We start from the raw sequence: 72,089 nt of genomic DNA, 5'->3' as shown, positions 1-72,089 counted from the left end.
TCCGTTTGTTAGAAAGTCAGTCAGAAGTCCGTCAAAAGTCCGTCGAAAGTACGCTGGAAAGTCTGTCGGACCCATCTGGTCGAAAAGTCAGACCGTGTGTACGTGGCATAAGAGTTAATATGGGAAAAAGGTGTCTCCACTGATGCTTTATCACCAATCCTAGTTTCCCTAATAACCCAAAATTTTTCAAAATCCAATTGTCATTGGGACAGAAAGTGAGTTGAAATCTTCTGAACAGGGGCACAGACAGCAAAACAAATGTTACAGGGGTGATATCCCTTCCCTATGTTATTCAAAAAGCTTAAAAATTGATTTTTTTTTGGCTTGAGCTACACTTACAAAATGTATCTGTTCCAAATTAAAAACAGATTCAACTTAAGAACAAACCTACAGTCCCTATCTTGTTTGTAACCCGGGGACCGCCTGTATACTGCTGTTCAGAGTATATAGGGCCTGGGGGCTCCACGCCTTTTTTTTTAAATTTGGGTGTGGGGTTCACCTTAATATCCATACCAAACCCAAAGGGCCTGGGCTGGGGGGGGGGTACCCATGCCAATTTCTCAATGATTTTCATCTATATTGCTAGGACCCGATAATACATTACAGCCACAAGCAGTTTTAGATGACTTTTATTCCTTTAGAATAAAAGGCGCTGGAGGCGGCACTGATAGGCTGAACTGGTGGGCATTAATGAGGGGCACTTATGGGCAGTAATGAGGCAGCACTTATGGGCACTGATGAGGAGGCACTAATATGCCACACTGATGGGCACTGATAGGTGGCACTGATATGTGACACTGATGGGCACTGTTAGGTGGCACTGATGGGCACTAATAGGCGGCACTGGTGGGCACTGATAGGAGGCACTGGTGAGCACTGATAGGGGGTACTGACGGGCACTGATGGGCATTGATCGACAGCAGTAATGGGCATTGATGGGCAGCACTGATAGGCGGGACTGTTAGCCAGCACTGACTGGCATCGCTAATGGGCTGATTGGTGGCACTTGTGGGCACTGATTGTTGCCACTGCTGGGCACTGTTTGCTGGCACTGGTGGGCAATGGAGGGCACTGATTGTTGACACAGTTAACACTATATTGTAATCAGGGCACTGATGATCACTGCCCGGATTACGTGTAGATGTCCTCCTGCGTGGAGATGCCACTGATCGGCTCTCCTCGCAACACACTCTGTCAGTGTGAGGTGAGGAGCGCAGATTGCCGGCATATCCGTGTTTACATGTGATCGTCTGTGATTGGACACAGCCGATTGCATGGTTAAAGAGCCGCGGACGCGACTCTTTACAGAGATCAGGGTCGCGCCGTGTCCTAGCAACACGGGCGCGATCGACGTGCTTCGCGCTCCCACGCGCGTTTGAGAGCGGCCGTTCTGGGGCCATATGACGAAGTTCCAGAACGAGAGCCGCACCGCCCCGACGTCATTTGACAGTGGGCGGGTGGCAACTAGTTAAATAGTTTGCGCAAAAGTGATAGTGTCTACAAATTATGGGATTTTTTGATTTTTTGATTTAAAATGTATTTATTTTTTTACTAGTAATGGCAGCGATCAGCGACTTATAGCGGGGTTGCGAAATTTGCGACGGGCATTCTGACACTAATTGACACTTTTTGGGGACCAGTGACACTAATACAGTGATCAGTGCTAAAAAATATACACTGTCATTGTACAAATGACACTGGCTGGGAAGGGGTTAAACATCAGGGGAAATCAAAGGGTTAACTGTGTGCCTAGCAAGTGTTTTTCTAAACAATGTGAGATGCTTTCACTAGGGGAAGACATGGATCCTTTTCCCTGCTTTGCAGAAACACAGGATCCATGCCTTGCCTCCTGTCAGAAGGGCGATCTGCCTTGTTTACAAACCGGCGTTCTGTCTCTGTGCTGGATGATCGGCGGGTGCTGGCGGACATCAAGTTCACTGTACTCACCTTTGGCAGCGTGCATGTGTGCCCCCTCCCCGGAACAGCCGGATCATGTATGCTATATATACAAGATTCGGCTCAGAGGTGCCACCCTATAGCAGTATAACAGCTATGGGGTGGACCTTAAGTGGGTAACCTCTTGGTGCCAGCACCTCCTGGTCCTTTAAGAGGTTTGGGATGCTGAGAGGTGGCACCAAGACCTCCTAGCATGTGGCCGCCGTGACAGCCGTGATTGGCTGTCACGGTGGTCACATGATCGGAAAGCTCCCGATCACAAGCCGTGATTGTGAGCTTTCCGTTAGCTGCTGGTAACCATGCCGGGAACGCACAGGGAAAGCACTCTCTGCACAGCTGTATCTGCACCAATTCATGCAAATATGCGGCCACTTGGTGCCAAGGGATTACTTACTAAAGGGCTAATAAATTACTCACAAGTATAACTATGGGTATTCTGAATATTAAGCACCCTTTAAACATGTCGGGGGCGTGGCTGTGAGATGTGACGAGCAACGCTGATAGCCGCATCTAAGGAAGGGTGGTTTGATTTCACGGCACACTGTCGAGGAAGGGGAAGAGACTGTGAGTCTAAGCACTAGCACACCTCGGGTCCGCCGTGACCACTGTTGTTTTGAGTTCATCCACTGATTGTTGAAGTTGCTGTGAGCTACACTGCATTTGCTGCTGTTTTAAATCTTTTAAAATGTGAGTGATTTTCTAGAAGATTGTAGTGGTTTTAATAAACTTGCCGTGCTGGTTTACACTATGTGAGCACTTTAATTGTTTTTCATGTGGACCGATTTAATAAACACTGTGGGATGTTCGTATATCTGATTACCCTGGAGTGTGGTAAACAAGCGTTTTTTGCCGTGCATGAGAGTGCTGGCAATAAAAATCGGTGAGTGTGTTTCTTTTGGGAGTGAATTCACGTTTCACGGTGGTGAGGTGAAAGACACGTGGAGTCATACACTTATCAAGATTTCAGCATTCATTGAAGATTTTTTTGTTAAAGATTTTTTGTCACTACTTTATCACGATTTTTTGTCACATGATTTTGGACTGATTTTTATGTTTTTTCTATGTATATTTACAGGCATGGACTTTTTTTATATCACATTATATGGTAGTTTTATACTATATGAATAATATAGTACACTATTGGCACATATTTTTTCCACCTTTTACACATGGTGAATTAATTTATGTATGGTTATAGATTGGGTGTGCAAGCACTGTGTATATGAAAAGGTTCACGTGTTAATGCATATATTAGGTTTCAGTCTGTAATATTTAGTATAGTTGAAGTTCACTTATTTTATATCACTTGGGAGGTGTGAGCGCCTCTTATTTTTTCTTTTATATCTGGAAGAAGGATCGTATGGGTGAACAGATATATGAGATCAAATAATTTTTATTTACTAATTCTTGGTTTACATTGCAGTCCCTCTATGATGATGGATCCTTTATGAAATGGTGACTTGTCTATAATTAGCCCCGCCCCTACTAAAGGTCCTGAGCGCTGTTTAGCTGTAATTTTCTGTTTTACCTCTACTCCATGGTCTTCATCCACAGCAGAAGTCTTTAGTGTTTCTACCTACAGGCCCACATGGTATTATGGACTTAACGCTCGGTATCTAAGTGTTTTTACATCATACGAATGTGCCACTTCACAGGCAGGTTTAAGGCAAGCATATTATTTAAAGTGGTTGTATATATACCATTTTTTTGTATTTTTACCTACAGGAAAGCCTATAATAAGGCTTACCTGTAGGTAAAATTAATATCTCCTAAATGCGCATTGAAGGTCTGGCTGAAGGTCTGGTAGATGTTGCCGGAAAGAAGTCTCCTGCACGCATGCGTGGGAGTGATGATATCGTGGCTTCGGCCACTCACAGCGCTGGAGCCGCCAACCCAGAAGACAGGCCGAGGGGAAATGTAAGCTCTCTCGATGGTGACCGGGAACAGCTGCCGACGCCTTGTTCTCAGGTGAGTATTTCATAATGAGCTAGTAAGTGGTGCATACTAGCTCATTATGCCTTTTGCCTTACAGGTTTCAAAAAAAAAAATAGTGTGAGTATACAACTGCTTTAAAGGCATTGGCCATGTTTAATGTTTCACTTTAAGCATTATTAACATTGCTGCTCCCCGTCCAAATGTTTTTTTTTTTTGTTCCATGTTAGTACATGCCATGCCATTTGTTTGACTATCCCTAGCCTCTATGTCTTGAAAATGGAGAGAACCAATTTTTAAGATTCGGCTTCCATTGACTTCAGTGGGGTTCATATTACATTTTGAACTTCAGCACAGTTGTGAAAAACTCCCACAAACCAAACTCAGATACATTCGGCTCATCTCTAGCTGTAACAGCCTCCACTCTTCTAGGAAGACACAAAATTTTGGAGTGCACCGGTGAGAATTTGTGCCTATTCAGGCAAAAGAGCCTGTGAAGTCAGGTACTGGTGTTGGATGAGAAGATCTGGCTCGCTATCAGTGTTCCAACTAATCCCAAAGCTGTTGAGGTCAGGACTCTGTGCAAGACACATGAGTTCCTCCACACCAAACCCATCAAACCATATCTTTATGGAGCTGGGTGCAGTGGTGTATTTTGGTTTTGTGCTGCCCATTCCAGACCCCCCCCATCTAAATGTGTCCCACCCCAGTTGCAGTATATCGTTCTTGCCTCAGGATCTGATGAGGAAGCTGCAGCCATTCACAGTGAACAGCTAGGCCTTCCTCATCAGACTATGAGAAACTATTTGTCCAAGTGCCACATATGTGGTCAGTGGAGCAGAGGATGGGGTCAGTGGGACAGAGAAAGAGGTGGCACTGGTGGACACTGATAAGGAGGCACTGATGAAGCTGCACTGATATGAGGCACTAATGGGCACTGATAGGCTGCACTGGAGAAAGGAATGCCAATATCCTGTAACTGTGTTTAGATCGTGATCAGCTGTGATTGGACACAACTGATCACCTGGTTAAGAGCCACTGTGATTGGCTCTTTTCCCCCGATCTGTGATCAGTTGTGTCCAAAGCAGCAGGTGGGCAAGGTTCTAAGAGGGCATCAATGGACACTAAGGGTGGCCGCTCATAAGGGGCTTAGGTGCACCGCCCCCCTAATCCTTGCGCCCGGCCCCTAATCTCCATGCAGGGCGCCTGGCACATGGATTTCAATGGGGTTTTTTCTTTTGAAGAACGATTAGAGCCTGAGGCTCTGCTTGGCTTCAAAAAGGGTGGGCTCGGGGCACAGAGCACTGCGCCCCGAGCCCACCCACTTGTGTGACCTTAGCAAATTAATATTCGCTAATGTCTTGCTGCTTCTCCTCCCAGCAAATTTGCTGGGAGTCCTAAGACCCAATTGGTAGGAAGTACTAAGACCAGATTGGCCGGGAGGAGAAGGGACTGCTGGGACTCGGGGGGAGATGCAGGGGGGAAAGTGCCCAAGCCGCAACCTAGATTGGGGTAAGTGCAAGGCTGGTGGGGGTGTTTGTATTGTGTTTTTTTGTTTCTATGTAGAGATCTTTAATGTTGCTACAGGCTCATACCATTCCCTGAGGAAGCCAATGTCTTGGCGAAACATGTAGGAATTGAACACCTGTTTTGAAGGCCTTCTTCACCAGGCCTACCCAATTGTATTTGCTCTGTATCAATTCATTTGTGAACTGCACCCATCATTTTAATGACCTGTTTTTCTACATGTGATAGTATATGTCAATAAAGTATTTTTGTAATTTTATCTGAAACGTATCCCTCCTTTTCTCTGGCACCGTTATAATCCCTCTATACTCCCTCTATTCTTAATTGGTTGGTGAGCAAATCAGCATTAGAGCGGGAGCTTGATCAATCAAGAGATGGGGGAATGGGTGGGGGGAGTGAGGGAGCACAGATTTGTTTGCTGCCCCCCAAAAAATTGAACACCAGCCGCCACTGATGGTCGCCCTCCCAGACTGGACGACTGCGCTGTAGCTGTCATTCAGCTATGGCGTGGTCGCCAAAATAGTAAAAAACATTTTATTTGAATAAAAGTCAATTGTATAGGATACGCTTGAACAAAACTGAGGTCTTTCATCTTAGGGTTACATCTGTTTTAATGAAAACTAGGCATTAAATGTCATTTGTGTTAAAATTCTCTTCCTACAGGAAGCACCTCTTCTACTTCAATGATTCGAGGATGTGGTACTAAATCCCTGTGTGATGCTCAAAACCTTTCCTCTATTATGAATTATATGACTGGTGTAAATAAAGTTACTTGTGAAAGCACCACCATCAATCCCAGCACTACTACTCCAAGCACTACTACTCCGAGCAAGGGGGGAAACAGCATTACAAGCAAGGGGGGAAGTGGCACTAGAAGCAAAGGGGGAAGCGGCACTGCAAGCAATGGGGGAAACAGCACTACAAGAAATGGAGGAAACAGCATTAATACTCCAAGCAATGAGGGATTCGTTTTCCTGCTCTTTTCCACACTCACCGTCATTTTTATCCTCAACCAGTTTAATAAGGATCCCTAAACATCTCAGGACGCTTGCTTGTGAAAACAGGAACGGTCATTGGAGGATGAATTCAGGGAAACAATAAATGTATATTGCTAGGACTGAAAGTCCAAAGTCAAACTGGCATTAAATATCTTCATGTATGACATGTTCTGTATGAGTGTAACACTTCCATGTATCACAGTACTCCCCCCTCCTGACAATGCATTAAATTGTCTTTTCTCTCCAGAAAGATGCGCCATCGTTGTTTAACTTTAAGCAAAAATTTTGACCTTACTTACATATTCACATGCTTGTGCTTTCCTATAGTTGTTATTACAATAAATATTAAAATTTGCAGACTAGTCACTAGAGGGAATTCTGTATTCAATCTAGCCCTAACCACTTGAAGACCGGGCCTTTTCTGGAACTTTTTGTTCACATGTTTAAAATAGTATTTTTTGCTAGAAAACCCCCATACATTATATATATATATATATATATATATATATATATATATATATATATATATATATATCTATCTATATGTATGTATATATATATATATATATATATATATATATATAGATATATATATATATAGATATATATATATATATATATATATATATATATATCTATATGTATATATATATATATATAGATATATCTATATATATATATATATATATATCTATATATATATATATACAGTGGAGAAGGAAAGTATTCAGACCCCCTTAAATTTTTCACTCTTTGTTATATTGCAGCCATTTGCTAAAATCATTTAAGTTCATTTTTTTTCCTCATTAATGTACACACAGCACCCCATATTGACAGAAAAACACAGAATTGTTGACGTTTTTGTAGATTTATTAAAAAAAGAAAAACTGAAATATCACATGGTCCTAAGTATTCAGACCCTTTGCTCAGTATTTAGTAGAAGCCCCCTTTTGATCCCACCTTTTTCACACCTGGATTTGGGGATCCTCTGCCATTCCTCCTTGCAGATCCTCTCCAGTTCTGTCAGGTTGGATAGTAAACATTGGTGGACAGCCATTATTAGGTCTCTCCAGAGATGCTCAATTGGGTTTAAGTCAGGGCTCTGGCTGGGCCATTCAAGAACAGTCACAGAGTTGTTGTGAAGCCACTCCTTCATTATTTTAGCTGTGTGCTTAGGGTCATTGTCTTGTTGGAAGGTAAACCCTCGGCCCAATCTGAGGTCCGGAGCACTCTGGAGAAGGTTTTCGCCCAAGAATATCCCTGCACTTGGCCGCATTCATCTTTCCCTCGATTGCAACCAGTTGACCTGTCCCTGCAGCTGAAAAACACCCCCACAGCATGATGCTGCCACCACCATGCTTCACTGTTGGGACTGTATTGGACAGGTGATGAGCAGTGCCTGGTTTTCTCCACACATACCGCTTAGAATTAAGGCCAAAAAGTTCTATCTTGGTCTCATCAGACCAGAGAATATTATTTCTCACCATCTTGGAGTCCTTCAGGTGTTTTTTAGCAAACTCCATGTGGGCTTTCATGTGTCTTGCACTGAGGAGAGGCTTCCGTTGGGCCACTCTGCCATAAAGCCCCGACTGGTGGAGGGCTGCAGTGATGGTTGACTTTCTACAACTTTCTCCCATCTCCTGACTGCATCTCTGGAGCTCAGCCACAGTGATCTTTGGGTTCTTCTTTACCTCTCTCACCAAGGCTCTTCTCCCCCGATAGCTCAGTTTGGCTGGACAGCCAGCTCTAGGAAGGGTTCTGGTCGCCCCAAACGTCTTCCATTTTTACGGATTATGGAGGCCACTGTGCTCTTAGTAACTTTAAGTGCAGCAGAAATGTTCTTGTAACTTTGGCCAGATCTGTGCCTTGCCACAATTCTGTCTCTGAGCTCTTCAGGCAGTTCCTTTGACCTCATGATTCTCATTTGCTCTGACATGCACTGTGAGCTGTAAGGTCTTATATAGACAGGTGTGTGGCTTTCCTAATCAATTCCAATCAGTATAATCAAACACAGCTGGACTCAAATGAAGGTGTAGAACCATCTCAAGGATGATCAGAAGAAATGGACAGCACCTGAGTTAAATATATGAGTGTCACAGCAAAGGGTCTGAATACTTAGAACCATGTGATATTTCAGTTTCTTTTTTAATGAATCTGCAAAAATGTCAACAATTCTGTGTTTTTCTGTCAATATGGGGTGCTGTGTGTACATTAATGAGGAAAAAAATGAACTTGCATGATTTTAGTAAATGGCTGCAATATAACAAAGAGTGAAAAATGTAAGGGGGTCTGAATACTTACCGTCCCCACTGTATATATATGTATGTATGTATCTATATTTTTAGCAGAGACCCTAGAGAATAAAATGGCGACTGTTGCAATGTTTTATGTCACACCCTATTTGCGTAGCGGTCTTTCAAAAGCAATTTTTTGGGAACAAAAAGACATTAAAAAAAAAAAAACTAATCAGTAAAGTTAGCCTAATTTTTTTTTGAATAATGTGAAAGATGATGTTACGCCGAATAAATAGATTCGTAACATGCCACGCTTTAAAATTGCAAAAGTTCGTAAAATGGCGACAAACTACGGTACTTAAAAATCTTTATAGGAGGCGCTTTTACATTTTTTACAGGTTACTTGTTGTTGAGTTACAGAGGAGGTCTAGTGCTAGAATTATTGCTCTCGCTCCAATCATCATGGCAATGCCTCACATGTGTGGTTTGAACACAGTTTACACATATGGGAGCGACTTACGTATGCATTCGCTTCTGTGAGTGAGCACGGAGGGATGGGGCGCTTGAAATTTTTTTCTTATTTTTTTTTTCTTTTTACACTGTCATTTTACTTTTATTTATTTTTTTTATCACTTTTATTCCTATTACAAGGAAGTGTAAACATCCCTTGTAATAGAAATAAGCATGACAGGACCTCTTTGTTGTGAGATCTGGGGTCCTTTTCTGGAAGGAGCCCAGAAGTTAAAATCAGTATTTTTTGCTAAAAACATTACTTAAAACCCCCAAACATTATAGATTTTTTTTTTAGCAGAAACCCTAGAGAATAAAATGGCTATTGTTGCAATGTTTTTTTTTATGTCACACCCTATTTGCGCAATTTTTGGGGAAAAAAATACACTTTTTTGAGTCTAAAATAAAAAAATCAATGTTAGCCCAATTTTTTCATATAATGTGAAAGATAATGTTACACTGAGTAAATAGATACCTAACATGTCATGCTTCAAAAATTGCGCATGCTCGTGGAATGGCGACAAAGTACGGTACTTAAAAATCTTTACAGGTTACCTGTTTAGAGTAATAGAAGAGGTCTAGTAATAGAAATATTGCTCTCGCTCTAATGATCGCAGCAATACCTCACATGTGTGGTTTGAACACCGTTTACATATGTGGGCGCGACTTAAGTATGCGTTCGCTTCTGCATGCAAACTCGGAGGGACAGGGCGCTTTCAATTTTTTTTTTTTTTTACTTTTTTTATTTATTTTTTTTTTTTACACTATCCATTTAATTTTTTATTGATCACTTTTATTCCTATTACAAGGAATGTATGACAGGTCCTCTTTATTGAGAGATCTGGGGTCAAAGAGACCTTTTTATTTTATAAATACCACAACAATAAAATGTGTCTGTGATTCTGCGCAAAAAACTATCCACTGGTAAAAAGTGAGCAATGAGTAATACCAATACGTGCATCTATAAAAGGTAATGCTCTATAAAAAACAAACATCTAAAGTGACTTCAGTGCTGGTATATACAGTGAAGTGACTACTGCATAAATAAATAGTGACTGAACAAAGTGCACGTGCGTTGATAGGAGATCTGGTGACTTTCGTGGTGTTTGGTCCCTACTCGGGGCTCCCAGAACTCTCACCTTGATGACACAATAAAAGTGCCTGTTAGAATCTCTTGGGTGTAGAACTCCTTCCACTTGAATCAATGCTGGCGTTCTGGAGTGCCTGTGGATAGGCCATCGGCGATGTTCCCTCCAGTAAATGGGTTCCACATGGGGAGTAATTAAAAGAGGGGACTCCAATAGTGTAATAGAGTATGACCAAAGGTTTTATTAAAAACGTAATAACTGCTTACATTAAAAACAGCGCTGGGCAGCAGTGAAAAACAGCGGTTTCGATCCCCGCTACGTCACTTCCGGTCCGCGTGTGTTGTGTTTCCGGTCACGTCCTACGCGTTACGTCATGTCACATGTCACTTCCTCACTTCCTTTGGTCATACTCTATTACACTATTGGAGTCCCCTCTTTTAATTACTCCCCATGTGGAACCCATTTACTGGAGGGAACATCGCCGATGGCCTATCCACAGGCACTCCAGAACGCCAGCATTGATTCAAGTGGAAGGAGTTCTACACCCAAGAGATTCTAACAGGCACTTTTATTGTGTCATCAAGGTGAGAGTTCTGGGAGCCCCGAGTGGGGACCAAACACCACGACAGTCACCAGATCTCCTATCAACGCACGTGCACTTTGTTCAGTCACTATTTATTTATGCAGTAGTCACTTCACTGTATATACCAGCACTGAAGTCACTTTAGATGTTTGTTTTTTATAGAGCATTACCTTTTATAGATGCACGTATTGGTATTACTCATTGCTCACTTTTTACCAGTGGATAGTTTTTTGCGCAGAATCACAGACACATTTTATTGTTGTGGTATTTATAGAATTGTAGGTAGTGGAGCGGTGTTCACTATTTGATTTTGCAGCATTACACAGAGCATTCCTTAATCACTTTAGTAGCGCAGAAGTCCATCGCAAGATAACACACATTCATCAGACCTTTTTATTTACCTTTAAAAGTATAAAAAAAAAAAAAAAAAGTAATTTTGCTTTTAACAGAAAAAAAAAATCAGCCTCCAAGGCCTGTGAGGCTGAAGTGATGTCAGACAACGCTCCGGTCCTCCAAGGGCATAGAGTCCAGTGGGGGCCATCTTGCCCTCACTCGACTTCCTGCCCATCCCTCCAGCAGATCGGATTGTTTCCGCCTTTACCCATTTCTCTGATAAATGGGGAAACAACTGGGAAGCGGGGGGGGGGGACCTCTCCTGCCACTTCTAAAAGTGATTTTGCAGTGAATCCACCACTGAGATCATTTTTATTTTGTAGACAATCGCTCATAGAACAGGAGGATACCGGGGATATAGCAGCTAGCTGCTGCCATGACAATGGCATTTAGCGACAGAGTAATGACGTAAAAGCACTCTGGGTAGTCATGGTTCTAAAGCCTTAAAGTGATTGTAAACGATCCCCTTGTAAAAAAGTTTAAAATAGAAATGAAAAGCAAAACTTTGTATATAGATATTAAAAAAAAAAAAATTTAATTATTTTTTACATAATTGATCGCATTCCCTCCGTTCTTAGCTGCATAAGACCCGGGGGAGGAGATACAGCAGCACAGTGAGCTTCCCAGTGAATGGCTGTGCAGCCAGGGTGTGTCAGGACAAGTCTGATCATTGGAGGAGAGCAGTTCCGAGTTCCCAGCATAGCTAGAGAACTGACCATGCTGTACTCTCCTGCTTAGCATGGTCAGTTTTTACTAGGAAAGCAGAGGGACTGGCAGAAACACCAGAGATTTCACACAAAGGAAGCGAAACAATGAGAACAGGAGACTTTCTCATACAAGTACATGGTAGGTAAGGAAGGCATGGATCCTGTGTTCCTGCAAAGCAGTGCATATTTTTAGCACTAATCACTGTATTAGTGTCACTGGTTCCCAAAAAAGTGTAAAAAAAGTGTCAGATTTGTCCGCCGCAATATCGCAGTCCCACTATAAGTCACTGAGAGCCGCCATTACTAGTAAAAAAATATAAAAATGCAATAAATATATCCCATAGTTTGTAGACACTATGGGGCTGATTTACTAAGAACAGTGCGTTATACCTTAATTGGTGCGCCGGAAAAGTCATTAATCTCACGTGCGAACCAGCGCACTTTGAAGCGCAAAACGATAATAAATATGTCAACGGCAACTGGTGCCAGGGTAGCTGGTTTTCTCATTGATAATAGCGCACGCCCATCTCTTTGGACGTGTCTTGTTAGGCAATTAGTAGTTGTTCTCACTTAATTAACCCTTTTGATGCTAATCTCATTCCAATTACTTCTAATATATCTTTTTTTTTTCTCTATTTTTCCACAAATATTTCAATACATTACAAAGAACAGAAAGGCGTTTCTAAACCCAATAAATTAATATTTTCAGATCTTGATCTTTAAAGGTGACCATCACCTATTTTGCCGAAATATCTAACTGCAATCAGTTAGATCTTAAAAAAAAAAAATAGATTTAGTGCAAGAGCCTGTTTGATTTCCTATAATTTTAATTAATTGTTCAAGCGTGTCTTCCTATCACCTATTTTGCCGAAATATCGAGTTGTACCGAGATTGGATCCAATCAGATTGCATAGTGCATGACCATCTTAAGTGCCAAATTTGGAATGTAGAGACATGACCCCCACTTGTATTTTCACAAGTGGACACAAGAACCTACATCTATAGATACATATTTGTGCAGCACAGTGGTGTAGTGGTTAGCACTTTCACCTGGCAGCAAATGGGTTGCTGGTTCAAGTCCCACCTGTGACACCATCTGCCTGGAGTTTGCATGTTCTCCCTGTGCCTGCGTGGGTTTCCTCCCACCATATAAAAACATGCTGGTAGATAAATTGGATCCTGCCTAAATTGGCCCTCATATGTGTGTTAGGGACCCACACAGACACCACCCCATATAAAAAAAAAAAATTTTCTTAATTTTCGAATAAGGATGATCTCTTCCTCAGAGAACAGTGAGCCGTGCATGGTGGTGGGAAGAAATTAGCAGCAGTACAAGCAACTTCCTGTAGGGGGTGTGATGTCATTCCTGTGTGCTTACCACCGCTTCCAGGAACCAGATATGCGCAACGGGCACATACACAGCGGTTGCGCATCCAGCTGCAGAAACCTAATTTTTTTGGAAATTAATAGTAAAGCAGATGCAGATTTCCAGGACTGGACTAACAAATGTTTCTAGTGAAAGGCAACTGGTGTTTTCTATTAAACAAGGTCTAAATGGGCCATTGACATGTATCACAGTTGAACTTACCCTGTTTCCCTGAAAATAAGACTTAGCGTGATTGTCGGTGATGGCTGCAATATAAGCCCTGCCCCCCAAATAAGCCCTAGTTAAAGTCCTTGTAGGTCTTATTTTCAGGGTAGGGCTTATTTTCGGGGAATCAGGGTAGGGCTTATTTGGGGGTAGGGCTTATATTGCAGCCATCACCGACAATCACGCTAGATCTTATTTTCAGGGAAACAGGGTAGGAACGTGTCTTTGTAAATTTTAACTAAATGAAATCCTTTCTTATTTTTTTTCTTGGGGATAGAGTGCAGAGGTATTAGAAGTCTTGTCAGTTTTTGGGGCTGTCTGCACCCCTGATAGGGTGAAGACACCTCCCAAATTTTGCCACTTTCTCCTTCAAATTTATTCACTTCCTGTCACATAGCCAAACAGGAAGTGAGGGTAAAAACCCTACCAATGTCTTTCCTTGGTATCAAAAATGGGGTAGAGGTTGTATGAATATCTGCTGTGTATGCCAGCCAACATCCCAAGCTTAAATTTTACATACGATTTCCCCTTAAGGGCGGGAATTTAAAGGCATGGACTGAGAGGCACAAAGTGTCATAAAAACTACAATAATTTTATTATATACTTTATCAAAAAAAATACACAAAATATATACAGATATAAATAAAAAGAAATTCTGTACAAAAAAGTTCAAGGGTGCATAAAGTTACAGAAGAATCACGTATAGGTGTACACATAAGGTATGAACATCTGACAATAAAAAATGCATACAGTGTTTTCCTACGCGTTACGGAGAAAAAACTCCTTCCTCAGGGATATGCTGATATGCATTTGTTTCTGAATGTGGCAATCTAGAATATAAAAAGAACATATTTTCAGCAACAAAAAAGCATACTTCAACAGTGTTTCTCCATCCATCCAATGGCAGCAGATGGATCCAGACAAAGATAGAGATAAAAGAATATATATATGTGCATTGCTTAAAGTGGAGTTCCACCCACTTTTACAACTATTCAGCATCCCCCACTAAACTGTGCACTGTAATCGAATTGGATATTTTTAATTTTTTTTCTCAGCACCTACTGTATATCTGCTGTATTCATTTTTCACTTCCTCCTCCCTGGTCGCGGCCCATCACATCATTTCCTGTTTGCAATGCCTCCTGGGAAGGGGAGGCAACTTCCTCTGACACTGCTGTTGCTATGGAAACCTGACCTGAAACCTATTACACTGCTTGTGCTGCACTGAGCATGTGCGAGATCTGCAAGGATGAGATCCAGGAAGAAATACAGTCTGGCTTCAGATGCCCACACTTAAGATGGCCACGGCCTGCTGTAAGTTTATAAAATACAAACTACTGCTATAAACTAACAAAACAGACCTTAGTTTACAGACTAACTTTACTAGAATACATCAAGCTTGTGTATTATAGGGGTATTTTTATTTAAAAAGTATAATTTCGGCCGGAACACCACTTTAATACTTACATGCCAAACAAACAACCGCAGACAGCGGGGCACACAGAGATGGCCAGATGGCCGGAAAGGTGCAAGTAGGTAAAAACAGGAGATAAGGAAAAGGGGCCTCCTGGTTGCTGGGGGGAATATTTGTATGGCGGACACCCAAAATGCAGCCCGGGACCGCAACAGCTGGAGGCTAGGGAATGTGATGAAAAAATTCAAAAAGTAACTACAGTGAACTGCAGATATATTGAAAAAATTATAATGATTCTAGCCATCCCAATAAGGCCAAAAACCTCACATACAGAGGTAGGCCTGGGGGTTAAGCAAAGCGTTCATCCATATTGATACTAGTGGGGATCTTCCCAAATGTATTAGTTTGTTTTGCATGAACACATATCATACTCCAGAAAAAAAAAATAATAAAAATATATACCTTCAAAAAGTGCTGTGCATGTACGGATAAAAACTATAAAAACGATAGTTAGTCATTAGAACCATGTATGGGCAAGATGAATGTACCAAGTTTTTTATTTATTTATTTTTAATTTACTCTTTATTAATTTTTTTTTTCATTACAAAATACCATGACAAGATAATCATTACAATCATCAATAAAGGAAGAAATTTTTACAAATATACAGTATTTTCTTGCTCTGATGTTGCAATATATATCAGTACTCTTTACCCCTTAGCCCCGCATCTTCCCCTACCCCCCCCCCCAAATATACACAAATAAATACAGAGCTTACAATATAATATCTGAACTTGTTAGTTGTTTCACTCTATACTTCATTTCCATACTCCTACCTTCTCTTATCTGGAGTTTAAAAAGGATATATTGAAACATATCTAGACTAAGTTGTCTGCTATAAAAATTCCATGTTTAGCACCTGCCTAAAGTAGTTCTCCAATCTTATTATATCCTCTCCCCTCTAAGGGGGGATCCCATTTTATCCAACCAGGGCCTCCACAACCTCTCAAATTCCCTAAGATTTCCTCTTTTAGTATAAACGACTTTTGGTCTCATTTATAACAATAGTCCAGTCCCTCACTGCCGGGGGTGTCCTCGACTGCCATCTCATCGCAATGATTTTTCTAGCTTGGAATAGACATCTTAGTAATACTACTGTGGTACTCTTCCTTTCCCCCACTTCCTTCCTATATCCCAGTATGCAAAGCCTAGCTTCCTTCCCCAAAGTTATCCCATAGGTCTCATCTATGATGTTAAGAACCCCCTCCCAGTATCGGAATAGCTTTGGGCATCTCCACACCATATGGATGAGATCTCCAGTCTCCTGGCATCTAGGGCATTTTTCATCTGATCTACTACCATACTTGAACAGCCTATTTGGGGTATGATAGGCTCTGCATATCACATCAGATGGGATATTTTCTGGGAAGGCGAGACCGAGATCATCGGTCCCATCTCCAAAATCCTCCTCCACTGCTCCTGTGATATTTCCCCTATATTCTCTTCCCATCTCTCTCTATCCTTACGGAGATCCTGCCCAGTAGTGGCTCCTTTACATATCGGTCCGTATAGCTTAGAAATAAGTTCCTTAGTTGTGCCCATCTGGAGTATGTTTTGGAGAATGTACCAAGTTGATCGATCAATTAACTTGGGTACAACCAGCCTGCCAGATTTACTCACAACTATTACTATCTTCTCCCTGCGGGTAAGGATACCCCCCGCCTCCCCTCCGCTGGGAAAACACAAAAGACCGGCAGGAGGAATTCCCCTGCCAGCACTGTCTGTGTTGATGGGGGTATCGTGCACATTGCTCTCCTGCAACCCATGGTTGCAGGTAAGAAATTTTCACTGTCTATAGACTGCCTAACTAACAACTAACTATATACAATATATACTAAATGGGGAACACAGAAATGCAGGGAGAACTGGAGGTGCAAGGAGCAGATGGGAAGGGGGAACAAAACTGTGATCAGGAACAAAGGAGAGCAGGTACAAGGCAGCAGGATACAGGGCAGGAGCAAGGATCAGGATCAATGGCAAACAGAATCTGGCAGAATCTATAAACACAAAATACCCTCTTAGCAGCAAGCATCCGGTGGTGATTACTGGGATCTGTTGCCTGCTGGGAGACACTCACTGGTGGACGCTGGAACTGGATAATTCAGATGCCACTACTTGCCACTACAGTAGGGTGACCGGATTCCAGGGAAAGTTCCTGTATTGAGCAGACTGTCCCCGGAGGAAATTTGTCCCAGGTTATGTCCCCACTTTGAAGGGGTGGGGACATCTGGTCACCAGGGGCAGACTGGGCTGGGGGGAAAATTGCCTCCTGCGCTGCTCTGAAGCCCTGTAAAACGGCCGTTCCCAGGACCGACACATTATTCAGCCTGTGGTGTGGATCACTGTCTGTGCCTAAGCTGTCCCGCCATGGCCGTGTCCCGTGATCGGGGCCACAGTGACAGCTACAGTGTAACAATGTCTTTGCTCCTGCCTGATAATTAATGCAGCGCTGGTTCAAGGTTCTCCTTTCCCTGTCTCCCCTCAGCACTCTCGGTGTGTTCCGATTAGTGTGCTTCAGGACTGGTTGCAGACAGGACATGGAGGTGGAACTCCATGTTGCCGGAAGCTCTAACTGGCTGCAGAAGGGGCATGGAGGTGGAGCTCCATGTCGCCGACAGCTCTGACTGGCCGCAGAAGGGGCATGGAGGCGGAGCCTCGATCTTGCTATTGCCCTCACTGGCTGCAAGAGGGTCATGGAGGTGAAGATAGAAGCTCCATGTTACCGGCTTCTATGTGGATTACTATGCAAGGAATATGACTGCATGCAGCATAGTTGTTTTTTTTGTGTATGTGCATACCTCCCAACTTTTTGAGAAAGGAATGAGGGACAACAATTAGCAAAGTATGAAGGCATAGGACACACCTTCCTGCCAGGCTCCCCTTAAAGGAGAATTATACAAAAAAAATGATTAGCTAAACCCACAAGTGCTTCGTTTTACCACTACTATTCCTTTATATTGTTTTTGAAATTTACAAAATCAGCGATTTAGAAATTGGATGAAAGGTTTAGCATTGGGAAACACTTTTTGAAAGAAAAAAAGTGCATTTTATATAAAACTATACAGATCAGACCAAAATGAGGGACAAATGAGGTGGAAAGAGGGACAATAGGACTTTGCTCCAAATCCGGGACAGTCCCTCAAAATCAGAGACAGTTCGGAGCTACAGTATGTGTGTGTCAGGGACTCAGCAAAGGGTGGTAAAGAGGAGGCAAACCCTGCTGGGTTTTACGTCCTCTTTATTTCCCTGCAAAGGTAAAGCATAATGGACTACTATAGTAGCCCATTATGTGTCACTTACCTGAAACCGAAGCCTGAAACCGAAGCCTGCGATGTCTCCACTGTCCCCATTAGCAGCGAGCGTCCATTTTCACCCTTTATTCCGGGGCCGCGAACTCCGGCTCTGTGACTGGCCCCAGTCCCATCATACACATCGCCCCCATCATACCCTCCGCACTCCTTTCCTGTACATACTGCCCACTGTCATACCCTCCACACTCCTCTCCTATACATACAGCCCACTGTCATACCCTCCACACTCCTTTCCTATACATACAGCCCACTGTCATACCCTCCACACTCCTCTCCTGTACATACCACCCTCTGTCACACCCTCCACACTCCTCTCCTATACATAGTGCCCACTGTCATACCCTCCAAACTGCTCTCCTGTACATACTGCCCACTTTGATAACCTCCCCACTCCTCTCCTGTACATACTTCAGAGACCAGAGTCTTGGAGGCAGGGCACGCCAGGGAGTTGTGACCCCCCCCACCCAGGAGGCCATGGCGTGCAAGGACCTGCTGAGCTACCATCGCTGAGGTGAGAGACCCTGACACCCTCAGCTGACCCCCACATCCCATCCCCCCCATACATCCCATTTACCATGCCCTAGTGATCAGGCTGCATTGATGGGCACTGGTGAAGCTACACTGTTGGGCACTGGTGAGGCTGCACTGATGGGCACTGGTGAGGCTGGATTGGATGGGCACTGATCAGGTTGCATTGATAGACACTGGTGAGGCTGTATTGATGGGCACTGATTAGGCTGCATTGATGGGCACTAGTGAGACTTCATTGGATGGGCACTGATCTGGCTGCATTGGATGGGCACTGATCAGGCTGCATTGATGGACACTGGGGAGGCTGCATTGATGAGCACTGATCAGGCTTCATTAATGGGCACTGATCAGGCTGCATTGATGGGCACTGGTGAGGCTGCATTGATGGGCACTGATGAGGTTGCACTGATGGGCACTGGTGAGGCTGCATTGATGGGCACTGGTGAGGCTGCATTGATGGGCACTGATGAAGCTACACTGATGGGCACTGGTGACCCCCCACCCAGGAGGCCATGGCGTGCAAGGACCTGCTGAGCTACCATCACTGAGGTGAGAGACCCTGACACCCTCAGCTTACCCCCACATCCCATCCCCCCATAGACCCCATTTACCATGCCCCAGTGATCAAAATGCATTGATAGGCACTGGTGAGGCTACATTGATGGGCACAGATGAAGCTATACTGATGGGCACTGGTGAGGCTGCACTGATGGGCACTGGTGAGGCTGGATTGGATGGGCACTGATCAGGTTGCATTGATGGACACTGGTGAGGCTGCATTGATGGGCACTGATTAGGCTGCAACGATGGGCACTGGTGAGGCTGCATTGATAGGCACTAGTGAGGCTTAATTGGATGGGCACTGATCAGGCTGCATTGATGGACACTGATCAGGCTGCATTGATGGACACTGATCAGGCTGCATTGATGGACATTGATCAGGCTGCATTGATGGACACTGGTGAGGCTGCATTGATGAGGACTGATCAGGCTTCACTGATGGACACTGATCAGGCTGCATTGATGGGCACTGATGAGGTTGCACTGATGGGCACTGATGAGGCTGCATTGATGGGCACTGGTACTATGGAGACTCCCCAAACAAAATGGCAAAGGGGTCGTCATTGGATTAGGGTAAAAGGTTAGCTTCATAGCGGAGGAGAGGAGAGTTGACCCAGAAGGCCATTTTCTTTTTTTGAAGGGGACCCTACAGGGGAAGCAGTATACGTTGGCAAACAAATATTGCCCCAATGTGTATCCAAAAAAATATTTAAAGGGGATCCTAAATGCCTTAACTGAATTTAAATAAGGTTATCTAAATCTGGCTGGGGATTTCAACTTCTCAATGGACCACAATCTGGATACTACATCTGGTGCACTGAGCAGAGAAAATAAACAATTAAAATGGGTCAAGAAAAAAAAATATAATCATCAGTTGGTTGATGTCTGGAGAATACAACACCCAAGTACAAAAGATTATACATACCATTCATTAGTGCACGACACGTACTCCAGGTTGGATTATATTTTGGTGGATCATGGAGTACTGGAGTATGTAGTAGAAACCTCAATTGAAATAACATCGATATCGGACCATGCACTAGTAAGGATGAAGATGAGGTTCAATGAGATAGACCATAAGAAGGGTATATGGAGGTTAAATGAAGATCTCATAGACGGTATAGAGGTCCAAAATATATGTATGAAAATATAAATATGAAAATATTTTACTAACGATGAGATGCCAGAACAAACAAAGACAATAATTTGGGAAGCCCACAAGGTATGCATCAGGGGGAAACTGATTTCCATTGGGGCAGGAAAAAAGAGGGAAAGAGCAATTAAGATGAAAAATACAATAAAAGAACTTTATGAATTAGAACAAGGGCATAAAATGCAACTAGATAAGGAAACCCATAATGCACTAATCATAAAAAAGAGAACAACTAAAGTATTTAATGGAACAGGAAACAAGAAAAGTATTTAATAATGTAACAAAGGAAAGATATAAATGGGGAAATAAGCCTGGAAAATATCTTTCAAAAATCTCCAGAAATAAAAAAACTTTAAATTATATTGAAAAGATAAAGAATGAGAAAGGTGAGATGATATATAAAACATCAGAAATCGCAAAGGCTTTTCAAACTTATTATAGTGCATTATATGCGGTTAGAAATAAAGAGACACAAAAAGAAGAAGAAATTAGAAAGGTAAAAATACAGGAGTATTTGACAGCGGCAAACCTACCAAAGATCACATAAGAAAATGTAGAAGCCCTAGAAGAACCAATCACACAGGAGGAAATCAGGAAAGCCCTAAAGGAAATACCATCTGACAAAAGCCCAGGCCCAGATGGTTTTACGATCAAATATTATAAAAAATTTAAAGAACAATTAGTCAGGGACGATCCTGGACTGGGTGCACGGGGTGCAGTGCACCCAGGCGCCACAGAGGTGGGGGCGCTGAAGCTCCAGAGTGCTCCCCTCACTCCTCCTCCTCCTCTTCCTTGTTCGCTCTCTCTGCTGGTCGCCGCCTCGACCTGCCGAGTGCCGAAGCCCGCCCCCCCTCCCTCCTCCTGTCAGAGGAGGAGAGCAAAATGAGATCGGAGCGGCTGTCTCTGTCGCGCGGTGATGTCACTGGGGGGGGCGGCCTGTGCCCGTGCCGTGCCGAGCCCAAGCCCAACGTGTTCCAGTACTCCTCCTTTGACCTCCTATGTCTCGATCCCGCCTGCTACCCAAGCCTGACATGCTCCACCCGGGCGGCGCGGCTGCACGCTGTTCTCTCCTCTCCAGCTGTCGCCCGGGTGTTTTAAATTAAAGTAATGGGGGGGATGTTTGTCCTGGGGGGCTATATACTAATGTAGGGGGAGGGGTTTCTCCTGGGGGGGTCTACACTAATGTAGGGGGGTGGTTTGTCAAGGGGGGTCTATACTAATGTAGGGGGGGTGGATTGTCCTGGGGGGGTCTAAACTAATGTAGGGGGAGGGGTTTCTCCTGGGGGGTCTATAGTAATGTGGGGGGGTGGTTTGTCCTGGGGGGTCTATACTAATGTAGGGGGAGGGGTTTCTCCTGGGGGGGTCTATAGTAATGTGGGGGGGGTGGTTTGTCCTGGGGGGTCTACACTAATGTAGGGGGGATGGTTTGTCCTGGGGGGTCTATACTAATGTAGGGGGGTGGTTTGTCTTGGGGGGTCTATACTAATGTTGGGGGGGTGGTTTGTTCTGGGGGTCTGTACTAATGTGGGGGGGTGGTTTGGTCCCGGGGGGTCTATACTAATGTACGGGAGTGGTTTCGTCTCGGGGGGGTCTGTACTAATGTGGGGGGGTGGTTTGTCCTGGGGGGTCTGTACTAATGAAGGGGGGGTGGTTTGTCCTGGGGGGTCTGTACTAATGTAGGGGAGGTAGTTTGGCCGGAGGGGTCTGTACTAATGGAGGGGGGTGGTTTGTTCTGGGGGGGTCTGTACTAATAGAGGGGGTGGTTTGTCTAGGGGGTCTGTACTAATGGAGGGGGGTTTGTCCTAGGGGGTCTGTACTAATAGAGGGGGGTGGTTTGTTCTGGGGGGTCTGTATTAATGGAAGGGGGTGGTTTGTTCTGGGGGGGTCTGTACTAATGGAGGAGGGGTGGTTTGTTCTGGGGGGGGTCTGTACTAACGTAGGGGGGGTTGTCCTGGGGGGTCTATACTAATGTAGGGGGGTGGTTTGTCCTAGGGGGTCTGTACTAATGTAGGGGGGTGGGTTGTCCTGGGGGGGTCTGTACTAATGTAGGGGGGTGGTTTGTCCTGGGGGGTCTGTACTGATGGAGGGGGGTGGTTTGTCCTGGGGGAGTCTGTACTAATGTAGGGGAGGTAGTTTGGCCGGGGGGGGGTCTGTACTAATGGAGGGGTGTGATTTGTTGGGGGGTCTGTACTAATAGAGGGGGGTGGTTTGTCCGGGGGGTCTGTACTAATGGAGGGGGGTTTGTCCTAGCCTAGGGGTCTGTACTAATAGAGGAGGGGTGGTTTGTTCTGATGGGTCTGTACTAATTGAGGGGGGTGGCTTGTTCTGGGGGGTCTGTACTAATGGAGGGGGGTGGATTGTCCTGAGGGGGGTCTATACTGATGGGAGGTCTGTACTAGTGAGCGGCGCACTATGTTTCTTCCCCCCCTTCATATTAGCCAGGGAAGAAAAAAAAAGGAGAAAAGAAGAGGATTGTGGGACATGTAGTCCCGAGGACTGGCAGCCCCACTGTAACATGGAAACTGCAGCCCACACAGCATGCTCAGCTGAATGGGAGAGAGAGAGCCAGAAGCCTGGGAAAGCTTTCAGGGAAGTACACCCAGGACTCCAGAGGGAGAGGGCAGTGCTGAGGGAACACCATCAGAGAGAGAGAACCCCGCTGACCTGCACCACATGAGGGAAAGCCACACAGCCTGGTGCCATGCCTGGCAGAGAAAGGAATGGAGTCATTGCCAGAATATAGATCTGGGCTCTACCAAGCGGAGTCACCACGGGAAATTCAGAGTGAGCTGACTCCTGATCAGAGGAACCGTTGCTGTATCGCTGGGTCAGGTGAGAGGACCGATCGGTCATTATCTACTAATGTACATAAGAACTGCAGTCTCTGACCATCTCCTGTACTATGTCTGCAGTCTCTGACCATCTCCTGTACTATGCAGTCTCTGATCATCTCCTGTACTATGTCTGCAGTCTCTGATCATCTCCTGTACTATGTCTGCAGTCTCTGATCATCTTCTGTATTATGTCTGCAGTCTCTGATCATCTCCTGTATTATGTCTGCAGTCTCTGACCATCTCCTGTACTATGTCTGCAGTCTCTGATCATCTCCTGTATTATGTCTGCAGTCTCTGATCATCTCCTGTACTATGTCTGCAGTCTCTGATCATCTCCTGTATCATGTCTGCAGTCTCTGATCATCTCCTGTACTATGTCTGCAGTCTCTGATCATCTCCTGTACTATGTCTGCAGTCTCTGACCGTCTCCTGTACTATGTCTGCAGTCTCTGACCGTCTCCTGTATTATGTCTGCAGTCTCTGATCGTCTCCTGTAATATGTCTGCAGTCTCTGATCATCTCCTGTATTATGTCTGCAGTCTCTGACCATCTCCTGTATTATGTCTGCAGTCTCTGATCGTCTCCTGTATTATGTCTGCAGTCTCTGACCGTCTCCTGTACTATGTCTGCAGTCTCTGATCGTCTCCTGTACTATGTCTGCAGTCTCTAATCATCTCCTGTACTATGTCTGCAGTATCTGACCCTGACCGTCTCCTGTATTATGTCTGCAGTCTCTGATCATCTCCTGTAATATGTCTGCAGTCTCTGACCATCTCCTGTATTATGTCTGCAGTCTCTGATCATCTCCTGTAATATGTCTGCAGTCTCTGATCATCTCCTGTACTATGTCTGCAGTCTCTGACGTCTCCTGTACTATGTCTGCAGTCTCTGACCATCTCCTGTAATATGTCTGCAGTCTCTGACCATCTCCCGTACCATGTCTGCAGTTTCTGACCGTCTCCTGTATTATGTCTGCAGTCTCTGATCATCTCCTGTACTATGTCTGCAGTCTCTGATCATCTCCTGTACTATGCAGTCTCTGATCATCTCCTGTATTATGTCTGCAGTCTCTGATCATCTCCTGTATTATGTCTGCAGTCTCTGATCATCTCCTGTACTATGTCTGCAGTCTCTGATCATCTCCTGTATTATGTCTGCAGTCTCTGATCATCTCCTGTATTATGTCTGCAGTCTCTGATCATTTCCTGTACTATGTCTGCAGTCTCTGATCATCTCCTGTATTATGTCTGCAGTCTCTGACCATCTCCTGTTTTATGTCTGCAGTCTCTGACCATCTCCTGTTTTATGTCTGCAGTCTCTGATCATCTCCTGTATTATGTCTGCAGTCTCTGATCATCTCCTGTATTATGTCTGCAGTCTCTGATCATCTCCTGTATTATGTCTGCAGTCTCTGATCATCTCCTGTATTATGTCTGCAGTCTCTGACCATCTCCTGTATTATGTCTGCAGTCTCTGATCATCTCCTGTATTATGTCTGCAGTCTCTGATCATCTCCTGTACTATGTCTGCAGTCTCTGACCATCTCCTGTACTATGTCTGCAGTCTCTGACCATCTCCTGTACTATGTCTGCAGTCTTTGATCATCTCCTGTATTATGTCTGCAGTCTCTGACCATCTCCTGTATTATGTCTGCAGTCTCTGATCGTCTCCTGTATTATGTCTGCAGTCTCTGACCGTCTCCTGTACTATGTCTGCAGTCTCTGATCGTCTCCTGTACTATGTCTGCAGTCTCTAATCATCTCCTGTACTATGTCTGCAGTATCTGACCCTGACCGTCTCCTGTATTATGCCTGCAGTCTCTGATCGTCTCCTGTAATATGTCTGCAGTCTCTGACCATCTCCTGTATTATGTCTGCAGTCTCTGATCATCTCCTGTAATATGTCTGCAGTCTCTGATCATCTCCTGTACTATGTCTGCAGTCTCTGACGTCTCCTGTACTATGTCTGCAGTCTCTGACCATCTCCTGTAATATGTCTGCAGTCTCTGACCATCTCCCGTACCATGTCTGCAGTTTCTGACCGTCTCCTGTATTATGTCTGCAGTCTCTGATCATCTCCTGTACTATGTCTGCAGTCTCTGATCATCTCCTGTACTATGCAGTCTCTGATCATCTCCTGTATTATGTCTGCAGTCTCTGATCATCTCCTGTATTATGTCTGCAGTCTCTGATCATCTCCTGTACTATGTCTGCAGTCTCTGATCATCTCCTGTATTATGTCTGCAGTCTCTGATCATCTCCTGTATTATGTCTGCAGTCTCTGATCATTTCCTGTACTATGTCTGCAGTCTCTGATCATCTCCTGTATTATGTCTGCAGTCTCTGACCATCTCCTGTTTTATGTCTGCAGTCTCTGACCATCTCCTGTTTTATGTCTGCAGTCTCTGATCATCTCCTGTATTATGTCTGCAGTCTCTGATCATCTCCTGTATTATGTCTGCAGTCTCTGATCATCTCCTGTATTATGTCTGCAGTCTCTGACCATCTCCTGTATTATGTCTGCAGTCTCTGATCATCTCCTGTATTATGTCTGCAGTCTCTGATCATCTCCTGTACTATGTCTGCAGTCTCTGACCATCTCCTGTACTATGTCTGCAGTCTCTGACCATCTCCTGTACTATGTCTGCAGTCTTTGATCATCTCCTGTATTATGTCTGCAGTCTCTGATCATCTCCTGTACTATGTCTGCAGTCTCTGACCATCTCCTGTACTATGTCTGCAGTCTTTGATCATCTCCTGTATTATGTCTGCAGTCTCTGATCATCTCCTGTATTATGTCTGCAGTCTCTGATCATTTCCTGTACTATGTCTGCAGTCTCTGATCATCTCCTGTATTATGTCTGCAGTCTCTGACCATCTCCTGTTTTATGTCTGCAGTCTCTGACCATCTCCTGTTTTATGTCTGCAGTCTCTGATCATCTCCTGTATTATGTCTGCAGTCTCTGATCATCTCCTGTATTATGTCTGCAGTCTCTGATCATCTCCTGAATTATGTCTGCAGTCTCTGATCATCTCCTGTATTATGTCTGCAGTCTCTGACCATCTCCTGTATTATGTCTGCAGTCTCTGATCATCTCCTGTATTATGTCTGCAGTCTCTGATCATCTCCTGTACTATGTCTGCAGTCTCTGACCATCTCCTGTACTATGTCTGCAGTCTCTGACCATCTCCTGTACTATGTCTGCAGTCTTTGATCATCTCCTGTATTATGTCTGCAGTCTCTGATCATCTCCTGTATTATGTCTGCAGTCTCTGATCATTTCCTGTACTATGTCTGCAGTCTCTGATCATCTCCTGTATTATGTCTGCAGTCTCTGACCATCTCCTGTTTTATGTCTGCAGTCTCTGACCATCTCCTGTTTTATGTCTGCAGTCTCTGATCATCTCCTGTATTATGTCTGCAGTCTCTGATCATCTCCTGTATTATGTCTGCAGTCTCTGATCATCTCCTGTATTATGTCTGCAGTCTCTGATCATCTCCTGTATTATGTCTGCAGTCTCTGACCATCTCCTGTATTATGTCTGCAGTCTCTGATCATCTCCTGTATTATGTCTGCAGTCTCTGATCATCTCCTGTACTATGTCTGCAGTCTCTGACCATCTCCTGTACTATGTCTGCAGTCTCTGACCATCTCCTGTACTATGTCTGCAGTCTTTGATCATCTCCTGTATTATGTCTGCAGTCTCTGACCATCTCCTGTATTATGTCTGCAGTCTCTGATCGTCTCCTGTATTATGTCTGCAGTCTCTGACCGTCTCCTGTACTATGTCTGCAGTCTCTGATCGTCTCCTGTACTATGTCTGCAGTCTCTAATCATCTCCTGTACTATGTCTGCAGTATCTGACCCTGACCGTCTCCTGTATTATGTCTGCAGTCTCTGATCGTCTCCTGTAATATGTCTGCAGTCTCTGACCATCTCCTGTATTATGTCTGCAGTCTCTGATCATCTCCTGTAATATGTCTGCAGTCTCTGATCATCTCCTGTACTATGTCTGCAGTCTCTGACGTCTTCTGTACTATGTCTGCAGTCTCTGACCATCTCCTGTAATATGTCTGCAGTCTCTGACCATCTCCCGTACCATGTCTGCAGTTTCTGACCGTCTCCTGTATTATGTCTGCAGTCTCTGATCATCTCCTGTACTATGTCTGCAGTCTCTGATCATCTCCTGTACTATGCAGTCTCTGATCATCTCCTGTATTATGTCTGCAGTCTCTGATCATCTCCTGTATTATGTCTGCAGTCTCTGACCATCTCCTGTACTATGTCTGCAGTCTCTGACCATCTCCTGTACTATGTCTGCAGTCTTTGATCATCTCCTGTATTATGTCTGCAGTCTCTGATCATCTCCTGTACTATGTCTGCAGTCTCTGACCATCTCCTGTACTATGTCTGCAGTCTTTGATCATCTCCTGTATTATGTCTGCAGTCTCTGATCATCTCCTGTATTATGTCTGCAGTCTCTGATCATTTCCTGTACTATGTCTGCAGTCTCTGATCATCTCCTGTATTATGTCTGCAGTCTCTGACCATCTCCTGTTTTATGTCTGCAGTCTCTGACCATCTCCTGTTTTATGTCTGCAGTCTCTGATCATCTCCTGTATTATGTCTGCAGTCTCTGATCATCTCCTGTATTATGTCTGCAGTCTCTGATCATCTCCTGTATTATGTCTGCAGTCTCTGATCATCTCCTGTATTATGTCTGCAGTCTCTGACCATCTCCTGTATTATGTCTGCAGTCTCTGATCATCTCCTGTATTATGTCTGCAGTCTCTGATCATCTCCTGTACTATGTCTGCAGTCTCTGACCATCTCCTGTACTATGTCTGCAGTCTCTGACCATCTCCTGTACTATGTCTGCAGTCTTTGATCATCTCCTGTATTATGTCTGCAGTCTCTGATCATCTCCTGTATTATGTCTGCAGTCTCTGACCATCTCCTGTACCATGTCTGGGGGCTTTTTCTAACAGACTCTCTAACAGAAGCCCTCTGTGTGCATCAGAGAGACTCCCCTCCAGGTCTCATTAGTGTACTCTCTTCCTGTATTTGCTTTATTGTTAAGAGATCATGGGAGGATCCCAGGGTAATGAAAACTTCTTAGGGGAGCATCTCTGTGTTTGAGTCATTGCCATAGAAACATTTGTAAAGGGGAGGAGTTGGTAAGATGACTACGCCCACGTGGGGACGCCAGAAATATTTCTGCACCCAGGCGTCTGTGACCCTAGGATCGGCCCTGCAATTAGTGCCATAAATCTGCCTTTAACTGAACACGTTTGGGGAAAATGAAGGAACTAGAAAGGAATCCCTACTGGATAATATCACTATAATACCAAAAGAAGGTAAGGATAGAACAATCTGCTCCACATATAGACCCATAGCTCTAAAAAATGCAGATATAAAGCTATATGCAAAAATCCTGGCAGCGAGACTAAAAAAACTGATGCCGCAGCTGATATTTATAGATCAAACAAGGTTCATACCGGGAAGGGAAGGCTGAGATAATAGCATAAGAACGATCCTTTTAATGCAAAAGGGAAAAGATATAGAGCCCCCAGCACTACTCTTGTTGATTGACGCGGAGAAAGCTTTTGAAAGGGTAGACTGGGGATTCATGATGGATACACTTCAATTCCTGGGGATGGGCCCAAAATTTATGCGTTGGATTAAAAATTTACATAACCATCCTACGGCTATGGTAAAGGTAAATGGAAGTGTGTCGCCGCCTTTTGATATGTTCAATGGAACAAGACAGGGATGTCTGCTCTCGCCACTCCTGTATGTGATATCATTGGAACCACTATTGGCGACATTACGGAAGGGCGTGGATATAGGAGGTGTGAGAATGGCCGATGAAGAACATAAGGGGGCGGCATACGCAGATATCTTATTATATATAACCAAGACTGACATTACCAAATGTAATTAGAGAATTAAAAAAATATGGGGAACTCTCGAATTTCAAAATTAACCCAATAAAAACAGAAATATTAAATTGAGGAATTCATAAAAAAGAAGAACAAGCTTTACAAAGGGAATTCCCATTTACATGGGCAAAAAAAGAACCAACAAATCTCGGAATTAAATTGACATCTTCCCTAGAGAAGCTATACCAGGCGAATTATATCCAATTACTCAATGAAATTAAAACAGAGAATAAGAACATTTCGATATGACTCTCGTCCTGGATTGGTAGGATAAACATGTTAAAAATGGTGATCCTGCCAAAGATAATATACAAGTTTCAAATGCTGCCGAGGGCCGATAGCAATTCCACAAAGTTTTTTTTTAGAGCAATAAAAACAACGATGTTAAAATATATTTGGTTAAACAAAAAACCTACAGTCAATTTGGCACTACTCAGTAGGAAAAAAAAAAAAAAAACAAGGGGGCTTAGCATCACCAGATGTGAAAAGATATTATAAAGCAGTTATAATAGCACGGTTAGTAGAATGGGCAAATATACACAGTAAAAAGAGATGGGTAAAAGTGAAAGATTTTCTTAGCACGACACTCTTAAAAAAAATATATGGATAGCATGGAAAATTTAGAACATTGAGTATAGGAACACAGGAGTTAACTAAAAATGTATTTAAAACATGGGACGCAATACATAGACAGGGAAATTGGAAGTATAATTCACCTTTAACATCACTTACGGGCACAATTTTTTTTATTCCGGGAAAAGGGACACCTCTAGGAAGTCAAATGGGAAATGCACAATTAAAAGATGTCATAGAGCAGGGCAGGATAAGGACAAGACAGGAACTAATCCGGGTAAATGGGTGGCAGAAGATCAGCGAGTTTGAATACCTACAGTTAAAACATTTAGTAAGTACAATACCCCTCCCAATAAGGGATGGTAAAGAGCTAAATCCTATAGAAAAACTATGCAATATGAATACACCTTTAAAACATGGGCTCTCCAAACTTTACGAGATCCTAACAGAGCTAGAGGGATGTGGGCCATTACCTTGTATAGAGAAATGGGAACCAGATATGGGTACTAAGCTAGAAGAAACACAAATGATTGGTTCAGTGTTTCATTTATGCAACAGACATAAATACTATTGAAGCGAAGTATTTGATACGGGGGCACATGATACCAGAGAAAATGCATAAATTTCACCAAGAGAAATTCCCACAATGCTGGCGGGAGTGCAAGCAATTCGGCACAATGATGCATATCTGGTGGGAGTGCCCAAAAATAAAAGAATATTGGCAGGAAATCTTATGCCGCGTACACACGGTCGGACTTTCCGACGGTAAATGTTCGATGTGAGCTTGTTGTCAGATAGTCCGACCATGTGTATGCTCCATTTGCTGTCGGAATTTCTGGCCACAAATGTTTGAAAGCAGGTTCTCAAATTTTCAGCCAACTTCACTTTGTTGTCGGAAAGTCCGATCGTGTGTACACAAGTCCGTCGCACAAAAGCTCACGCATGCTTGGAATCAAGCAGAAGGAGCCGCACTGGCTATTGAACTTCCTTTTTCTCAGCTCGTCGTACGTCTTGTACGTCACCGCGTTCTCACGTTCGTAATTTTGGGCCAACATTTGTGTGACCGTGTGTATGCAAGACAAGTTTGAGCCAACTTCCTTCGAACAAAAATCCACTGTTTTGTTGGCGGAAAGTCCGATCGTGTGTACGGGGCATTAGAGTATATAGAAAAGATAACAGGGGAGAGAATATTGAAAAATACGTGGACCTGCCTGTTTCATGGTACAAATGATACAAAAAAACAATATAAGAAAACACTAATCCCACCCCTATTTAATGCCGCAAAGGGACTTAAAACCCAAAAAAAAATGGTTAAACAAAGAAAAACCAGGTATAAAATAGTGGTTGGAAAGAGTAGATTTCATCTGTCCGATGGAATATCTTAGTAGTGGAGAGGAGGGACAGTTGGAAAGATACAGGGCGGTATGGGAAAGATGGCTGACGTTTAAACAGTCCGGGAAATTTCCAGAGGGGATGAAGGAGGAGGGCAGCGGAGCTTGAAATAAGCAGGTTTTTAGGAAACAGATCGTGGGGGGGTGAGAAAGGAAAATTTGGTTGCTGGTTATGATTGTAGACTATAATGCCCCGTACACACGGTCGGATTTTCCGACGGAAAATGTTCGATGGGAGCTTGTTTATCGGAAATTCCGACCGTGTGTAGGCTCCATCGGACATTTTCCATCGGAATTTCCGTCACACAAAATTTGAGATCTGGATCTCAAATTTTCCGACAACAAAATCCGTTGTCGTAAATTCCGTCGCACAAAGTTCCACGCATGCTCGGAATCAAGCAGAAGAGCCGCACTGGCTATCGAACTTAATTTTTCTCGGCTCGTCGTACATCTTGTACGTCACCACGTTCTTGATGTTCGGAATTTCCGACAAGATTTGTGTGACCGCGTGTATGCAAGACAAGTTTGAGCCAACATCCGTCGAAAAAAAAACCTGGATTTTGTTGTCGGAAAATCCTAAGGTGTGTACGGGGCATATGTATTTTATGATTGAATAACCTCTGTTTTTGTATAAGGAAAAAAGAAAAAATTCAATAAAGTTAAAATAATAAAAAAAATATATAATTGTAAGTAGTTTTTTGACCTTTAAATAAACAGCTCTTATTGGATTAAACTATTGGAGCCCTTTTTTCTTCACATAACCATCGTATCTGGCTGAGATCCGGAGATCTATATGGGAGTCTGTCACGGCACTCATACATTCCAGGGATACAGGGAGAGTCCCAATGCTTGTTGATGCAAACATCTGGTATATTTTCTCAGTGTTTCAACCACAAACAAACTGTATAACCAAATCTAGCTTGCTGATGAATCTGAGGGACAATGGGACAATGAGGAACAATGCTCCACATTTCCATGATGATGAGGCACTTTTGTGTCTTTCTATTTATTAAACAGGAACATTCTTGTTTCTTTCTGTTTCGTAATGGATGGTGAAGGGAATTCCTTGGGTTTTTTTTTCTTTTTAGTTCCTTATAGATTTATCAACATTTATTCACCTCACTAGGGCCTTATCACCATGATAGGCGGTGAAAAGTCTTATCAGAGATTATCACCATATTTCCACAGTATTTTAAATGTACACCAAACTGTTTGAAACCATAATACTCATTGCTAAGGAAGAAACTATTTGAATAATGATCAGCACAGATCTTGACACCTCCCTCCACTTCTCCCTTGGTGTGGTACATAAAAAGAGGACTTGAGTAATGAGTCTGCACTGGATGAAGTTCTGGAACCTCGCATAATGGCAATGACTTTGGCAGGCCTGCTGGTGCTCTTTGCACTTGTACCTTCAGGTGAGTAGTCCAATGATTGCAAACTTTTAATCATGTAACAATTATTCATTTTGTCCAATGTATACATTTTATCAATCATACTTAAAATGGTGATGTGTGATATAAACTATAATACGCATGGCATCTTTTTTAAATACTGTATATGCATGCTGTAAACATGTATTTACTGTAAATTTGCTCTTTTTAGTTCATTTTATTTAATGTCCTTTTATGCATTTTAAGATCACTTCCATTCGTTCAACATTGATGATAAAGTATGTTTAGATATTATTACTTTATTTCTTCTTTCCTTTTTTTTTAAATGTATTTATTTGTTTAAATAATTTTTAGTATAAAGCCCAATTTACATGAACTGATTTTTATTTATTGGGTAGCTAATGTAAAACAATGACTGGGTATGTGGGGCATGCTATTCAGTCCAGCCACTAAATGTAGTTGTTTCTCAAAAATGTTTTGAATTAAAACTAAGCTTCCTAATTTGAGCAAAAAAAAAAAAAAGAAAAAAAAAAAAGAAAAGAACAATTAAACCCGTTCTTGGTCATCAACTTATTTTAGACACATTAAAGAAAATGAATCCAGAAACTTTGCTTATTGGGTTGGCTGGACGAGGAACTATATACTAGAGCTATTCTTAGAGTCCTACTTATTGCTAGAAAGCTCAAAGCAAGATAATGGCTCTCTACATTACGACCTACAAATGCGGAATGGGTTACTACTATAAATAAGACTCTTAAGGGAGCAACTAGCTTACAAACATAGGGGCGACCCGACAAAATTCGAACATATCTGGGATGCCTGACTAGATGTTCCCGGGTTAGCTCATTTACAATTGGTTCATAATAGAATTCTTGGTGGCATAACATCATCTACTTAACTGAGAAGATACTGATTTGAGTATGAGATATCTGTCGCAAGGGTGGGCGAATATTGGCGTTCTCTCCCCAACCCTGTTTAAGGCAATACATCTGACATGGTAGTACCTTGATTGCACAGGTCAACTGTTTTGTTTTTTGTTCTTATGTTTGTGCTTTTATTTTATTTACCCGTTTGAGTATATGTTTGAATACTGTAAATCACACCACGTTTCTAGGGGTGAGTGGCTCCCTTGCCCTGCTCCTATTGGGGCTCGGGGAGCGGATTTGGGGTACAGGATACGCAGAGGACGCACAACCTAATGTTGTAACACAAGAATAATAAACTCAGGTATCGTTTTATAATATATTCCTTTATTTCACTAGGATTGCTTTGTTATATACAGTGATATAATGTAATTGCTTTAATGCCGGACGGCTACACAAACGAATTTGACTGTGTCTCCTCAACATTGTGTTTTGTATGTTAAAAAATGCTTTCTTCTTTTTCAATAAAAACTATCGTAATCCAAAAAAAAAAAAAAGAAAATGAATAGTGGTTATGTTAATATTTTATTTATTTATATATGACCAAGACTAAGTAATTTCAGTTGATAACATTTTTTTCTTTTTTGTCAGATAAAAATAAAATATTGTATATGATTTTTTATGCAAAAAAATTAACAAAAAAAAATGTTCTATATTTAAGTCATTTTTATTTTTATTCTTTTTTTTTTACTCTTTAGTGCATTTTTTTCTTGTTTAATAATTTTAATTGAGTTTAGGAGAAGTTTTACAAACATACAAAGAGTAAGTGAACTGAAAATTTACATACACGTGCCACATAGCATTGCAAGCAGATAACCATACTTAGCATAGGGTAATAAATCGTATAGACCAGAGTAGAGAGTGGATATTGGAAATTGATCAATAAGCATGGTGAGAATGGTGTATAGTTCATCAGGGATCACATAGACTGCATAGAGGTATGTGTGTTGTAGAGTTTATTGCCATAATTCCGGTCAAAATTATGCAGAAAAAAAAATTTGAGACCCACGGCTCCCAGACTTTACAAAATATGGGCATAATGTCTTGGAGTCTAGCAGTAAGCTTCTCATTGAGGAGGGCCCAGTGTATTTGAGTTGTATCCTGTGGAGAGCCCCGTGTTGGCAATCACCGGCTTCTTGGCTGTAAGGATGTGCGGCATAAGAATGAACTGAGATTTAGTCAGTCCCTCCAGTGCATTATTTTATGCTTAGATATTGTTATCGTTTTTTTGTTTTTGGCAATGTAGAGCAGTGGTTCTCAACCTCAGTCCACAAATACCCCCAACGGGCCATGTTTTGGGAACTTCCCTTAGATAAAATAGCTCTTATCAATACCATGTCATTGATATTGATTTAAAGCAGCTGTGCAAAGTAAAGGAAAACCCTAAAACATGGCCCGTTGGCGGTGCTTGACTGAGGTTGAGAACCACTGATGTAGAATATACCATCTCTTGCACAGGAGTATTCAAGGTGGCCAAAAACTCTTTTGGTAAAGCTACTTACTGCCTGAAAGGGAGAGGGTTTGGGGGATCACAGTACAGATTAAATATTATATTATTACTATACAGGATTTATAAAGTGCCAACAGTTTGCGCAGCACTTTACAACATGGGGGCAGACAGTACAGTTACAATACAATTCAATACAAGAGAAATCAGAGAACCCTGCTTCTTAGAGCTTACAATCTAGAAGGGAGGGTCAAGTGATACAAAAGGTAATAGCTATGGGGGATGAGCTGATGGAGAAAGTAAAAGTACAGTTGTTAGGTGGGGGGCCGGATAGGCTTCTCGGAGGAGGGTTTTCAGGGATCATTTAAAAGAAAGCAGAGGAGGAGATAGTCGGACAAATTGGGGTAGGGAGTTCCATAGGATAGGACAGGCTTGGAAAAAATCGTGAGCATGGGAGGAGGTGACGAGGGAACTAGAGAGCTGGAGGTCTTGAATGAAGGGAATGAGTAGGTTGGTATTTTGAGACTAGGTTAGTGATGTAGCTGGGGGCCTGAGTTGTGGATGGCTTTGTAAGTTGTTGTTAGAATTTTGAATTTAATTAGTTTAGTTGGGTGAGTGAAAGCCAGTGGAGGGATTGACAGAGAGGGGTAGCAGACACCGAGTGGTTGGTAAGGAGGATGAGCCTGGAAGCAGCATTCATGATTAGCAGCAGATTAAATGCATTCGCCAGTTATGGCCTTTGATGGGCAGCCACTTTTGGTAAATAGATGGGCATAGGGGCTGATTTATTAAAACTGGAGAGAGCAAAATCTGGTGCAGCTGTCATAGTAGCCAATCAGTTTCTAACTTCAGCTTGTTCAATAAAGCTTTGACAAAAAAAACTGGAAGCTGATTGGTTTTTATGTAGAGCTGCACCAGATTTCGCATTCTCAAGTGTTAGTAAATCAACGCCATAGCGACAGGATGTGTGACGACACCATCATAATATATGAGTACAAAGGGAGAAAAATTGGCTGCACACTTTTGTCGATCCAACAAATTTTTGAAGAAGCACAATGTCTGTGTGAAATGCATCACCCCTTCGTCCTCTGTGCCGTGGTCCTGGTGACAGTCCTTATTGTACAACACATTTATTGGATCGACGAAGGTGTGGAGCCAAGTTTTCTCCCTTTGTACTCATGCTCATGGATGCGAGCCGGGGCTAGCACCCAGTCCCTCCAGCCTTGTGGATCATTACACTCACCTGGAGCAGCGGTCTGTTTTTTTTTTGTTACCATCATAATATAGGTGAAGCAGATAACCCAGAGGAAGAGAATTGTGCTTCATAGACTAATACTCAGTTTTGTAGATGGAGATCATCCCAAAGTTAGACAAGTGGACATGTCTCGACAGAGTGGATGAGAAAGGTTTTGAAAGAAGGAATGGCCATGGTTCTTGTTCTGTTGAGAGAGTGTTTCCATTTAAGTACATACAGTAGTTACATAGTTACATAGTAGGCGAGGTCGAAAAAAGACACAAGTCCATCATGTCCAACCTATGTGTGTGATTATATGTCAGTATTACATTGTATATCCCTGTATGTTGCGGTCGTTCAGGTGCTTATCTAATAGTTTCTTGAAGCTATTGATGCCCCCCCGCTGAGACCACCGCCTGTGGAAGGGAATTCCACATCCTCGTCGCTCTTACAGTAAAGAACCCTCTACGTAGTTTAAGGTCTCTAACCTCTTTTCTTCTAATTTTAATGAGTGGCCACGTGTCTTGTTAAACTCCCTTCCGCGAAAAAGTTTTCTCCCTATTGTGGGGTCACCAGTACGGTATTTGTATATTGAAATCATATCCCCTCTCAAGCGTCTCTTCTCCAGAGAGAATAAGTTCAGTGCTCACAACCTTTCCTCATAACTAATATCCTCCAGACCCTTTATTAGCTTTGTTGCCCTTCTTTGTTCTTGCTCCATTTCACATCCTTCCTGAGGACTGGTGACCAGAACTGGACAGCATATTCTAGGTGCGGCCGGACCAGAGTCTTGTAGAACAGGAGAATTATCGTTTTATCTCTGGAATTGATCCCCTTTTTAATGCATGCCAATATTCTGAGTGTAGAGTCATACTGAGCTAATGTGGATGTTGTGGGGTTCCTCTAGTACTGATCTGGAATAGTTCACAGAAAATAATGTGGAAAATGTTGGGAATCACTCTGACTGAATGGTTTTACCTGGTTCATTTACAAACTATATTTTGGGGACTTTTTTAAAAAGATACAAACATAGATGTTCAGTTTGGTTAGGCTTCAGCATGCATATCATGTAAGAATAACACCAACTGATATTAGGACAAGGGTTTTACAAGCCCAAATAGTGACAAAGGTAAGTGATTACAAAGATACCAGGAATAATCTTAAAGTACTAACATTGATTTCACAATAAGAAATGAAAAACAGGTCTTTGGCAGCCTTAACCAGGTTAAATGGAATGATACAGTAATGCCCCATACACGCGATCCGAATTTCCGTCGGAAAAACCTTGGATGGTTTTTCCAACGGAATTCCGCTCAAGCTTGTCTTGCATACACACGGTCACACAAAAGTTCTCTGAACTTTCGACCGTCAAGAACGCCGTGACGTACAACACTAAGACGAGCCGAGAAAATTAAGTTCAATGTTTTCGAGCATGCGTCGAATTGTTTCCGAGCATGCGTAGGAATTTTGCACGTCAGAATTGCTACAGACGATCGGAATTTCCAATAGGAACTTCTTCTGTCGGAAAAATAGAGAACCTGCACTCAATCTTTTGCTGGCAGAAATTCCGCCAGCAAAAGTCCGATGGAGCATACACACGGTCGGAATTTCCGACCAAAAGCTCACATCGGACTTTTGCTGGCGGAATTTCGGATTGTGTTTACGGGGCATTAGACTTTAACAACTTACGACCAGTACAAGAAATTCTGCAGGATCGTAGAAAGAAAGCTAAGGGTCCTCACTTGAGATATGGAGTAAATCCTAAACAGCCCCTATCAGTATGAAGACCAGTAAACCCATTTCCGTTAAAAAATGTGCATAGTATTATACATAGTAAGATGAATCCTCTCCATAATCTTGATTATGGAAGGGTGCCTGAGACCAAAAAACAGAAACTCATCTCCAGTTACCCATTGGATTGCACCATACGAGGTTTGCAGAAATCTCTCACAAGGGTGGAGACCTCTGGGACAGGTTCAGGTTTTACCTGGTTTAAATGGCTGCAGCAGTTCAATAATAAACTTACAGTATAATTAATGGCAAAACATTTTTTTTGTTTGTTTTGGATAGAGTGGAGAGGGATTAGAACACCTATCAGTGTTTATTGCTGTCTGTGTCCCCGTTGGGGAGTTTCCACCTCTCTATTTGTCCTGTTTACCATTATCATTGAAAGTAAAAGAAAATCCCAATTTTCTGGCTGTCCCCAGAAAAGCAATAGAGGGCAAATCTTCCAATGGGGACACTAGTTCTGGTGACCTGAGGGAGCCCCAAGGAATTCCTTAATTTGCAGGGATTTCTTCTCATTTCCCATAGCTCCCAACTGCCCCTGATTTTGAGGGACTTTCCTTCTTTCCTCATTTGTCCCTCATTTTGGTCTGATCTATATAGTTGTATAGAAAATGCACTATTTACAGGTATATCTTTGATGTTCACAAATATTACAATCGGGGTTTGCTGTATTATACAATATACTGGACCTAATTTTGTCTACTTTTTGTTTTCTTTTTAAGGGTTTTCAATCTCCTGCTTTAAATGCATCAGTTATAATGGAGCCTTCTGCATAGGAAACCCGGAGACCTGCCCTTCAGGATATAGTTGTATCACAGCAATGACTGTATCAACGCTAAGTATGGGAACTCTACTTATATTAAACCACAGGATTGTTTTACTTTTTCTCATGCCATTCATTTCTTCCTCTTACCTAAAGTTTTTAAAGAGACCCTGTCACCAGACCATTCATTTCAATATTTTTCTATAAGATAATGCTTTATGTGCTGGAATTGCTGTGCTGGTGAAATGCTGGATGATTGGTCAAAACTGTGGAAACTGCAGTTTAACCGCTTCAGCCCCCGGAAGATTTTACCCACTTCCTGACCAGAGCGCTTTTTGCGATTCGGCACTGCGTCGCTTTAACTGACAATTGCGCGGTCGTGTGATGTTGCACCCAAACAAAATTGATGTCCTTTTTTCCCGACAAATAGAGCTTTCTTTTGGTAGTATTTGATCACCTCTGCGGTTTTTATTTTTTGCGCTATAAACAAAAAAAGAGCAACAATTTTTAAAAATATTTTTTTTTTACTTTTTGCTATAATAAATATCCCCCAAAAATATATAAAAAAACAATTTTTTTCCTCAGTTTAGGCCGATACGTATTCTTCTACAAATTTTTGGTAAAAAAAAATCGCAATAAGCGTATATTGATTGGTTTGCGCAAAAGTTATAGCGTCTACAAAATAGGGGATAGATTTATAGCATTTTTAGTATTAATTTTTTTTTTTACTAGTAATGGCGGCGATCTGCAATTTTTATCGTGACTGCGACATTATGGCGGACGCGTCAGACAATTTTGACACACTTTTGAGACCATTGGCATTAATACAGTGATCAGTGCGATTAAAAATGCATTGATTACTGTAAACATGTCACTGGCAGTGAAGGGGTTAACACTAGGGGGCAGTGAAGGGGTTAAGTGTGTCCTAGTGTGTGTTCTAACTGAAGGGGGAGGGGACTGTGCAGGGAAGATAACAGATCGCTGTTCATACTCTGTATGAACAGACAATCTGCCACTTCTCCCCTCAGAGAACCGGAAACTGTGTGTTTACACACACAGTTCCAGGTTCTCCATGTCTCAGCGGCTATTGCGGGAGCCCAGCGGTGATTGAGACTGCCGGGCACTTGCATCGGCTCGGGGGCGAGCCCCCTAGTGGCCACAGGGAGAAGCAATGTTACATAACGTCGTTTCGCCCAGCCGTGCCATTCTGCCAGAGTACAACTGCGGCGGCTGGTCGGCAAGTGGTTAATGTTTCTAAATGTAAAATAGTGCACCTAGGGAAAAACAAATCCCTGGAGTACAACATTGGGGGTACAGTGTTGGCCAGAGCTACAGAGGGGCAAGATTTGGGAGTACTTATTTCAGATGATTGCAAAATTAACAAACAGTGTGACCAGGCAAAGGGAAAAGTGAATAGAATTCTAGAATGCATCACTAGAGGGATCACCTCTAGTGGAGGAAGGAGGTCTTGATCCCTCTATACAGTGGTGTATTTAGGTTTTGTGCTGCCCTAGGCCTGACTAAACTCATGCACCCCCCCTAATTTAAATACGACCCACCCCTTGCTGCCGAGGCCACACCCCTTCCTGTTTAAGACCCACCCTATCATCTGTAAACCACTCCCCTTCCTCTTTAGGCTCATTTGGCACCTTTCAGGGGGGAGGGGGGAACAGGTACTTGTTTTTGACAGGTACCCTTCCCCACTGCCTGGAGACTGCGCTGTCCCCTCTGAAGTTCGGCCCCCCTCCTCCTTCCTCCACTGGGGCATTCAGAAAGTGCAACGCGCTTTGCACACGTGCAGTAGTGAACCGTCTGGTTTCCCTTACCATGAATGATGGTGGCAAAACCCGAGAGCCAATCCGAAAATCGGCTGAGGTGTCGACATCGCGGGATCCCTGGACAGGTAAGTGTCCTAATATTAAAAGCCAGCAGCTACAGTATTTGTAGTTGCCGAGTTTTAATGTTTTCACGGGATGGGAGCGGGACTCCTCTTTAATGAGTTTGCATTGATTTCAGCATTGATGGAGCACTTTATTGCAATATCATGATCTGCATATTAATGCACTTTCACTAAATGTGGACTGTTTAAAGGGTTTGCATTGATTTTAGCATGCATGGACCACTTTACACATGCCAGTGGCGGCTGGTGCTCAAAATTTTGGTGGGGGAGGTGCTAACAAACTAAAATATTCAGAAAAAAAGACATCAATTGCAGCCTCACTGTGGCCCATCAAACACAGCCACTGTTCCATCAAACGCAGCCACTGTGCCCATCAATTGTAGCCACTGGGCAATCAAAGGCAGCCACTGTGCCCATCAAACACAGCCACTGTTCCATCAAATGCAGCCACTGTGCCCATCAAACGCAGCCACTGTTCCATCAGATGCAGCCACTGTTCCATCAAATGCAGCCACTGTGTCCATCAATTGTAGCCACTGGGCCATCAAACGCAGCCACTGTACCCACCAAACGCAGCCACTGTTCAATCAAATGCAGCCACTGTGCCCATCAATTGTAGCCACTGGGTCATCAAACGCAGCCACTGTGCCCACCAAATGCAGCCACTGTGCCATCAAACGCAGCCACTGTGCCCACCAAACGCAGCCACTGTGCCCATCAATTGCAGCCACTGTGCCATCAAACGCAGCCACTGTTCCATCAAATGCAGCCACTGTGTCCATCAATTGTAGCCACTGGGCCATCAAACGCAGCCACTGTACCCACCAAACGCAGCCACTGTACCCACCAAACGCAGCCACTGTTCAATCAAATGCAGCCACTGTGCCCATCAATTGTAGCCACTGGGCCATCAAATGCAGCCACTGTGCCCACCAAATGCAGCCACTGTGCCATCAAACGCAGCCACTGTGCCCACCAAACGCAGCCACTGTGCCCATCAATTGCAGCCACTGTTCCATCAAATGCAGCCACTGTGCCCCATCAAACGCAGCCACTGTGCCCATCAATTGTAGCCACTGTGCCCATCAAACGCAGCCATTGTGCCCATCAAATGCAGCCACTGTTCCATCAAATGCAGCCACTGTGTCCATCAATTGTAGCCACTGGGCCATCAAACGCAGCCACTGTGCCCACCAAACGCAGCCACTGTGCCCATCAAACGCAGCTACTGTGCCCACCAAACGCAGCCACTGTGCCCACCAAACGCAGCCACTGTGCCCACCAAGCAAAGCCACTGTGCCTATCAATTGCAGCCACTGTGCCCACCAAATGCAGCCACTGTGCCCACCAAACGCAGCCACTGTGCCCACCAAACGCAGCCACTGTGCCCATCAATTGCAGCCACTGTGCCCTCAAATCTTTCACTGTGCCCTCAAACGCAGCCACTGTGCCCATCAATTGTAGCCACTGGGCCATCAAACACAGCCACTGTGCCCAACAAATGCAGCCACTGTGCCCATCAAATGCAGCCACTGTGCCCACCAAACGCAGCCACTGTGCCCATCAATTGCAGCCACTGTGCCATCAAACGCAGCCACTGTGCCCCATCAAATGCAGCCACTGTGCCCCATTAAACGCAGCCACTGTGTCCACCAATTGCAGCCACTGTTCCATCAAATGCAGCCACTGTGCCCCATCAAACGCAGCCACTGTGCCCATCAATTGTAGCCACTGTGCCCATCAAACGCAGCCATTGTGCCCATCAAATGCAGCCACTGTTCCATCAAATGCAGCCACTGTGTCCATCAATTGTAGCCACTGGGCCATCAAACGCAGCCACTGTGCCCACCAAACGCAGCCACTGTGCCCATCAAACGCAGCTACTGTGCCCACCAAACGCAGCCACTGTGCCCACCAAACGCAGCCACTGTGCCCACCAAGCAAAGCCACTGTGCCCATCAATTGCAGCCACTGTGCCCATCAAACGCAGCTACTGTGCCCACCAAACGCAGCCACTGTGCCCACCAAACGCAGCCACTGTGCCCACCAAGCAAAGCCACTGTGCCCATCAAATGCAGCCACTGTGCCCACCAAACGCAGCCACTGTGCCCACCAAACGCATCCACTGTGCCCATCAATTGCAGACACTGTGCCCATCAATTGCAGCCACTGTGCCCTCAAATCTGTCACTGTGCCCTCAAACGCAGCCACTGTGCCCATCAATTGTAGCCACTGGTCCATCAAACACAGCCACTGTGCCCACCAAATGCAGCCACTGTGCCCATCAAACGCAGCCACTGTGCCCACCAAACGCAGCCACTGTGCCCATCAATTGCAGCCACTGTGCCCACCAAACACAGCCACTGTGCCCACCAAACGCAGCCACTGTGCCCATCAATTGCAGCCACTGTGCCCATCAATTGCAGCCACTGTGCCCCACAAACGCAGCCACTGTGTCCACCAATTGCAGCCACTGTTCCATCAAATGCAGCCACTGTGCCCCATCAAACGCAGCCACTGTGCCCACCAAACGCAGCCACTGTGCACATCAAATGCAGCCACTGTGCCCACCAAATGTAGCCACTATGCCCACCAAACGCAGCCACTGTGCCCATCAATTGCAGACACTGTGCCCATCAATTGCAGCCATTGTGCCCTCAAAGCTGTCACTGTGCCCTCAAATGCTGTCACTGTGCCCATCAATTGTAGCCACTGTGCCATCAAATGCCAACACTGTTCCCATAACACTGATATAATTTATTAAATGACTTTACCTGCTGTCCTGGGGGGTTCCCTTGTGCTTCTCTCTCCTCCTGACGTCACTGCCAGACCCCGCCCCAGTGCCGAGTAGAAGAGTTAAGGAAAGCAGTGCGGAGGAGGGTAGGCGGAGCATAAGGCTCCACCTCCGCCAGTCACCGGCCGCTTATGGGGGCGTGAGTCACAAGCCGCCCCCCGCATCAGAGAAAGTCCCCCACCCAATTCCTGGCTCCCGCGCCCCCCCCCCACACATGCAGCCCACGGCGGCCGCCTTGCTGTAGCGGGCAGCGCTGCTGTGTATGGGCGTGCTTGGCAGAGGGTGGAGGGGCGTGAGCTCTGCTAAGCATACCCATACACATGCCCCTCCACCCTCTGCCAAGCACGCCCATACACAGCAGCGCCGCTACAGCAAGGCGGCCGCCGTGGGCTGCATGTGTGTGGGGGCGGCCGCGGGAGGCGGGAATCGGGTGGGGGGACTTTCTCTAATGCGGGGGGTGGCTATTTTTTCCGCCCCTGCAAAGTGCCGCCTTAGGCCTAGGCCTTGTCGGCTTAGGCCAAAACACAGCCCTGCCTCTATATAGATCTTTAGATATCACTAGAGGGGTCACTAGCAGGAGGAAGGAGGTCCTGATTCCTCTATATAGGTCTTTATATCACTAGCAGGATCACCAGCAGTAGGAAGGAGCTCATAATTCCACTATATAGATCTTTATAACACTAGAGGGATCACCAGCAGTAGGAAGGAGTTCATGATTCCTCTATATAGATCTTTGGGCAGCAGTAGGAACAAGGTTCTGATTTCTCTATATAGATCATTAGGTATCACTAGAGGGGTCACCAGCAGGAGGAAGGAGGTCCTGATTCCTCTGTATAGATCTTTATATCACTAGAGGGATCACCAGCAGGCGGAAGGAGCTCATGATTCCTCTATATAGATCTTTAGGTAGTAGGAGGAACAAGGTTCTGATTTCTCTATATAGATCTTTAGGTATCACTAGAGCGTTCACCAGCAGGAGGGAGGAGGTCCTGATTCTCCTATAAAGATCTTTAGTTAGACCACATTCAGAATACTGTGTCCAGTTCTGGAGACCTCACTTACAAAAAGATACTCATAAGATAGAATATGTCCAGCGATGGTTAACAGAAATAGTAAAAGGTCTAACATATCAGGAGAGAATACAGGAACACAATATGTACAGTCTGGAGAAAATAATTGAAAGGGGAGACATGGTTGAAACATTTTTAAATACATCAAGGGGGTGAATAAGGTTCAGGAGGGCAGTATTCTGAATATGAAGCCAAAATCGAAAACACAGGGACATGAACTCCAACTTAGGCTCGGTTCACAAATGAGCCGCCTCCGTTGCACAGCAGGGGTCCGGTGCGTGCTGGTTCACAGTTTTAGGTCCGATTGCAGTCCAAATTTTGGGCTGAATTTGGACCTAAAACGGACCAAAAAAAAACACATGTTTTTCCTGCAAGACGCACCGGACCTGCTGCGGAGATAGGTGAACCTGCTCCATAGAGAGCCAGTCTCCTTCTATGCGAATTGGATGCGGGTTTCTATGCGAATTGGATGCGGAGAAACCCGCATCCAATTCGCAATGATGTGAACCCAGCCTAACTGGAGGAAAGTTAAAAACTAATCTTAGAAAGTATTATTTTACTGGAAGAGTTGCTGATGTAGCAGAGGTAGTATTTTAGTCAACAGTAAGTGGATTAAAGCTTGGGACAAACATAGATCTATATCAGTAGACAATGGGAGGTTTTTTGGTGGGATTTTTAAGGTGCCAGGCAAAAAATGACACGTAGATATACAGTGGGTCAAAAAAGTATTTAGTCAGCCACCAACTGTGCAAGTTCTCCCACTTAAAAAGATGAGAGAGACCTGTAATTGTCATCATAAGTATACCTCAACTATGAGAGACAAAATGTGGAAACAAATCCAGACAATCTCATTGATTGTCACACTGATTTGGAAAAAATTTATTTGCAAATTATGGTGGAAAATAAGTATTTGGTCACCTACAAACAAGCAAGATTTCTGGCTCTCACAGACCTGTATCTTCTTCTTTATGAGGCTCCTCTGCCCTCCACTCATTATCTGTATTAATGGCACCTGTTTGAACTTGTTATCAGTATAAAAGACACCTGTCCACAACCTCAAACAGTCACACTCCAAACTCCACTATGGTGAAGACCAAAGAGCTGTCGAAGGACACCAGAAACAAAACTGTAGACCTGCACCAGGCTGGGAAGACTGAATCTGCAATAGGCAAGCAGCTTGGTGTGAAGAAATCAACTGTGGGAGCAATAATTAGAAAAAGGAAGACATACAAGACCACTGATCATCTTCCTTGATCTGGGGCTCCACTCAAGATCTCACCCCGTGGGGTCAAAATGATCACAAGAACGGTGAGCAAAAATCCCAGAACCACACAGGGGGATCTAGTGAATGACCTGCAGAGAGCTGGGACCAACATAACAAAGGCTATCATCAGTAACACATTACGCCGCCAGGGACTCAGATCCTGCAGTGCCAGACGTGTTCCCCTGCTTAAAACAAGTATATGTCCGGGCCCATCTGAGGTTTGCTAGAGAGCATTTGGATGATCCAGAAGAGGGTTGGGAGAATGTCATATGGTCAGATGAAACCAAAGTAGAACTGTTTGGTAGAAATACAACTTGTCGTGTTTGGAGGAGAGAGAATGCTGAGTTGCAACCAAAGAACACCATACCTACTGTGAAGTATGGGGGTGGCAACATCATGCTTGGGGGCTGTTTCTCTGCAAAGGGAACAGGACGACTGATCCATGTACATGAAAGAATGAATGGGGCCATGTATCGTGGGATTTTGAGTGCAAACCTCCTCCCATCAGCAAGGGCATTGAAGATGAAACGTGGCTGGGTCTTTCAGCATGACAATGATCCCAAACACACCGCCCAGGCAATGAAGGAGTGGCTTCGTAAGAAGCATTTCAAGGTCCTGGAGTGGCCTAGCCAGTCTCCAGATCTCAACCCCATAGAAAACCTTTGGAGGGAGTTGAATGTCCGTGTTGCCCAGCGACAGCCCCAAAACATCACTGCTCTAGAGGAGATCTGCATGGAGGAATGGGCCAACATACCAGCAACAGTGTGTGACAACATTGTGAAGACTTACAGAAAATGTTTGACCTCTGTCATTGCCAACAAAGGATATATAACAAAGTATTGAGATGAACTTTTGATATTGACCAAATACTTATTTTTCACCATTTGCAAATAAATTCTTTCAAAAATCAGACAATGTGATTGTCTGGATTTGTTTCCACATTTTGTCTCTCATAGTTGAGGTATACCTATAATGACAATTACAGGCCTCTCTCATCTTTTTAAGTGAGAGAACTTGCACAATTGGTGGCTGACTAAATACTTTTTTGCCCCACTGTAATTACACATCTAAACAGCAGATGGAAAGAGTGGGCACTCAACAGTAACATGGAGTGACTTATCCCAATATGTTTTGCCTTTTACGGCTTCTTCAGGGGAGGTTTTTCACAGTTAGATGTGATACTGCATAAAACAAAGTACAGTTAGAAACAGTACAAACATGATAATACAGAACAATAAAAAATATGCCGTTGAATGCCCCATCCAGTATCCATCGACTGCCCAATGGGGTGTTTTACCTGTGACTTGATGTTAGGCTGGATGGAAGAGCAGGCACTAGGTGACATGCAAGGCAAGCTGACCAAACAAGGCCCAAAGCAGGGTCAAATAAGCCGGTATCTGTTCGGGGAAGTGTTAAAAAGTAAGGAATAACCTACAAAATTGTTATTATATAGTAATGGAATGAGGTCACTAGTAGGTGGAAGGGTAAATAGGAAAGGGAAGGGGAAAAAGGAAAGGAAGGAAAAAGGGGAGGGAGGATAGGAGATGTAAAAATGGAGGTGGAAAGAAAAAGGCAGAGGGACAATAGAAAAAAGAAAAAAGGGCAGAGAGAAGATGAGTTAGGAAAGGGGGAGGAGAAGGAACAGGGAGAAGGAGGAAAGGAGTGAGAGAAAGAAAAAAAAAGAAAGACATGAAAAAGGAAGGGGCAGAAGGTGAGGAATGGGTGGGTGGCAGTGGGGAGGGAAAACGGAAAAAAAGAAAAAAAAAAAGGGGGGGGGGGAATGGGAGAAGGGGGAAGGGGATTGTGTGTTGGGCAAGGGACATGGAGTGGATAAGGTGGGGGGGGGGGCAAAAAAGGGGGGGGGGGTGGAGGGTGGGAAAAAAGGAGGAAAAGAGGTGAAGAAGGTTAGGGGTGAGGAGAAAGGAAAGGAATTATGAATGAGAAGGGATGGAAAAGGAGAGAGAAGTAGGGAGAGACGGCAGGAAAGGGGAGGGAGGGAAAAAGGAATGGAAACGTCTGGTGAGGGGATGAATACACTGGGAATTAGTAGAGGTGCATACAAAGCCAGTGGGGAAAGGAGGTGTATAACAAAAATCTTGGAAGTGTAGGGGATATAGCTTAGCATGTAAAATAAAACCAAAGAATTTCCAAGCTCATCTTACCAACCAGCCTGCGACCAACCGAATTAACCTGCCTAAGAGTATGCGTTAAAAACAGTGGTTTAGTTGCACCCATTTGCAAATACATGCATAAGCTGCAGGCCACAGCAAGGCACCCTGTATCCTGCAGACCCTAACTCTAACTTTGAAGAGTCTCCACAGTGGGAGCACATGTATTCTAATGGATAGATGAAGGGCAGATGACTGGAGGGAGCCCAACCCTCCTTAAAGGCGTTAGGGTCTGCAGGATACAGGGTGCCTTGCCGTGGCCTGCCGCTTATGCATGTATAAATAGACTGCATGAAGAACAAAATTATACAATAGAATTCATAGGTATATAGGATCAATTAATAAATTCAGATATACATAGTGTATAAATAGTACATTAGGGTACGCACCATTGAATAATAACAGATTTGTACACATAAATTAATGAATATACAGTGGGAGTTGGAAAAGAGAAGGAAGGAGGGAAGGGGAAAGGGGAATAAGGGAAAGGTAAGGGGATGGCAGAAAAGGTTGGCGATAAGTACACAGGCTGTTCATGATAGAGTAATATTAAGACAAAAAAAAAGACAAAAAAAAGTTAAAAGTTAAAAAACCCCTGCTAAAAAAACAAAAAAATTTATAAAAAAATGTATAAATTGAATTCAATTAGTAAAAAGGCAGACTTGATAGAACACTTGCTATCTTTTCTGCTGTCACCTTTCCACGCTTATATGTGCGGTAGTAAGCCACCATTTTTTTGTTTTTTTCTAAACCTGCAAGGCAAAGTTATAAAGTGCTATATGACTAGCACATTATGTGAAACTTACCTTTAAATGAAGCCCTCCAGCAGCGCGCTGTCATAGTTGAAAGGGCTTTCATCTTCACAAGGTCTTCCTTCCGGGTTGGCGGGCTCCAGTCCTTTGACTGGACGAGCCGCGATGGCGTCACTCCCGCGCATGCATGCAGGAGCCGCTTTTAATGGCACAGGACTCGGGTATGCCGTTCCTTCAAACTGAATGCGCCGGTGACGTCACCGGCTGCATCTAAAGTAAATATGTCCTAAACGGTGAAGGCTTACCTATAGGTAGAAATCCTACAAGGAAGTGGATGTGCAGAATGTAAAAATTAGTTTAGTTTCAGATAGATTGGTTTATGTTACTAATTTCGTTTTTGTTGATTCATTTCGGAATTCTCGAAAAATTTGCCTTTCGTTTATTTATTTTCTAACAAATTCTTGGAACGATTCATATTCAAATCAGTCGAAAAATGATCAACCAATTTGAATTCTGTGTGAAGAATAGCTGGTTGTTAAGTAGCGGACTGGGAAGCCGGCCGCCGCATGCTTAACCACTTCAGTACCAGGCACCTACACCCCCTTCCTGCCCAGGCCAATTTTCAGCTTTCGGCGCTGTCACACTTTGAATGAGAATTGCGCGGTCATGCTATACTGTACCCAAACACATTTTTTATCATTTTGTTCCCACAAATAGAGCTTTCTTTTGGTGGTATTTGAGCACTGCTGATGTTTTTATTTTTTGTGTTTCTGTTATAAAATTTTGTAAATAAGTACGTTTTCTCCTTCACTGATGGGCACTGATGAGGTTGCACTAACGGGCACTGATAAGGTGGCACTGATGGACACTGATGAGGTGGAACCAATGAAGCGGCACTGATAGGCTGCACTGATGGGCACTGATAGGCTGCACTGAAGGGCACTTATAGGTGGCACTGGTATGCAGCACTGATGGGCATTGATAGGCGGCACTGATAGGCACTTACAGTATAGGTGGCACTGATGGGCACTGATGGGCACTAATAGGCGGCACTGATCGGCAATGAAAAGCTGCACTGATGGGTACTTATGGGTGACACTGATAGGTGGCACGGATGGGCACTGATGGGCTCTGATAGGTGACACTGATGGACACTGATGGGTGGCACTGATGGACACTGATAGATGGCACTGTTGGGCATCACTGATGAGGAGACATCTGGCAGGCATTAGTAGTGGGAACTGACTGGCACCATTTGTGGGCACTGATTGGCATATTTTGGGCACTGTGTGATATCCCTGGTGGCCATGGGGGGGCATACCTGGTCATCCATGTGTGGTGGGCATCCCTGGTGGAATCCCTGATGGTCCAGTGTGGACATCAGCGGGGGGGCTGCACTGATAAATGATCAGCACAGACCCCCCCTTTCAGGAGAGCCACTGATCAGCTCTCCTCTACTCTCCTCTGTCAGACGCGAGTGAGGAAAAGCCGATAAGCGACTCTTCCTGTTTGCACTGTGATCAGCCGTGATTGGACATGGCTGATCATGTGGTAAACAGCCTCTGTCAGAGGCTCTTTACCGAGATCGGTGTAGTGGTGTGTTAGACTGACACGCCGCACCACCGAACGCCACGCTGCATGCATGCAGGCTTTCCCACTGACAGCTGAAATGTAAACAAAACCATGCTGGCAGTAGAAAAAAAAAATAGTGTGGTGTCCCGCCAATCCTTCAGGTCTGGTATGGATTTTAAGGAGAACGATGTGGGGCCCCCCCAAAATCCATACCAGACCCTTATCTGAGCATGCAGTCCGGCAGGCAAGGAAAGGGGGGCGAGGGTCCCCCACCCAAAGCACCTTGTCCCCATGTTGATGGGGACAAGGGCCTCTTCCCCACAACCCTGGGCTATGGATGTGGGGGTCTGTGGGCAGGGCTTATCGGAATCTGGAAGCCCCCTTTAACAAGGGGGCCCCAAGATGCCACCCCCCATGTGAATGAGTATGGGTAACCCTACCCATTCATCAAAAAAGTGTAAAAAGTGAATAAAGGCAGTACACAAGTTTTTGACAATTCCTTTATTAAAAAAAAATAAAAAACAATGTCCCACGATGTAGATCCAGCTCATGCCACCCACCGCACTGCCGAAAAAGAAATAAAATACCCTCTGGCCATGTCCAACACTCCCCACTGAATGCCTGTTCCTCCGTCTGACATTTCTTAATCAGATAAGAGGCGGAGCCACCCGATGACATCAGTGAGTGACCCCATCCCCTTGTGATATCACCGCCTGGGGCATGCTGGGTTGATGATGTCACAAGGGGGCAGAGTCATCCGCTGACGTCATCGGGTGTTTCCGACCCTTAGCTATTTAAGAAATGTCAGATGGAGGAGTAGGCAGTAAGTGGGGAGCATTCGATGAGGCTGGAGGGTTTTTTTTTTCCGGGTCTGACGGTGGGCATAATTGATGATGGATCTGCATCGTGGGACATTGTTTTTTATTTTTTAACAAAGGGATTGTCAAAAACTCGTGTACTGTCTCTTTTCACGTTTTTTGGGTGAATGGGTAGGGGTACTATGTACCCCATACTCATTCTTAAAGGGGGCTTCCAGATTCTAATAAACCCCCCCGCCTGCAGACCTCCCCAACTATAGCCCAGGTTTGTGGGGAAGAGGCCCTTGTCTCCATCAACATGGGTCATGGTGCTTTGGGGTGGGGGGAGCAGCTTGCTCACTTCCCTTTTTCTGGCCTGTCGGGCTGCATGTTTGGATAAGGGTCTAGTATGGATTTTGGGGGGGGGACTCTACGCTGTTTTTTTTTTAATTGTGGTGTGGGGTTCCCCTTAGAATCCACACCGGGACCCAAAGGGCCTGGTATGGATTGAGGGGAGGGGGTCCCATGCTGCTTTTTTAAATTTTCTATTGCTGGCATTGTTTTGTTTACATTTCAGCTGTCAGTGGAAAAGCCTGTTGACAGTTCCTGAGTCTTCAGTTGTTTTGGACCGATCCATATTTGAATCTTTCAAAAATTTTGGAATTTGTTAGAAAAAAGGAATAAACTAAACAAATGTTTAACGAAATTCATTACTATTTCATTTGGATACTTTGGAATTTCAGAATAACCAGAAATTCGTTTGAATTTGTATTCAGACCAAATGGAATAGCACATGTCTACAAGGGAGTTTACTCCCACTTTGACATATTTTGAAGCAGTATTTCTCAATCCTAGACCAGTAATGGCGAACCTTGGTACCCCAGATGTTTTGGAACTACATTTCCCATGATGCTCAACTACACTGTAAAGTGCATGTAGTTCCAAAACATCTGGGGTGCCAGGGTTCGCCATCACTGCGGCCTAGAGGAACCCTTGAAATAATTTCCAGGTTTTGGGAAACCCATTATAAAACCAATTTATCAGGAATCGGCAGGAAAAAGGGCCCTTACATTGGTGGTCAAAGGGAAGAATGCCCCCCTTACAGCTAGCTAAAAATATTGTTTGCATCATGCCACTGACTCGTCAAGTGGCACTGATCACACAACTATTCAGGGACTATCAAATAGGAGGCCATTTAGACCCCTTTCACACTGAGACGGTTTTCAGGCGTTTTAGCGCCAGAAATAGCGCCTATAAAGCACCTGAAAACCGCCTCCCATTCATTTCAGTGTGACTCTGACTCTGACTCTTTCACACTGGGGCGGTGCGCTTGCGGGACATTAGGAAAAGTCCTGCAAGCAGCATCGTTGGGACGGTTTGAAATGAATGGGCCAGCGCTTCCAAAGCGCCTGAAAAGCGCTTTGGAAGCGCCGCAACCATGGCGCTTTTAACTCCACGAGTCATCGCGGCGGCAGCGGCATCCGTTTCCCCCCTCATCCTCGGCGGCCAATCGGGAGTCTTCTCTTTTCGGCCAATCGAAAAACGTGTCTCATACCTGCTTCTGATTGGCCGGATTGAGGATCAGTGTTTCAACAGTGAATCTTGATTCACTGTTGTAACACATCTGGGTGGGATCGGAGTGTATTCTCTGCACCCTATTTTGAAGCCTATTAGAGCCTCTGGCTCTAATAAGGTGCTTTAAAAAAACCCTGGCTGATGTAATTCATGCGCCCAGTGCCCTGAAAGGGGCCGGACGCATGAATAGGGGGCAGCCGCAGCATCCATGGATAGAGTCATACTATGAATTGGATTGCATGCAGGGGGTGGCATGGAGAGAGGGAGGGCAGCACCCGGGCTCCTCTAATGGATGAGCCGCCACTGTATTAGCTATGTGGCTATGGACATTTCTTTCTAAAATGCATACAGTACATGCTGCCTGGCTAACATTTGTAAACTATTTGTATGCAGCTTCACCCGGAGACACTGGGATTTCAGTTTTTGTGCGAGGATGTGTCCCCAGTAACCAATGCGACGTAACTGGAAGCGTAACATTTACAGGCGGCAATGTCAAAACCGCAACTTTGTGCTGTGACACCGACTACTGTACGACTGCCTTACCTACTTGTAAGTACATTTGTAGATGTCCTTTCTCATAGAAGTCAAATTATTCATGTTTGTTAAAGTGGTTGTAAACCCCCACATACTGTATGCCCGGTGAGGTGACTGGCCTCCAACATAACCTGTTTATCTGCAGTCTTCTCTTCCCTACATCAATTCAAAGTGCTGAATTTATAAAGCTTGTCTGAGCTGTTAGAAAAAAAGGTGTCGGAAAGCTGAAATTACACACTGCGGAGCTCAGTGAAAGCTGATTGGAGGGAAAGGGACACACCCCCTTCACACAGCACACAGGAACAGAGATAAAGCTGCCAATCAGCTGGAGGTCCCTCCCCTGTCACCTTTTTTCTCTTATGCTGCGTACACACGAGCGGAATTTCCGACAGAAAGAGTCCGATGGGAGCTTTTCATCGTATATTCCGATCGTGTGTACGCCCCATCGGACTTTTCCCGTCGAAAATTCCGACGGACTTAGATATAGAACTTGTTTAAAATTTTTCCGACGGAACGAATTACTACCGGTAAAACCGCTCGTCTGTATGCTGTTCCGATTGACCAAAAACGACGCATGCTCTGAAGCAAGTATGAGACGGAAGTGCTCGGTCTGGTAAAACAAACAAACTTCTAATAACACGAGATAAACACGAGATTAGCAGAAGGAGCCCAAAGGATGGCACACTGGCTCTTGAACTTCCTTTTTCTAGTCACGTCGTACGTGGTGTGCGTCACATTGTTCTGGATGGTGTGACCGTGTGTATGCAAGACAGCTTGAGCGGAATTCCGTCAGAAACTCTGTCGGAAAAAAAGGTCAGAGTTTATTCTGACGGCAAAACCGGTCGTGTGTACGCGGCATAAGTGTCAGGAAAACTTGTCAGAAGTGACTCATGAAGATAGCAGAGGAATGAGGCAGCAGACAGATGTGACACTTATGCCGCGTACACACGAGCGGAGTTTGACGGACTAGGTCCGGCGGGCCGGACTCCGTGGGACAATTCGACCGTGTGTGGGCTCCAGCTGACTTTTTTCCCCAAAAGTCCGACAGTCCTAGAAATAAAACCTGTTTCAAATCTTTCCGACGGACTCGAGTCCGGTCGAAAAGTCCGCTCGTCTGTATGCTAGTCCGACGGACAAAAACCGACGCTAGGGCAGCTATTGGCTACTGGCTATCAAATTCCTTATTTTAGTCCGGTGTACGTCATCACGTACTAATCCGTCGGACTTTGGTTGATCGTGTGTAGGCAAGTCCGTTCATTCGAAAGTCCCTCAGAAAGTCCGTCAGAAAGTCCGTCAAAAAGTCCGCCCTTGTGTACGCAGCATTAGTGCTCTGGATTGAGACAAGTACACATTATAGAGCAGTGGTTCTCAACTCTTGTCCTCAGGTCCCACTAACAGGTCAGGTTTTATGTATTACCTTGGGGAGATGCAGACTAGAATACTGCAATCACTGAGCAGAAAATGATCTAGCAGGAAATTATCTTGCAAACCTGGCCTGTTAGTGAGTCCTGAGGACAGGAGTTGATGACCACTGCTATAGAGGGATTCATATCTCATGTCTGAGGTTTAAAACCACTTTAATAGGGCGTACACACGGTCGGACTTTGTTCGGAGATTCCGACAACAAAATCCTAGGATTTTTTCCGATGGATGTTGGCTCAAACTTGTCTTGCATACACACGGTCACACAAAGTTGTCGGAAAATCCGATCATTCTGAACGCGGTGACGTAAAACACGTACGTCGGGACTATAAACGGGGAAGTGGCCAATAGCTTTCATCTCTTTATTTATTCTGAGCATGCGTGGCACTTTGTCCGTCGGATTTGTGTACACACGATCGGAATTTCCGACAACGGATTTTGTTGTCGGAAAATTTTATCTCCTGCTCTCCAACTTTGTGTGTCGGAAAATCCGATGGAAAATGTCCGATGGCGCCCACACACACGGTCGGAATTTCCGACAACACGCTCCGATCGGACATTTTCCATCGGAAAATCCGACCGTGTGTACGGGGCATAAGTGTCGGTGTATAACCCTTTCTACGGAATCCTTTTTTCAATTTACATTTCTACAGAATTTTCCAGCAGTATATTTAGAAATATACTCAGGGCTTTTTTTCAGGGGGAACTTGGTGGAACTCAGTTCCACCACCTCTGGCTCAGACCCTTTGGTGCCTGCTCACCACAATCACTTGTAAACACAGAAGTCTGGTTTCTCTGTTTACAAGTGACAGCTCTGCACTCTGTATGTAATGCAATCCTTGTATTTAATGCCCCTTTAAGACCCTCCTACTGTTTTCATGAAATTTGACTGAACACACCCACTATTTGATGTGATTTGGAGGGTGTGTGGGGGGAGGGGTTTTGTGGGGCTGTGGTTAAGTTCCAGCACCTATTGTTTGAGAAAAAAAGCTCTGAATATACTATATATATATATATATATATATATATATATATATATATACTATATTACCAAAAGTATTGGTAAAGTGGAGAGGTACAGAATACAAGTTGCATGAGGTCCAGTGTGAAGTTTCCACAGTCAGTGATGATTTGGGGAGCCGTGTCATCTTGTGTTGGTCCACTGTGTCAGGGTGGCCCTCTACCAGGAAATTCTAGAGCACTTCATGCTTCCCTCTGCTGACCAGCTTTATGGAGATGCTGATTTCATTTTCCAGCAGGACTTGGTACCTGCCCACACTGCCAAAAGTACCAATACCCGGTTTAATGATCATGGGATCACTGTGCTTGATTGGTCAGCAAACTCGCCTGACCTAAACCCCATAGAGAATCTGTGGGGTATTGTCAAGAGGAAGATGAGAGACACCAGACCCAACAATGCAGACAAGCTGAAGGCCACTATCAAAGCAACCTGGGCTTCCATAACACCTCAGCAGTGCCACTGATCGCCTCCATGTCACGCCACATTGGTGCAGTAATCCATGCAAAAGCAGCCCCGACCAAGTATTGAGTGCATACTATACTGTACATGGACAGACTTTTCAATAAGCCAACATTTCTGTATTAAAAATCATTTTTTGTAATATCGTAATATTCTAATCTTTTGAGATACTGAATTTTGGGTTTTCACTAGCTGTAAGCCATAATCATCAAAATTAAAAGAAAAAAAAATATGGCCTGTTTGAAATATATCACTCTGTGTCTAACACATCTACATAAAACATATGAGTTTTACTTTTTTGAATTGAATTACTGAAATAAATAACTTTTTGATGATTTCCTAATTTTATGAGCTGCACCTGTAGGTACACTATATTACCAAAAGTATTGGGACACCTGCCTTTACACACATGAACTTTAATGGCATCCCAGTCTTAATCCGTAGGTTTCAATATTGTATTTAGAAGAGATGTTTGGGACTTTAAATGAGGTATAGGACGTGTAGAGTCAAATGCCTCCATCCCAGGTCGGCGAGAAAAAAAAAGAAAAAGGAGTTGGGACTTTAAATGAAGCATGCAGCAGGAAAGCAAATAAGCACTATATGTCTGTAAAAGTAATTTTTATTTTATATATCAATATAGATAGGGTCAAAACACAATGCAAATACATACACTATATTTCCAAAAGTATTGTTGGGACGCCTGCCTTTACACACACACGAACTTCAGTGGCATCCCAGTCTTAGTCCGTAGGGTTCAATATTGAGTTGGTCCACCCTTTGCAGCTATAACAGCTTCAACTCTTCTGGGAAGGCTGTCCACAAGGTTTAGGAGTGTGTCTATGGGAATGTTTGACCATTCTTCCAGAAGCGCATTTGTGAGGTCAGGCACTGATGTTGGGTGAGAAGGCCTGGATCACAGTCTCCGCTCTATTTCATCCCAAAGGTGTTCTATTGGGTCTTTACATAGACTATCCCCCCTTCAGTCCATAATGAATACCGCTGCAAGACTCATCCACCTTACCAACCATTCAGAGTCCTCCACCCCTCTCTGCCAATCCCTCCACTGGCTTCCACTAACCCAACGAATAAAATTCAAAGTACTAACAATAGTTTACAAAGGCATCCATAACTTTGCCCCCAGCTACGTCACTAACCTATTCCCAAAATACCAACCAAGCCGCTCTCTTCGGTCCTCCCAAGACCTCCTGCTCTCTAGCTCTCTTGTCACCTCCTCTAATGCTCGCCTCCAGGATTTCTCCAGAGCTTCTCCCATCCTTTGGAACTCTCTACCCCAATCTCTCCGACTGTCCCCTAATCTACTCATCTTTAGAAGATCCCTGAAAACCCTTCTCTTTAAAGAAGCCTATACTGCTTCTAATACACTGTTTTACTTTCTCCATTAGCTCATCCTCCACAGCTATTACCTTTTGTATCAATTGACCCTTCCTTCTAGATTGTAAGCTCTAATGAGCAGGGCCCTCTGATTCCTCTTGTACCAAATTGTAATATAACTGTAATGTCTGCCTTCATTTTGTTAAGCGCTGCGCAAACTGTTGGCGTTATAAAAATCCTGTGTAATAATAATGATAATAATAATAGTCAGGGCTCAAGACAAACCTTGGATGGACTCAGAGAAAACAGTAACCGCACAGATGTATATTAGAACTGGTATTAAAGGTTGCTGGTGCTCCACTTTAAATCTATATTTATTTTTTTATATTTTTTTTTTATATTTTTATATTTTTTTTGTCCCAATAGAAAAGACAAATTCGGATCATAGCAAAAAAATATATACTTTTTTATTTCTTCAGTGCCGGCAACGGACACTAAGTCAAACGGCCTGACATGTAGCACCTGTTTCTCGCTTACAAGTGAATCTTGTAGTCCTTCCAACATCCTGAATTGTACCGGCAGCGAGACAAAATGTGGACGTCTGTCTTCATCTATTACAGGTACATTCTCTGTTTTGTGTTGTACAGAAGCATGTCTTGACTCCTAAGTGATCTGTTGTGGTTATTGTATGACGACATAGAAAGGCGTCTGTATGTTACTTCTGGGCACAGGGTTTGCCAAAAGTCCACCAAGAGAAAAGAAGGCTAATCAAGAAATTTGCTAGTAGTGTTAAGCACGGTCACATATGCCTCATGTGGTTCTCCTGATGGGTTCAGGGGGTACATCTGTTTCTTATACTAAGTTGATCTTAGGCATTTATAAGTGTAGCAAATAGTGACCCATTCTATCAATCGGAGGAAGTGGAAGATCTTTCTGGATGTCTGCTCACCTTGGACAACAGAAACTAGTGTGCAGTCCACTAGAAAGCCACTTGTCTAAGCAAGGGGATGCTTATGCCCTCTTTAGGTCAATTTTAGCTCACTGGAAGAAATGTATGTGAGAGAAGGAGGTATTGACTCTATTAGCAAAGTATAATGAACACACCAGTTTGCGCTTAGGTGACCGTCACACTTATATTTTTAGACATCCCCTTTCAAAACCATGGGCATTATTATAAAGTTGATACCCTTTTCCCATCTATAACAGCCTCCACTCTTCTGGGAAGACTGTCCACAAGATTTTGGAGTGTGCCTGTGGGCATCTATGCCTATTCAGCCAAAAGAGCATTTAGTGAGGTTTTATGCAGATGCCTCCTGTGTGGGTGAACACTACCTCATGTTTTATTGAATTGCACTGTGTTGTAATAAAGCCTATGTTTGTGAGTTTTGTGTAATAGGCTGCCCAGGTAGGAAGGGGTTACGTCTGCTCACTCCCAGGTGTCCATAACTCTGCCCCCTTGTGGAGGGCTATAAATACAAGGGGAAGCAGTCTCTTAGGGCTCTCCCCCCTCCACATGGACAATAGTAAGGAAGGAATGCTGTACCATGTGAAGCTAGACTGAGCATGTGGGGGTACCCAGTCGGGGTACCTTTTCGATCAAATACTTTTTATTGAATTTTTTCCATTGTACAACTAGAGTTTTTAAAAACACACAAAACAATTCCCACAAATAACCCCACTCAAATACACCTCCCCACACAAAAAAAACAAACAAAAAAACACCATTCCCATACTTGCACTCACCAGTCTACGCTTCAATCTTTACTCAAGACCCTCCATCACTTCATTACTTCTTAATGGAGCATATATGATTATTCCCCTTCTATATCATTATTGGTTTTCCTCAGTATTGTTAGTTTACTCAACTAATTATTCAAACAAATTGGAAACTAGCCACCAATGCCACACTTTCACAAATTTTTTAGGGCTCCCCCTATGTTTATATGTCAGTTCCTCTCGTCTTAAATTAAGGTTAATCGCTTTAATCCATTGATCTATTGTTGGTGGATATTTTGATATACATTTTTGTAACATAAGTTTTCGAGCCATGTACATAGTTCTCAAACACATCACATGCATTTCAGCTGGGAGGGTATCTTCCGGTATAATCCCTAACAATGCTATTTTTGGGTCAAAATTCACCTGTGTAGAGCTTAAAGTGGAGTTCCACCCCCCCCCCCCCCCAAAAAAAAAAATAAATAAATTTATGTGCTTAAAAAAAAAAAAATTTGGATAAAAATTTTTTTTTTTACTCACCTCTAAATGCCTGTTGCTAGGGGGTCCCTCGTAGTCTGCCTCCTTCAGCGCCTGGGCTCCTGACGTCACTTCCCTCGGCGCAGGAAAGGAGATCACCTCTCCACCCTCCCTCTGTCAATCATCTGGGACACGTGACAGGTCCCAGATGATTGCGCGGCCAGTCATGGTGCACGGCGCGACTCACGCGGCCCACAGTTAAAATGCGCCGCCGAGCGGAGGGGGAGACGAGCGGGGCTTCAATCCCCCGCATCGCTGAACCCTGGGACAGGTGAGTGTCCGATTATTAAAAGTCAGCAGCTGCAGTATTTGAAGCTGTTGACTTTTATTTTTTTCTTTATAATGGGAACTCCTCTTTAAGGAATTTAGAATATCAAATACACCCACCCAGTAGAGATGAAGTTTGGGGCATCGCCACAACATATGTATAAGTATACCTGTATCAGTAGTGCACCTTGGACAATTAGATGTAACTGCTTTACCCCAAGAGTACAGCTTTAAAGGAGTATAATGGGCTGTATGAATAATAAATAGCTGAGTTAGACACTGTGAGGAGGATAAGGATACCTAAAATTCTTCAAAGCTTGTTCCCACACCTTGTCACTGAGAGTCTCTAGATCTCTAAGCCACCGCCCAAAGCTACCCTCTTGTGGATTAGTTCTAGCTGTCGTTTGTAATCAAGAATATATACTCCCTATAAGTCCCCTTTTAGAGCGTTTTACGGTTCCTGCCAAAAGTTGGTAAAGGATTATATTTTAATAAAAAAGTCCTTGCTTGACTCTGCAAAGCATGCCGTAGTTGTAAGTATTGAAAAAATAATCTATTAGACAAATGATATCTCTCAACCAGTCAAATGGTTGCAGAACTTCATTGTCAAAAATCTGACACAGAAGCAGAATGCCAACCTCCTTCCATAAATCAAAATTTTCAAACCTCGCAACCTCAGTCAATTGCAGATTATTCCATATGGGCATACATTGAGTTTATCCCTCGTGTTGAGTGTCTTGTTGAATAGTAATCCAAATCTTATGTATTAAATTAAATGTAGGATAACTACATTTAGGCTGGATTCATACCAGTCCGGTGCGAATTCCAGCTCCGTCCTCTGTGCAAAGAGAAAAAGCAGCTGTTCAGCGAATCAGATGCGTCCCCATAGAAGAATATGTGCCTGCAATTCACACCGCATTGCCTAGAAAACGCACGCGCTTTTTGGGCAATGCGGAGTGCGAATGCAATGCACATATGTGAACCAGACTGATTGAAAGTAATAGATTTTAAAATGTTCTGCGAATTACCTCATTCAATTCGCATAGGGGTGAACCCAGCCGTACTATAGAAGTGATGAGCTACTGTTAACTGCACCAGAATATCTATCGGCAGCTGGGAGAATATAATTTGCTGTATGGGGTCCTCATAATCTATAACATTCCATCCATTTAATTGCTGAAGTTAGGATTCCAGATAATACAATCTGGCTTTTGGAACAGCCAGACCTCCTTCATATTTGGGCAACTGCAAGATTTCCAATCTAATCCGGGGGGTGTTTATATCTCCAAATAAGTTCTCTGAACAAGGTATCTATTTCCTTAAAAAATTTCCGAGGAAGCCATACAGGGCAGTTATGTAACAGATATAGTAATTGTGCCATCCATATCATCTTTATCAAATTATCTCTACCTATTATAGTTAGAGGCAATTTACTCCAGATTTTCCCCACTTGCTTAAACTCCTTAAATAATGAGGAAAAAAATCCTCTCCACATATGTATTTACTTGTGATGTAACTTGTACGCCTAGATATTTAAAAGTAGAAACTACAGCTATTTGAGAAGCAGAGTTTGGCAGATTGGTCACCAGGGGGTCAACAGTTAAAAGAATTGACTTATCCCAATTAATTGTAAAACCTGAGAAAGAGCCATATTTTTTAATTAAAGACATTGCTGCCTTTAGAGCAGATGTGGTATCTCCCAAAAATAAAAGTGTATCATCAGCAATGCATATAGGGCAATCTTGTCCCCTCCCAAAAGTCTGCAAAATCCAATATTATTTCATGATTGGCAGATAGAATCGGCCAACGGTTCCAGGGCCAATGCAAAAAGCATAGGTGATAGTGGGCATCCCTGTCTTGTTCCTCGATGTAGTGAAAAAGGCACCGATATATGTCCATTTACATTTACCTGCACCCGTGCCAAGGAGTTGTATCCATCTTATAAACTGGGACCCAAATCCAAATTTTTCTAAACAATTTCATAAATAATCCCATTCTATGTTATCAAAGGCTTTTGCCGCATCAAGTGACAATATGGCTCTATTACTCAGATTTTCAGATGGGACCTGAAAATTAAGAAATAGGCACCTTATTTTCACTGCAATAGATCTATTTGGAATAAAACCAGATTGACCTTTATACACTTAGATATTACTTTCGTCAATCGAATTGATGTTGACCAAGGCGAAGGCAGAGAACTCTGGACTGGAGGGCTTAAGCAGGCAGGACTAACGAGCAGGATATCATCAACAGCTGAGTAACTGTGGAGAGATAGGAGCTGGCAATTAGCCGACAGCTGGGCAGCCAGCTCAGAGAAGGAAGGGCTGAGCCCAGCCCTGACACTATCTTAAGACAGATATGGACTTTAATGAAAGGACCCTTATCTAGAGGTATAAACTGGGCAATCTGAGCTAGGATGAACTAGAACTATGTATTGAGGAATCTCTGTAATTTGCAAGAAGTTTAGGTAAAATTTCTCAAAGCCTTCAAATGCCTCGTTTGACGTTCCTACAAAGGGGTGCATGTAAGAGCGTATAGAAGAATAGGGGCTTGTACAACAGGGGACAAGAAGAGATGTAAGAGAGTCACCAGGACAGGGTTAATAATAATGTGGATTTGGCAGAAAGATGTGGCCCATTGCCATGGGTAACCAGTGAAGTAGTTATGCTATAGCAGCCAGCCAGTGGGAAAGTTAGTGCCTTAGCATGGAAGACAGTAACCCTGGTAGTGAATGGGTTGGTGAGCCTGACCCCCTCCCTAGCAATCGGTACCCCATACCCGGGACTGACAGAGAAGTGAAGCAAAGTATTAAGGCTTATCATCATCAGAGGTCTGCACTGTGTGAATGGCAGGATCCTCACACTGTTAATGGGAGTGAGGTGGCAATCATGGCTGTGCTGGTGGAGCTGGACACAGGCTCCCCTCAGAAGGTGTGCAGTTGCACTGGACAAGTGCTTTACAGTAAACTTCTCAGTGTATCAAGTGGAACTGTCCAAGGCAAACGGCTCGCTCCTAAGTAAGGGGTGCCAAATTAATGCTGATTTTTGCATTATCGCGGCCCTCGTACATGTATCCTAGGCATTAGTGAGCGTGTTCCCAAGGGTGTACCCTTCGGGAGATGAGCCCCGCACATGAGGTCATGTACTGATGTTGGACAAGTAGATCCCTTCCAATTCATTCTGAAGGTGTGCAGTAAGCCATTAATGCTTGGGGGTGCCGCGCCAGGCTAAGGTGTAAAGCCCCATTGGCACTCAGGATAGCAGTGTAAGGAAAACTCATCCAGTGAGCAATGAGCATTTAAGCATGAAAGGGGTCTTTGATTAAGCCCCGGTGGTTGGAGTGAAACATGTCAGGAGGCGTGGCCCGAGGAGCGGCATTGACTGAGCATTCACGTGCAGGGCTTTTTTTCAGCTGGAACGGGGTGGAACGGCGTTCTGCCACCTATAGCAGCCCTCTGTTTTCCAGGCTGTCATCCAACACCGAAGCTAGTGAAGGAAGTTCTCTAATATACTTCCTCCACCGGCTGTGTGCTAGCGCCGGCACTCAGGGCACCTTCCCCATACCTGATGATAGGTGCTCCGGATCCAGACGCTGCAACTGTAAGGAGTTTTTTTAATCTGGGGCTTTCAGAGGCATCTTCTGTCGACTCCTGCTGCCTGTCAGATCAGTGTAGTACCGAGCCGAGTGAAGCGCTGTGAAAGTCCTCCTCGGCTCTGTGTACACTGATGATCTAACAGGTGATGCTGCACAGAGGAGACTGCACAGTAGGTTGAGGGGGAAAAAAAGCCTGTTCTGCCTTAGCACCATTCTAATCCTGTGATTAGAAACTGAGCTGTAAACTTTGAATAGGTGAGAGAGATGCAAAGGAAAAGGGGGGAGGGGTGGCCATGCAGAGAGACAGCTGTGGAGATGTTGAGGTTGTTCTGCAGAGGTCAGAGCTGGGGATGGGGGGGTTATTAGTGCACAGCAAGAGCTGTGTGGGGAGCTGGATATTGCAGAGGTGAAATATTGAAAGTTAAGAGCTATGGATTAGGGGAGCTGTATCCAGAGGTACAGAAGTAAAATGTGGAGGGATGGATAGATAATCTGTGGATAGGATTGCAGAGGTCACATTAACATAAAACTCGCCACTGCCCCCACCTATAACTGGCCTTCACAGCAAGGAGCACATGGAGGGCCATATACATGTAAGACAAAAACAATTCCATAGCTCAACTCACCAACCAGTCAGCTGACCAACCAAATTAACCTGTCTAACCGTCTGTTAAAAGCAGGGGTTTAGTTAGCACACATTTGCAAACGCTTGTGAAAGCTGCAAGGCCTCGTCACGGCACCCTGTGTTGCTTGCAGTCCTAACACTACAAATTTATAAGTGTCTCCACAGTGGAAGCACATGCATGGAATGGATAGATGTGGGGCAGGTGAGCCTGGAGGCAGCCCAGGTCCCCTTAAAGGAACAGGAACACACTGGACACCCAGCAAGAGCACAATGGCAGCGAAGGTGCCCAGTGTGTCCCCGGACCATATATACGAACAGTACGAACTCTTAACGAAGTTAAGAGCTATGGATTAGGGGAGCTGTAGCCTGAGGTGCAGAAGTAAAATGTGGAGGGATGGATAGATAATCTGTGGATAGGATTGCAGAGGTCACATTAACAAAAAACTGGCCACTGCCCTCACCTATAACTGGCCTTCACAGCAAGGAGCACATGGAGGGCCATATACATGTAAGACAAAAACAATTCCATAGTTCAATTCATCAACCAGTCAGCTGATCAACAAAATTAACCTGTCTAACCGTCTGTTCTCCTGCTCCTTTAAGGGGGCCTGGGCTGCCTCCAGGCATGAGCCGAACACCCCCCGGTTCGGTTCGCACCAGAACTTGCGAACAGACCAAAACTTTGCACGAACATTAGAACCCCATTGAAGTCTATGGGACTCGAACGTTCGAAATCAAAAGTGCTAATTTTAAAGGCTAATTTGCATGGTATTGTCCTAAAAAGTGTTTGGGGACCTGGGTCCTGCCCCAGGGGACATGTATCAATGCAAAAAAAAAGTTTTAAAAACGGCCGTTTTTTCGGGAGCAGTGATTTTAATAATGCTTAAAGTCAAACAATAAAAGTGTAATATTCCTTTAAATTTGTACCTGGGGAGTGTATATAGTATGCCTGTAAAGGGGCGCATTCCTGTGTTTAGAACAGTCTGACAGCAAAATGACTGAATGCCACTTCCCTGTGGCATTCCCCGTGACGTCAGAGGGGGGCGGGGTCACCCGCCCTGCGTCAGAGGGGGGCGGGGTCATCCGCCCTCCGTTATTTAAGAACTGTCAGAAGAGGAGAAGCGTCACACAGCGGGACCCTCCTATCCAATCGAGGAAAGAAGATGAAGTACAGACGGCGCCGCTGAGGAAGATGCCGGACGAGAAGATTGGATGAAGAACCAGAAGAACAAGAAGAACCAGAAGAACAAGAACCAGAAGAAGAAAAAGATGGAGGAAGAAACCGAAGGAAGATAGAAGATAGAAGAAAGAAGATAGAAGAAAGAAGATAGAAGAAGCATTTAAATAAAGGAATTGTCAAAAACGGTCTCTTGTCATTTTTAACATTTTTGACATTTTTTTTGTGAAATGGTAGGGGTACTTTTGTACCCCCTTACCATTTCACACAGGGGGGAGGGCCGGGATCTGGGGGTCCCCTTATTAAAGGGGGCTTCCAGATTCCGATAAGCCCCCCGCCCGCAGACCCCAACAACCACCGGGCAAGGGTTGTGGGGATGAGGCCCTTGTCAACATGGGGACAAGGTGTTTTGGGGGGCTACCCCCAAAGCACCCTCCCAATTTTGAGGGCATGTGGCCTGGTACGGTTCAGGAGGGGGGGCGCTCTCTCGTCCCCCCCCTCTTTTCTTGCGGCCTGCCGGGTTGCGTGCTCGGATAAGGGTCTGGTATGGATTTTTGGGGGTATCCCACGCCATTTTTTTTACATTTTGGCACGGGGTTCCCCTTAAAATCCATACCAGACCTGAAGGGTCTGGTATAGATTTTGAGGGGGACCCCATGCCAATTTTTTTTTTAATTTCGGCCGGGGTTCCCCTTAATATCCATACCAGACCTGAAGGGCCTGGTATGGAATTTAGGGGGACCCCCCACATCATTTTTTTTTAAATTATGGTTCGGGGTTCCCCTGTGGGGAATTCCCATGCCGTTTTTATCAATTAACTTTTATGTGTATTGTCGGACCGGCAATTCAGTATAGCGGCGAGTAGTTTTAAATGACTTTTTTCCTTTGAAATGTAATTTTGCTGTCAGACTGTTCTAAACACGGGAAACATGCGCCCCTTTACAGGCATACTATAGACACCCCCCAGCTACGAAATTTAAAGGGATATTACACTTTTATTGTTTGACTTTAAGCATTATTAAAATCACTGCTCCCGAAAAAACTGCCGTTTTTAAAACTTTTTTTTGCATTGATACATGTCCCCTGGGGCAGGACCCAGGTCCCCAAACACTTTTTATGACAATACCATGCATATAAGCCTTTAAAATTAGCACTTTTGATTTCTCCCATAGACTTTTAAAGGGTGTTCCGCGGCATTCGAATTTGCCGCGAACACCCCAAATTGTTCGCTGTTCGGCGAACTTGCAAACAGCCGATGTTCGAGTCTAACATGAGTTCGACTCGAACTCGAAGCTCATCCCTACCCACATCTATCCATTCCATGCATGAGCTTCCATTGTGGAAACACTTATAAATTTGTAGTGTTAGGACTGCAAGCAACACAGGGTGCCGTGACGAGGCCTTGCAGCTTTCACATGCGTTTGCAAATGTGTGCTAACTAAACCCCTGCTTTTAACAGACGGTTAGACAGGTTAATTTGGTTGGTCAGCAGACTGGTTGGTGAGTTGAGCTATGGAATTGTTTTTGTCTTACTTGCAGAGGTGACATGTTGACAGAGGGTTCAAAAGTGAGTTGTGGATGGGGGAGAGCGCACGCTAAGTTAAACTGTGGAACATGGGGGAGAGAAGGGGAGGTTGAGCTGTGGGGTGGGGGGAAAGGTGAGCTGTGGACTGGGGGGGGGGTGAGCTGTGGATAGAGAGGGAGAGGGTGAGCTGTGGATAGAGAGGGAGAGGGTGATCTGTAGATAGAGAGGGAGAGGGTGAGCTGTGGATAGAGAGGGTGAGCTGTGGATAGAGAGGGTGAGTTGTGGATAGAGAGAGAGAGCTGTAGATAGAGAGGGAGAGGGTGAGCTGTAGATAGAGAGGGAGAGGGTGAGCTGTGGATAGAGGGGGAGAGGGTGAGCAGTAGATAGAGAGGGAGAGGGTGAGCTGTGGATAGAGGGGAAGAGGGTGAGCTGTAGATAGAGAGGGAGAGGGTGAGCTGTGGATAGAGGGGAAGAGGGTGAGCTGTAGATAGAGAGGGAGAGGGTGAGCTGTGGATAGAGAGGGAGAGGGTGAGCTGTAGATAGAGAGGGAGAGGGTGAGCTGTGGATAGAGGGGGAGAGGGTGAGCTGTAGATAGAGAGGGAGAGGGTGAGCTGTAGATAGAGAGGGAGAGGGTGAGCTGTGGATGGGAAGAGACAGTGAGCTTCAGATGGGAAGGGAAGGTGGGCTGTTGATGGGGGAGAGAGAAGATGACCTGTGAATGGGGACGGAAGGTGAGTTGTGGATGGGGGAGAGGATTACCTATAGACAGGTGGGAGACGGTGAGCTTCAGGTGGGGAGGGAAGGTGAGAGAGGGTGACCTGTGGAGGGTAACCTCCCTGATGGTAGGAAGAGAAGGCAAGCTGTGGATGGGGGGGGGGTTGAGCTAATGGGGATACTATTTTTTTTTCTGCACACTTTGTGATACACACTCCTCAACACTGCACAACTCTGTGTGTTGCACTTTCCTGAACCTTGAACTGTGTGCGAAACGCAGTTCTGAGTCCTAACCACACCCATTATAAGGCATCATTTTACTTCTCTTCCCTAAGAAATGGCGAGATTGGGGGCAGTAGGGGTGGGATGGGGGGTGGAAGGGGGTGGGGCTGGGGGTGGGGAGTTGACTGGGGAGGGTGGGTTCCTGCACCTCTGAGAAAAAAAGCCCTGTTCACATGTATACATCTATACTAGGACTGGCTGAGTGGTGGTTTCATGTTTATCCACTCCTGGACCACTTCCGGACCAGCAACATACCCTATAAGACCCCACATCTCTCCTTCAGGCATTGTTTACATCCGACGGCCCGGACGTGACCCCATAATGTTGCGCCCGGGCCTCTGTTGGTCATAGAGATGACTGGGGACCATCTGGTCCCCAGTCATCTTGACTGGGAACCATCTGGTCCCCAGTCATCTCTATGTTCAACTTCTGGCAGCAACAGATTCGTTCTCCAGCTCGCCAAACGCAGGGGCGAGCCGGTAGAAGCACCGGAGGGTGGCGGGAGGGGAGGACGTCCCCTCCCGCCACCTGTAAGAACAATCAAGCGGCTGAACTGCTGCTATGATTGTTCTTATAGTGCACAGAATCGCCAGCTGAAAAAGATGATATTTGGATGATGGCTGTAGCTTCACCCATCATTCAGATATCCTGCATCAAAATCCAGGACGTCATATGATGTACTTTGGACGGGAAGTGATTAAGTATTAAAAAAACAAAATAAAAAAAGCCTTTTTCCTTTTTCCTATATTTTTTTCTTTCAGTAGCTTAGTAGATGCTCCTTTCTTACCCTTATGTGGTAGTGCAGTGTTAATTTTGACATCAAATTACGATTTAGTTTTAGTCATAATCTTTTGACTAAAAATGCCATTTTAGTTTTAGTCATATTTTAGTCATCTGAATTGTTTTAGTCGTATTTTAGTCGACAAAAGTAACACTGCTTACAAGCCATTGTTTGCAATGCTATATTTCTCTTTGATTTTTTTTTCATTTTCTTCTTATTCCCACAGGATCTCCGTCTTCCTTTCTTGGTTGTATAACGCCAAGTGTGTGTGACCTGCTCGGAAACCAGCAGGCGTCATTCGGCTTGAATGGAAACGTGAACTTGGCAACCATCTGCAGTAACGGCAGCTTTTATCTTAACACCTTATTTCACCTGTTCGCCCTCATTTTCTTGTGATTTTTATATGCACACAAACATATAGGAAGGTCAATATTTTACAATCAAAACCGTTTAATCAAAATATTTAATATTTTAGGTATATTATCATGTGAATCATGCACATCCATGAATTCTACACAGTGTAAAGGCTCATTACAGCAATGCCCTTCAAATTATGTATGTGCGTCTGCATACAGATATAACACCACTGGTAAGTTAAAGAATATGTAAACCCAACATTTCATATTCCTGATATGTGCCTGCTGTACCATGTTGTACTTGTATGAAAATGCATCCTGTTTTCTTTGTGTTGCTCCCTTTGTGTGAAATGTCAGTCCCTCTGCTTTCCTATTAAAAACTGACCACACTACAGTGGAACTTCGGATTACGAGCATAATCTGTTCCAGGAGAATGCTCGTAATCCAAAGTACTCGCATATCAAAGCGAGTTTCCCCATTGAAGTCAATGGAAACAAAAATAATTTGTTCCGCATTGACTTCAATGGCATGCAAAACCGCATGTGGCCAGAGGCGGGGGGGGGGGGGAGGGGGGTGCTGGAGAGCCTCGGAAAACCTCGGAAAACCTCGGAAAGGCCCGGGAACGTAGCATTTCCGAGTCTTTCTGAGCATTTCCGAACCGTTCCGAATGGCTACGATCGGCTCCGCTCTGCTCCGGCGCCCCCCCCACCTTAGGCCAAACGCGGTCCTGCACACTGATTTGGCCTGAATCTTGCTCGTTTTGCGAGACAACACTTGCAAACTGAGTTAGGATTTTTCAAAATGCAGTGCTTGTATTGCGAAATGCTCGTTAACCGCGTTACTCGCAATCCGAGGTTCCACTGTAGGTATTAGAGCTTAGCATGGTCAGTTCTCTAGCCTGCTCTCCTCCAATGATCAGACTTGTCCTGACACGCCCTCCCCGTCCCTCCCAATCCCCTGCACAACCATTCACTGAGAAGATCAGTGTGCTGCTGTTTCTCCTCACCCAGCTCTCTAGAATTCTTATGCAGCTGAGGACAGAGGATATGTGATCGCTTATAAGAAAAAGGGGAAAAAAGATGTTTAGAATATTTATATACTGTATGTATACACAAATGTTTTGCCTTTCATTTCCATTTTTTTGTTCAAATGCTTTATTGAAGTATAGCAAAGTACATGACAAAAAACCAAGTCAAGGAAGTTCAATATACAAGCCATCAACATATACCTTACTGTAATGCCCCGTACACACGGTCGGATTTTCCGACAACTTTGTGTGACCGTGTGTATGCAAGACAAGTTTGAGCCAACATCTGTCGGAAAAAATCCTAGGATTTTGTTGTCGGAATGTCCGAACAAAGTCCGACCGTGTGTACGCCCTATAAAGACAACAAAAAAGGGGCTATTTTCAGATACACAGAGCTATAAAATCTATGACATAAGAGGGCACACCCCACACAGAGGAAGTTAGTGTAGGCTGCAGACTAGACTTGGTATTGAAAGTGAAATCAAACAAACCAGTTAGGAGGAACATTCACAAGTAGGGATGAGCTAAACCCCCCCCCCCCCCCCCCCGGTTCGGTTCACAGCAGAACATGCGAACAGGCAAAAAATTTGTTCGAACACGCGAACACCGTTAAAGTTTATGGGACACGAACATGAATAATCAAAATTGCTCATTTTAAAGGCTTATATGCAAGTTATTGTCATAAAAAGTGTTTGGGGACCTGGGTCCTGCCCCAGGGGACAAGGATCAATGCAAAAAAAGTTTTAAAAATGGCAGTTTTTTCGGGAGCAGTGTTTTTAATAATGCTTAAAGTGAAACAATAAAAGTGAAATATTCCTTTAAATTTCGTACCTGGGGGGTGTCTATAGTATGCCTGTAAAGTGGCGCATGTTTCCCGTGTTTAGAACAGTCTGAGAGCAAAATGACATTTCTAAAGGAAAAAAAGTCATTTAAAACTACTCGCGGCTATAATGAATTGTCGGTCCCAGCAATACAGATAAAAAGTCATTGAAAAAAATGGCATGGGGATCCCCCCAGTCCACTACCAGTCCCTTAATATTAAGGGGAACCCCGTGCCAATTTTTTTTTTAAAAATGGCATGGGGGTCCCCCTTTAAAATCCATACCAGACCCTTATCTGAGCACGCAACCTGGCAGGCTGCAGGAAAAGAGGGGGGAGGAGAGAGCGCCCCCCCCTCCTGAACCATACCAGGCCACATGCCCTCAACATGGGGAGGGTGCTTTGGGGTAGCCCCCCAAAGTACCTTGTCCCCATGTTGATGGGGACAAGGGCTTCATCCCCACAACCCTTGCCCAGTGGTTGTGGGGGTCTGCGGGCGGGGGGCTTATCAGAATCTTGAAGCCACCTTTAACAAGGGGACCCCCAGATCCCGGCCTCCCCCCCTGTGTGAAATGGTAACGGGGTACAAATGTACCCCTACCATTTCACAAAAAAGTGTCAAAATGGTAAAAAAAAAAGTCTTCTTCTCTTGCTCCGCCGACAGACCGAAAAAAAAAAAAAAGCCACCTCCATGGGAGGCACCCGCCGTATGACGCATCCTCGCAGGTGACAGTTCTTTTATAACTGAGGGTGGGGCCACACGGTGACATCCCCGGGTGACCCCGCCCCCCTCTGACACACAGGGACATCCCTATGGCTTCCCCGTAGCGTCAGAGGGGGGCGGGTTCACCCGGTTACATCAGCATCCTCTGACACTACGGGGAAGCCATAGGGATGTCCCTGTTACGTAACCGGGTGACCCCGCCCCCTCTGACGCTACAGGGAAGCCATAGGGATGTCCCTGTGCGTCAGAGGGGGCGGGGTCACCCGGGGACGTCACCATGTGGCCCCGCCCTCAGTTATAAAAGAACTGTCACCTGCGAGGACGCGTCATACCTATGGAGGCGGGTCAGTGTGGCTTTTTTTTTTCCGGTCCGTCGGCGGAGCAAGAGAAGAAGAAGACTTCGTGGGGCATTTTTATTTTTTATTTTTTAATAAAGGACTTTTACCA

General features: G+C 44.3%; 1 protein-coding gene across 1 annotated transcript; it reads left to right on the top strand.

The window, feature by feature from the left end:
* Window positions 1-32,603: 32,603 nt before the first annotated feature.
* Window positions 32,604-69,112, top strand: LOC141111493 (phospholipase A2 inhibitor and Ly6/PLAUR domain-containing protein-like). Its single transcript, XM_073603785.1, has 5 exons — window positions 32,604-32,707; window positions 38,798-38,914; window positions 53,124-53,279; window positions 57,978-58,118; window positions 68,943-69,112. Exons 1-5 carry the CDS (start codon window positions 32,656-32,658, stop codon window positions 69,110-69,112), a joined length of 636 nt encoding a protein of 211 aa, XP_073459886.1. The 5' UTR covers window positions 32,604-32,655.
* The last annotated feature ends 2,977 nt before the right edge of the window (window positions 69,113-72,089 follow it).

Source organism: Aquarana catesbeiana, linkage group LG10 (assembly GCF_042186555.1).
Source record: "Aquarana catesbeiana isolate 2022-GZ linkage group LG10, ASM4218655v1, whole genome shotgun sequence".
Lineage (NCBI taxonomy): Eukaryota > Metazoa > Chordata > Amphibia > Anura > Ranidae > Aquarana > Aquarana catesbeiana.
Note: the sequence above shows the minus strand (reverse complement) of the source record. Positions and strands in the feature narration are given on the sequence as shown.

Excerpts from the sequence above, each read along its gene's own strand:
- LOC141111493 (XM_073603785.1), top strand. The coding sequence starts at position 32,656 with ATGGCAATGACTTTGGCAGGCCTGCTGGTGCTCTTTGCACTTGTACCT. Across the intron at positions 32,708-38,797 it reads CTTTGCACTTGTACCTTCAG|GGTTTTCAATCTCCTGCTTT; the intron begins GTGAGTAGTCCA and ends TTTCTTTTTAAG. Across the intron at positions 53,280-57,977 it reads TACGACTGCCTTACCTACTT|TGCCGGCAACGGACACTAAG; the intron begins GTAAGTACATTT and ends TTATTTCTTCAG.